Source organism: Rhinolophus ferrumequinum, chromosome 14 (genome assembly GCF_004115265.2).
Source record: "Rhinolophus ferrumequinum isolate MPI-CBG mRhiFer1 chromosome 14, mRhiFer1_v1.p, whole genome shotgun sequence".
NCBI classification, from domain to species: Eukaryota; Metazoa; Chordata; class Mammalia; order Chiroptera; family Rhinolophidae; genus Rhinolophus; species Rhinolophus ferrumequinum.
Window position 1 is genome coordinate 66,752,457 of NC_046297.1, and position 72,089 is coordinate 66,824,545.

Below are 72,089 nucleotides of genomic sequence, written 5' to 3' on the forward strand. Positions count from 1 at the left end.
CCAGCTTAGCAACCAGGATAATTAACAGGGGAAAAAAAGAGTTAGGGGTTGATTTAAAGAGACATTGCAATGAAAAAATCAAGAGTCACTGCAAATGTTTTGATACAAAGAAATAGTTTAGGATTCTTTATACGTCAGTGGAGGTAAGGGGGTGATCTTGTGGCTATAGGTATATGGAATTTTGTATATTTTTCTTATAAATCAGTATGGTGTAGTATAAAACTCACGTGCATAGCAGGAAGTGCATGGGTTTAAAATAAGATAGATGTGAGTTTCGATCCAGACTCTGTTCTTAAACAATGTGAAGCCATTCAATTTCAGCAAACCCCACATTCCTTATCTCCACAATGGGGCTATCACTCCCAACAACACAGGGCTGTTCTGATCGGGGAGTCCTATATACGACATTGTGTTGGCCCCGCAGTACATACTTTATGAAGGGTTTATAAGAGTTAGTCAAGTATGAGAACTTTCCAGATTAGAAAAGCATTGTTGAAGTGGATTCTGTGAATCCAGGGTTTTTTGGTCATAAATAAGTATCACCAGAGATGGGGGGGAGGGGGGAGTGGCAGAAGAGGGTAAAGGGGGTCAAATATATGGTGATGGAAGAACTGACCCAGGGTGGTGAACACACCATGTGTTATATAGATGATGTCTTACAGAATTGTACACTTAAAACCTGTAAAATTTTACTAACCAATGTCACCCCAATAAATGTAATTAAAAAAAGAAAAGAAATTGCATTACCTTCCTGTGCAAGGACTTGTCAAACAGGAGTCCAGGAGCCCGGGTCTTGGCAAACAGGAGTCCAGGAGCCCAGGTCTTGGCAAACAGGAGTCCAGGAACCCGGGTCTAGGTAAAGGGATGCTGTCCAGTGCAGGCTGGCATCTGGAGCCAGGTCACGGTCAGCAACACTGATCCATAAAGGGAACCAGGCTTTCAAGTCCGGAACATTCAGCTTCTGGAGGTTTTCGAGTAGGGCAGTGACATGAAAGACAGAAACTCAGTGGTCAATATGGGAGCGTCATTTGAATTGTGTATCACGGGCACGCTCCATGCAGGCTCTCGGGAGCCACTCATGATTCATATACATATCGCCCGGCTCCTGGGGAGATGGAGAGAAAATAAAGGGGAATGATCCAGAGGTTGTGGCAATCAGCAACAACCTAGATGGGTGAAAACCTAGATGGGTAAGTCATGAAAATGCATGGTGTTAAGACATGTGGGGGTACAATAAATAGCACCCCTGTTTTACTGTCCCAGTTCCGATTCACTGAAAGAAAATCAAGGAGTAGAATACTAAGGATATTCCTTCTCGTGGACGAGGAGGGTGGCACCACCACCCTACTCCCACCCAACCCTGAGAAGGCTCACTGGTCTCTGGGACCCAGCACAGAAGCCACTGACAGAGGATCACGTGTATTCTCAGGGATGGTGACAACTTTGGTGCAGTGGGCAGGGTGGGTACCCAGTGGCCTCACAACAGGTGGGGCCCAGATCTTGTCTCCCGGCGACCGTCAAGGGGGGCATTCATATCGAGGAGGGGTGGGGGTCACGTTGCTATAACAGAGGATGGAAGATGAGTGCAGACAGCGGATGTGGGTTTGGAGGAGACCAGAGAAGCAGTTTTGGAGGCAGAATTGACAGGATTTAGTTACCAGTTGAATGTTTGACACAGGAAGCAGTGATGGTGTCTTCTAATCTGGGTGAATAGAAACTGAATCCATAAGATGAAAGCCAGAAGGCAAGAAGCAGAAGAAGGTGACGTGGCAGGACAAGGTGAGGGAGGACGATGAAGTGAACGTGGGACCAGGAGAAGAGAGTCACTTCAGGAATGTGTCTAAAACCTCAAATGGAGATTTCAGGGGCATCAGCCCAGAGCTGGTGGCAGAAGCCATGGGAATGGACCCAGGTATTTAGGGAGAGGGAGACTGCGCACATGGAGACGAGGACGGGCCGCAGGGATGGCCCTGGGACGGCATAGTGCGATGGCTGCAGGGAGCGGTCACTCAGCAGAAAGAGGACGGGAACTGGAGAGTGGCCCTCAGAAGACAAACTCCCTGGTACCTGATGTGGCTCCTTGCACCTAGTAGGGTGCTCAGCGCATGTGTGCTGAGTGAGGGACCCATCGGCAGGGCAAACTGCAGCTTGTCTCTAACACCCGGGAAACACCAGACCACGCGAAAGGAGCAAACTTAGGGAGTAGATGTCTGGAAGAACAACGAGTCTTAGCTAAGGTCTGCTACAACCGTGACAGACACACTGGCCTGTCCTGTGTCCACTGGAGACGAGGTAGCACTTTCCATCCAAGGTGTCAGGCAAGCTGTGACAGACTGCCAGCGGTGACAGATACACACGGCATGTGGCAGCCCCACCTGTGGAGTGGAGGGCAATCCTCCCGTGGCAAGGACGAGGGTGGACTGCACTCAGGCCCTGGGGCTTGGGCGACACACACACCTCCCCTAGTGGTCACTGCCCATGGTGTCCTATTGACATTCACAGGCCACACCCATGGGGGCGGGTCCTGCTGCGGGGCTCATCCCAGTAGCTGGGAGCAGGATGCAGAGACATGAATGATTGTGCTGGGGACAGAGGGACATGATGGGCCATCGTGCTGCTCAAGAAAAACTTGAAAAGCAGGAGGAAAAATGCCCAGACTGGAGAGTGTTTGGGCATTGGGAACAGAAGATGACATCACAGCCCGTGAGATTTCCTCTCTTCTAGGGACTAGGAAGGTGAGGTGTCTCCTGCCCCTGATGGTGCTGACGTGGGGGCGTGAGCAAGGAGCCTTCTCCACGTCAGAAGTGAGCAAAGGCAGAGTGCAAAGGGTCAGTGAGGCAGGGGGCATCTGGAAAACGCAGACAGCACCAGATTCCAAGGGCACAGAGTATTATTGGCGTAAATTTAATGTTGAATGTTCATCTTGCAGCCAGAATCAAAACTCAACATATCTTCGTCTGCCACTCTGCTTTTGCTCTTTCTTCGTCATGGGTGACCCTGCTCAGCATCTGGGGGAGGGTTTAGGCAGATCCCACAACGTTTAGGTGTGACTGCTCCAGAAGAGGAATAGCCATCAGCCAAAGATAGATAAGGTGACACGTAGGACTCTGCGTGTCCTGTCTGAGGAGCGGACAGTGTCTTAGCCAGCTCAGGCTGCTCTAACAAAATACCATAGACTTGGGAGCTGAAACGACAGACATTCCTTTCTCACAGTCCTGGAGGCTGGAAGTCCAAGGTCAAGTTCTGGCTGATTCGGTTCCTAGTGAGGGCCTCTTCCTGGCTTGCAGACGGCCGCCTTCTTGTTGAGTCCTCACAGGGGTTGAGGCGGGGAATACGAGAGGGGAGGGAGGGGGAAGGAAGGACGGGCGCTGTGGTCTCTCTTCCTCTTCTAAGGACGCTAATCCCTCCCTGGGGGCCCCATCCTCATGAGCCCATCTAAAACCTAATCACCTCCCGAAGTCCTCACCTCCTAATACCATCACATGCAGGGTTAGGGCTTCAGCCCATGACTTGGGGCTGAGGGGGACACAAACAATCAGTCCACAACAGCACTGTTTTTGCCTGTTTAAGGGAGAACTGCATTAGGTTAGTCCTACGATTTATTGACCATTTCACGAGCCAACCCTTTATTCTAGACACATGAGTTACAGCGTACTTAAGGCACACTTTTTAATTTTAAAGTAGCTTAAGCATATTACTGGAGCGAGTAAGAGCTAAAACACTGAGTGGTGCTACTGACAAATAACTTGGTGTTTCCCCCTAAATGATATGTATGCATATCACTCTCCACACTGAGCAAAACTGGATCTGGCGGGTCAGTCACTGCAGCCGACGTTTCAGATCAAGGGGGGCACTTCGGGGTTATCTTCAAAGTCTGGGTCGTCCTCACTTGGTGTAATTGTGGGTTCAGATCGGACTCTTCTGGGCATGTGTTTTGCCCCCTGCACTATGTTAGCCACATCAGGGAAGGAATGCTTGCTAGGGTCCACTTCTAGTCTCTCAACTTGCTGGCTTCTGCGACAGTGAAAAAGGGAAAAGGCAATTGATATGTCATTTAAAATTAAATTTCAAACAGGTTCAACTCATTCACTCATTTATTCAGCAACCATTGGCAAGTGCTATTCCTGGAACATAGAAACAGAAAAGAAGAGACGGCCCCGGGTTTTAAGCAGCTGAGAGCCTTGGAGAAGCAAGAATCTGACTCTGGGCGTAATAGTCGTAAGGTGCTAAAAAGTGCTACCGGGCTGTGCGAATGCATGGCAGCTGGAGGAGAGGTCACCTGGGCGACTCTGCTCACCTCAAAGCCCACAGGCAGGGTCATCAGAGAATCACTCCCACAGGCCTTCCTCCCGAGTGGAGTTAATCAGGCTCATGGACCCTGCGTGTCAGACAGTCCCACCTGCCGTGGTTTGGCAGGGGCATTTCTGTGCAAATTCAGGTGCATAGCAGAGCTCCGCCCACCAATTTCCCCTCCCACAAAAACCTGCTGCTACTGCTCCCACCTAGTCCTCTCAGCAATGGCTACCGTGAACCGCACACGGAAGGGCCAACGGTTCCCATTATCGTAGTTGTAGACACTCTGGATAATGCAGGCCACTGGGCTGCTTTTCTGGCAATTTCGATTCCAAAAACCTGGAGCTTGGCCCACTCATTGGTATTTATATAGAGTTCCCCCAATGATTCTGATGATCAAATCATTTTGCTATTGCTACACGACTCATTCAGTCAGTTATTCAGCAGATATATATATAGTAAGTGCCTGCTATACTCCAGACACCAGCCATCCCAGGGTCTGTGCAAACAGATGAGTTTCCAGGTGACATCTAATAGGGCAGTACAGTGCTCCGATATAAAATTTTTCCCATTGCCATGTAATTGTCCATTATTGGTTCATTTCTCTACTAGAACGACATCATTGAAGCGGAGGTTTTGTCTTTTTCATCTTGTATCTGTGGCACACAGCCTTACTGAATAAATCCTTGTTGAATACATGAAAAAAATCAGTATACTATTGTTGGAAAATGAAATTCAATAAGACATTATCTGTGACCTAAAGAAAATCACAGTCAGTCTAACCCGGGAGTTCCAAACTGATGTCCTCAGACCAAATTCATGCAGGGGACACGATTGGTCGGTGGGAGGGAGGCTGGCTTCTCTTTGGAAAGTATACACTCTCTGTTGTTCTCACAGCTCGTCACACCCCCGCCCCCTCTGTTCTGTAATCTGCTCAGCCCTTGAAGGCATTTGAGTCTTTGATTTCTCTTAGCATTTTGACTAATCCACTCAGACCTGCTGAAGAAAATGACAAAGTAGACAAAGAGTATAAAGTAGTATATTCTCACTCAGATGGTCCACTATAAACTATGCAGGAAATTACAGTTTTCAAAAGCTGAACGGTACAGTCAGTATTTAATACAGCTGTGCTTTTTAATTACTATGTTCTTATCTAAAAGGCTATGATATCAGTGGCTTAATTAAGGAAATGTCTAAATTCAGCTGTTATAATTATGCTGTCCTTGACTCTGCGGAGAAGCGGCCTATCTCGCTCCCAGGCATCTTTCCGGGGCCAAACCTTCTGGACCTCAATAGTAGCCAGTGAGCAAAGCCTCGATCCAATTTCTTCGGGCCTCGCTGTGAGGGGTCATTTGCATGCAGGACTTTCATTACTCGGGAAGCTCTGGGTAATAAACAGTGGGCAGCGTGGCCTGGGGCAGTGGAGGGTCAGCTAATGCCCCAAATAAAGAGGAGAGGGGCTTTTCTCCCCTGCTGCCTCCTGCCTCAGTGCCAGAAGCCTGAAGTGACAGATATGCCCATTGCTGTCTGTACCCACCCCCTGGCTGTCAGAACCAGAGCTCTAGGATCTAGTAAGAAAGGCTGGAAGACGCAGTGAATGTGTTTATTACCACGGAAGGAAACAAAACAACAACAACAAAGTCTTACTAGGCGTAAAACACATCAAAGATTGCTTCCTTCTACTGAAGGACATAAGAACTTTCTTCCAGTAATATGGTGGGCTGGCATATTCGAGCCCAAGACTCCCACCTCTAGCTGAAAACTTTCTTGAGATCATTAAGGATGTCATAAGATAATAAGGAACTACCAGGTCAAAATTCAGTGAATGGAGAAACGCAGAGAAGGAAGTGGATCCTGAAGCCCCCCATGCCCTGAGGGAATTTGCTGAGCCCCTAAAATTGTGCTTTGCTGACCGTATGGAGTGTGGGGACAGAGGACAAGGCCCTGAGCATGCCAGGGGGACAGGCTAACAGGACACCCTCTCCCCATTAAGGGCGCGGTCTCACATGAGAATGAATCAGATGTAAGCCAACTCTGCCCACCTCCCCAGGAGGCTGTGAGGACAGTTGCCCCCGTGGGACAGAGAGCTGAATCGTCACAAGCTGGTGCTTCAGTAAGTTTCATGGCTGGTAGTTAAAAATCCTCAGTCTTGAATTTGGAGTGAAGTGGTCCCAACTTGGCAGTGTCCTTGGAGTCTGCCCCAACGCACGTGCCAAGGCTCTCTGGCCGAGCATCTCCCAGATCTCTGAAAAGGCCCCAAACTACTTTCTAAGACAACAGAGCAGCTCACAGTTAAAAAATAAACAAGCAATCAAGGAAAGAGCGTACTCTACGTGAGAACCATCAGAAGCAACAGAAGTAGAAACATAACAACTTCAGATACTGGCTATGAAAGCATGAATGACAAAACCACTACACTTACTATGGTTAAATAAAATGTTTCAGACTTAATAGTAAAATGCTGAGAGCTTTCCCTCTGGGATTGGCAGTAACACCAAGGTGCCTGCGACCACCCTCTATTCAACACTGTCCTGCAGTCTCCCTATGTAGTAAGGCATGAAGAAGAAATAAAAGACACATTAGGAACAAAGCAAGCCATCATTCTTGGCAGATACATGAAAATCCAAAAGGAGTAACAGGCTAATAAATTAATAAAATTATAAGAGAGATAAGCAAGGTTGCCAGGTACAAAATTAAACACAAAGTAAATTACATACTGGTGATGGTTGCATAATATTGTGAATATACTAAATGCCAGAGTTGTATACTTTTCAGTGGCTAAAATGGTGAATTTTATATTATGGGTATTTTACCGCAATTAAAAAATCGCAAATCTAGATACCATCAAGAAACAAAAAATAATACATATTTATGATAGCATGAAAAATATCACATACTTAAAAACCAATAAAACATGGATACAGCTATGGAAAATGTATCAACTTTTACTGAGAGATACCAAATAAGACTAAAAAAGAGATGCCAATATTATAATCTTGTTCTCCCTAAATTGTTCTATGCATCCAATAGAATCCAAACAAAATCCCAATACGCTGTGCACGTGGAGGGAGCAGTGTGTGTGTGTGTGTGTGTGTGTGTGTGTGTGTGTGTGTGTGTGTTGTGTGTGTGTGTTAGAGAGAGAGACAGAGAGAGAGAGAGAGAGAGAGAGACAGAGACAGAGAGAAAGACAGAGAGACAGAGACATGACAAGTTGTTTCTAAAACTTATAGAGAAACACAAAGGGCCAAGAACAGCCAACTCTTCAGGAAGTTGAGCAGACTTTCCCTACTGGTTATAAAATTACTATAAAACTATGGCAATTAAGGAAATGGAACAGAACAGAGTCCAGAAACAGACCTATACATATGTTGACACCTGACCTATGACAGAGGTGGCCTGATTGATCATTGCAGAAAGTATAATCTTGATAACAAGAGACATCGGGACAATAAGGTGTCCACATGGGAAAAAATTAAGCTGTCATATCTTAACAAACCTGCCCACCTTAAACAAAAATCAATTCCTCGTGGATTATACCTAAATGTGAAAGGCAAAACTACAAAGACTTAACATATGGTGGTACCTTTCTGACCTCAAAGTCGAATAGGTTTTCTAAAACAAGAATAAGAAAGCAATACCCATTTAAAAGTTTAATAATTTTGATTGCTTTAAGAATATGATCTTCTGTTTATTAAAAGATACCATTAAGTGACTTCTGGTTTCTGAAGAAAACTACAAAACTCTGATGAAGGACATCAAAGAAGAACTAAATAAATGGGGAGACATCCCATGTTTATGGGTAGAAAGATTCAATATTGTCAAGATGTCAGATCTTCTCAAATTTATCTATACAGTCAATGCAATCCCAATCAAAATCCCAGTAAGTTATTTGGTGGATAATGACAAACTGATTGTAAAGTTTATATGGAGAGGCAAAAAAGACTCAGAATGGCCAGCACAATATTGGAGAAGAAGAACAAAGCTGGAGGACTGTTACTCAAAGACTTACTATAAACTGACAGTAATCAAGACAGTGTGTGGTACTGGCAAAAGAATAAAAAAAAATAGATAAATGGAACAGAAGAGAGCCCAGAAATAGACCTCCATAAATATAGTCAACTGATCATTGACATAGGAGCAAAGACAGCACAATGGAGCAAAGATAGTCTCTAACAAATGGTACTGGAAGTACTGGACTTCCACATCCAAAAACAAAAAAAAAAATCTAGACACAGACCTTACAATCTTCACAAAATTAACTCAAAATGGATCATTGACCTAAACCCAAAATGCAAAACTATAAAACTCCTAGAAGGTAACATGGGGGAAAAAAACCCTAGAAAACCTTGGGTATGGTGATGATACACCAAAGGCATGATCCTTGAAAGAAATAATTGACAAGTTGGACGTTGTCAAAATGAAAAACTTCTGCTCTATGAAAGATAATTTTGGGAAAATGACAAGACAAGCCACAGATTGGGAGAAAATATTTACAAAAGACATCTGATAAAAAACTATTACCCCAAATATACAAAGGACTCTTAAAACTCAACAATAGGAAAACAAACGTGATTGAACCATAGGCCAAAGACCTTTCACAGACACCTCACCAGTTAGATGTGCAGTTGGCAAGAAGTGTATGAAAATATGCTTCAGACTATGTCATCAGGGAAATGCAAATTGAAACACCGAGATCCCACTACAGAAAAGAACGGCCAAAATCCCAACACCGACAACAGCAAGTGCTGACAAGGATGTGGAGCAACAGGAACTCTCAGACCTTATTGGCGGGGATTAAAAACGGTACAGCCACTTTGCAATACTGTCCGGCACTGTCCTATGTAACAAAACATACTCTCACCATATGACCCAGCAATCACACTCCTTGCTATTGACCCAAAGGGGTTGAAAACATACCCACATAAAAACCTGCACACAATGTTTATAGCAGCTTTACTCATGATTGCCACAAACAAGAAGCAAGCAGGATGTCCTCCGCAGGTAAGTGGATAAATAGACTGGTGCATTCAGGCAATGGAATACTGTTCAGTGCCTAAAAAAGGCACTCTCAAGCCATGAGAAGACATGGAGGAGCCTTAAATGCATGTCACTAAGTGAAAGAAGCCAATCTGAAAAGGTTACATACTGTGTGATTCCAATTGTTATCACATTTTGGAAAAGGCGAAACGATGGTGACAGTAAATAGATCAATAGTTACCAGGGGTTGAGGGAGCGAAGGATGAACAGGCAGAGCACAGAGGAGTTTTAGGGCAGTGAGGCTATTCTGTGTGATACCATGATGGTGGGTACATGTCATTATACGTTTGTCCAAACCCAGAGAATGAATGACCCCAAGTTTGAACCCGAATGTAAACTCTGGACTTTGGGTGACAATGATGTGTCCGTGTAGGGTCATCATTGTAACAAATGTACCACTCAGATGGGGGACGTTGGCCATGGGGGAGGCTGTGCGTGAATGGGGGCCGTGGGTGTATGGGAAATCTCTGTGCCTTCTGCTCAATGTTGCTGTGAACCTAAGACTGCTCTAGAGAAGAAAATCTGTTAAAAAAAAAACCACAAAAGTTACCATGAAGAGAGTAAGAAGGCAAGCCCAAGGGTGGACCACGTTTTATAATCCTGGTTCCACCACTCACTTAGCAACTTTGTGATCTTGGGCAGAGTAATGCCTCTGATCTTCAGTACATTAAGAATATCAGGATTTCTTTTGTAGTTATTGTGAATACTAAAGATAAGACGATGCACAGCATCCTACAACATTGAGTGCAGGGAAGGCACTCAATACTCAACAGATCCATTTTTGAGGAAGTCGGGTGTCATCGTGTACAGTGCCACTGGATCACAAGAGGTTGCTGAATCTGTTACCTCCCCGCAAAACGTGACCCATCCAGTGTTGATGAACAAAACCCTCCTCCACGTGTTCTTCTGCTTCCATCCACTCGGCCTCCACAGCGCGAGGAAAGGACCACTCTGGCTGTGACAGGCTCGAGGGGCCCGTCCCGCCCTCCCAGCGTACTGGTGCATCTGTAGTCCTTCTTCCCCTTAAACTACGACCTGCCTGACCTCATTTCTGCGTGCAGCCTTAGCGGGCAGCTGTTTGGCTAACGGGTTTGCCCAGCCAGAGGCTGAGGTCATGTGGATAACGAAGTTTGTCAACGATGCGGGAGCACCACAAATAACCTTCACATAGATATACTATGGATGGTTGTGAGGTGATCATTTCTCAGGAGTAATGATGAAAAAGAAAGGCTTCTCGAAAATAACATGAGAGGTATTACTAGGAAGCATGGTGCGAAGACATCCCTAGTCATCACATGTAATCACAGTGATGGTAGTTTTCCTGGGGTCCGCAAGCTCCCAACTGTTTGGCTTCCCATCCCCACAGTTCCTCCCAAATTAGATTCAGACTCTTTACATGTGCTGATGCTGGTGGGGGTTAATTATGACCATGAATATTCATGATGACTGTATATTACACATGTATCTGGAATGGAAATCACTAAGCTAGGAAATACATGAGTGGACTTCCAAGGTTAAAAACAGCTCCTTACTTTGCAGTAGGAATTCAATTCCGTACCTGTTCAAACCAATCCTACGTTTGAAAATCCCTACCAAACTTCAACAGTTGTCTTTGAATATACAGATGCCCGATGGCTTGTATTATGCAAGACATAAATATAGCTCTTGTTCAGGTATTTTTATAATGATAATTCTAGCACATACATTTGTATCACAAAGATAGTTTGCCTTGGTTCAAAATAGATTTTGCCATCTGGATGGTTGAGAGTCTGGAAATCATGACAAGTGGAAGGAAAGCTTGAACGAACATTCTAAGGAAGAATTGAGAAATAACGAGAGCTTTGTCTAAAATACCGTAAGGAATGTCAGTGCTTACGGGAGGTGGGCTGTGTTCTGAGGGTCTCAGGGGGCAGAGCTAGAATCTTCAGTTAGGAATCAAGAGAGACTTCCTGACATTGGGAAATACTCAGAATGGGGTGACTATTCTCTCAAGAGGGTGATGACCCTCGTAGAAAAGAAGCTTAAGCAAAGGCTCAGTGATGACCTATGATTAGGAGGTTGACAGGAGGGCATGTGATGGGGCCCCTTGGCCCTTGACGCCTTGAGAGTTTTAGAATCTATGAAGTGACAGGTGGGTCATAAAAGGGACGCAGTGTGAGCAGCATTACAAGCAGGGCTCAGCAGTTTTGTCCCAACGTGTCATGGCTACACGACCTTCGAACATTCTACACTTCTCTCTCCCTCGGTTTCCCCATCTGTGAACAGAGGGTAAAACAGTGTGTGGGTTAAATGTGTTACTATGGAGAACGTACACAGAAGAACGACTGACACAACACAAGTGACCAGGAAATGTCATTCGTGCTGATAACTCTTGTTATCATGATCAAGAAGGTGGGACCCGTGTGTACACAGATTTGTCTTGTAGGGATCAAGAGCCCTGCAAATCGAGAGTCTTAGTTTTGGGAACAAACATTAACATTCATGGTCGCCATCATTTCAAAACTTGAAATAATTATATCTTTTTGGGAAGTGCATTCCAGCCACCAAATGACAATGAAGAGAACAATATAAAGCGAAAGACAGATGGGGGAGGTGGTACCTTTTGTTTGTTTGCTCCATGCTGCTGTCCGACGTACTTTTCATAGGCTTGGATGCTCGTTGGCCACCTGTGATTACTTCTCCTACCTAAAACAAAAACGCAGCACGCGTTAAGTGGTATATTACTCTCTGGTATGTCTTCAAAAATTCTATATATATACATATATACACATACATATGTATGTATGTGTGTATATATATATATGTATAATATAGTGCTAAAATGTTTTAATTCTAATTTTCACCACATAGTCCATGGCAGAGACAAACTTGAAGCCACTCTACGTGGTGCGAGAAGGTTAGATCACAAATTGCGCTTGTTCACAATAGCCTTGGTAAAGCCACGATTTATCATTTGACTGCCAAGGGCCGGGCCGGGGGAGGTGGTGAATGAATTCATTTGCCAATGAATTTCCTAAGAGCCAGCAACACGCCAGGCACTTTTTAGGGTGTTGGGGATACAGATGTGATGGGGACGCTCACTGCTTTTGAGGAGCCCCCAGGGAATGTGCTGTGGAGGAAAGCCCTCTGAGCTGGGAGCTACGGGAGCCTGCTCTCCAATTCTGTAAAATGAAGGCATTAGATAAGATCTCGAAGGTCCCTCCTTGGTCTGAAAAGCATCTTTCATTCTTACACGTCTTTTAAACGAAATAAGCTCAGGGCTAGGCCTGTGAGGTCTCAATAAATGAAACCGATTGATTCAATTCAACCAACATCCAGGCTGGATTATTTCAGACCTGGTACTTTCCCTTAGGAAGCTGCAACATGGAAGCGTGTGGGGGAGGAAGAGAACAAGGAGGGTACATGCCTATGATGCTAGCTGGTATGTTACATACTTTACTTATTTAACCCCCCACCTCCCAATATTCCTATGAGATGGGCATTACTTGCAAGTGAAAAGAAGGAATTTTAAAACTCCTCATGTTGCCTTGGCTCACTGACCAAGGTGGGGGCTTCTGCTCTTTCATTGCAAGGGAGAGAGATCGGGAGTGGCTGTACTTTCCTCTCTCCGCCCCATCAGCTCCTCCTCTTTGGTGAGAGGGTGCCTCATTACTGCTTGCCTGCCCCCAAGAGGACTGACCCTTCCTCTGCCCTGCCTGAGACTGGACGTGTTTCACAGCAGTGATCAGACCCATACGCCTGATTACGGACAAAGACCAGGCTTGGGCTTTGCCGGCCCAGTCACCGCCCCTGTTCCCATCTGCTGGCTCAGGCAAGCACGCCGAACTGGCCATCTGTATTGGGGAGGGAGTTAGGAGGCCCCACTTGGCCTCAATCTCAAAGCAGATTGTCTGATCCAGTCTTTATGAGACCTTTGCCTCGCAGTCTGGGCACTTCATCAAATGGATAGATAATCCCCCGTTTCACTAGCCATTCTTGGTTGTGTGCTCCCCAGGTCAGAACCCCCAAAGCCCAGCCCATTATTTATCCCACGTGCGCTTCAGTAAATGACCGATGAAGGAACAAACGAAGGAATGCGTCCTAGTCTGGAAGACTGTAGTATTCAACTGGTGTGTGTGGGGGGGTGAGTGCTCTTACGGCTCAGCACCCCACCATGGCAATCCTTCTACTATGCAGTGGTACAAGGACCAGTGTTTTCGGATAGCGAACGTGTGTATTTTTCTATCATATTTAAAAAAAATTCAATCTGAGTACGTCTGTGTGCTTTAGTTCAGCTCCCGACCCCGAAGAACAGGAATACAGGTTTGCCTTCCCTTTGCCATAGACCGCAAAGAAAGGCCTGTGTGCAATGCAGAAAGGAAGGTCTTATCTACCACCTCTTCTACATGTGTATCGAGCAGCAACTGGGAAAAATACCTGTAAGCATCACAAATGGTTTGTGCCATGGCCAGACGTTTACTTAGACTCCAGAAGAAGAAGAAAAAAACAAAAAACAATGAATACTGCAGGTACTAAAGACGACATATTTCAAGTCTGGAAGAGTTTGTTCAAAATGTTTTCAAAGGGGTACAGCCTGCATAACAAAAACCTTGGGGAGACTACTACGGAAGAATCAGCAAGTAAAGACACCAATGCTACGTTTACCGGAGAATTAAAGACAGTAATGCATGGGAAGGCTCAGCCAACATAGCAGGTTTTTATTACCTTCATCAAATACAGTTTATTTTGGAGGAGGCTAAGTCTAAAACGTTTTATTTGTTATGTTTTAAAATATACTTCATGCCATAAGTTTATTGTTTCGCCATTAATTTCTCGCTGGCCAATGATGTTACGTTTTTGGACATTACTGTGGCAGCGTATAGATGATTACACTATTTAAACATGAAAACTTGAACTGGTTTTCTTGCTTGTCTCTCACTGAACTAGTCCAATGAATACAAATACTGCCCCCACCTCTCTGGCCTAGCCTGAAGGAAATGGAAATACTTTTCAGTTGTTATTGATTTCCGTGCTGGTTTATTAAGCCATATGAATGTCAAATGTGAAAGAAGGATGGAATTTTGGGGAGACCAAACCGAGATGCGTCCACATGGAGGGGAGTGGACAGAGGTCACTGCGGTAATGAGAAGTGGCACCACCCTCTCGCAGGGTCTCAGGGGGCAGCGGGACCTCTGAGACATGGGCCTGCATGGTATGTGTGGAGCAGCCCTGTCCACGAGAATGTCCTGCGACGAGGGAAATGTTCTGCGCTGTCCAACATGGCTACTGAGCATTAGAAATGTAGTTGGTGCAGCTGAGACACTGAAATTGCATTTAATTTTAAGTCATTTTAATTTGTGTTGACCAAGCCAGAGAGCCGGAAATGTGACCAGAGTGAGCCCCAAACCCCTGCGTGGGCTGCCCGACTCTTCTTCGGGAGTGAAGGACATCCCATCCATACCAGTTACTCCTAATGCATTTGTCCTCCTTGACCGCGTGGCCTTTTCCGTTCTGGAACTCGCTGCTCCTTCCCTGACGTGCCTGGGACCTGGAGCCTACGTGTCCTAATCTCTCTGTTCAGTGGGGGATCTAAGGCTGCTCCCAGCCCTTCAGGACAAGTCTGAAGAACCCCGTCTGCCCAGAGCTGGATGAGGAGACAGCTGAGGCGTCTGCCGGGCCTGCATCACAGCTCAGCTTCTAGTGCCTTCCTTCCCTCCCTCAACCTTCATCCCTAGGCCACTCCCTAACGAATATTTTGCATGTTCATCTGCATCTCAGAATCTGCTTCCCAGGGAGAAGAAGAACCTTAGCACCTTTAAAAAATTTTTTTTTAATATTTTAATTACCTTAATGAGGCCAATGTTAGTTAAAATTTGTTAAAATATCGACTTGAAGAAAAAAGCCCTTGAGCCCAAAGTACCAGTTTTGTATTGCTTCATGTTGTCAATGCACTAAAGAGAACGGGAACATAGGCATAATTAGAGTCTAAAAACACCCCCTTTCTAACACTTATTTGTCACATAATAAGCTCAGACAAAGATTCTCTGTGTTGATGGAAATGCAAATAGAATCACAAATTTGGAACTTTCTTCACAGAGAATTTGCTGTGCACCAGAATCTAAATGTGTTTCTTATTTTCAAAAGATATTTTCAGCTCAGTGAGTTTCAAAGTTTCTCTTAAGTTGAAAAGTTAGGAGGAATTAAGAAATTAGCAGTAAGAAAAATATTAGTAGATTGGTACAAAAGTAATTGCGGTTTCATAGGTTAAAAATAATTGTAAAAACCGCAATTAGTTTTGCAGCAGCCTAATAACACCCAACATTCGCATTAACAGCAGGTAAAACCCTTGTGACAAGAGATCTCATTTTCCCAAGCAGAGGGCCATAGTTTCAGCCTTCCGAGGCATGGAGATACCGACCTACTACACTTGCCACTCTTCCTCAAAGAAGTGAAGTTCATTAACGTCAAGCATCTTGTTCATTTGTGCTAAGCGTGTTGAGGGATGCCTAATGGAAACGTTGTAAGGACCAAAATATGGTTAATAAATGAGATACTGTGGGACTAATGGTTTCCTGAATCCATAGAGAGAAATGTAAGCAACTACGTGAAAATTCAATTGTGGGGCAGGCATTAAGGGACAAATTAACGCTGTAATGACAGGCAGCATTATTTTAACTTTTATGGAGTGCTGCAGTTGAAAGCTGGAAATGAACATGGAGGCCATAATCAAATCCACTTCGCTACAGAATGCAACAGTCCCCTCTGAGGCTTTCCTGATAGACAGCTGTCCAGCCTTTGCTTAAAGAGCACCCCGCGCTGGCCGGGGTCTCAGGCAGTACCCTGAGCGGAGACAATCTACACTTACTTTAACAACATATATGTGGTTGCTTCGACAACTATAAAAGTTCCAAATACAAGAAACCTGGATTATGTGAGCCTAGTAAAACTACAGTAAACAGATGCAAGGGAGGGAGACCTAGTTCTCAGGCTTTTGTTTAGGTTGAACCATAGAAACGACCAATATCTGACTATTTTTGACCGATGAAATCCTGATTTTCCCATAGTTCTACTTAACAGTTATTTACATGAAGTTAAATAAGAATGAACAATCAGTCACGCCATTTCAGATGAAGATTTATTGGTGGCCAATTAAAAGAGTAAAGGGACAAAGAAAATGAAATATAATCAGAGACACTTGTTGAGAAAGAAAATATAAAACAATCAACCTTTTAACTTTTTCCTGCAAATTTATCTTAAATAAAAGTATTCACGCAAATCGGAAGGAAATTTCTCCTCTTAGGTTTTTACCTCGTATCATAGTTTCAACTGTTAGTTAAAGCCATTAAATCTGTTCAAAGAAGTATTTACTGAGCATGGACGCTATGCCAAGCACAGGGCTAAGTGGCAGATAGATTAAAAAACTGTCCCCGATTATCTCATGAGGGATAAAGACGCATAAGCAATTAAAATACTTTGAAGTGCAATTGATAGATATATGCATGGACTATTACGGACGCCCAAGGAAGGGACACATCCTGGGTGGAACAAGGACCAAAGAAGGCTAACTGCAGGACCAAAGAAGGGCGTGAGGTTCCATGTGAATTTTAAAAAATAGGTAGGGATTTCCCAGAAGATAGAGGTCATGCAGGGGATGAAGAACATTCCAGGGCAAGAAAAAAGCATGAACAAAAATGGGAAAGTAAATGACCACATAAGCTAGCGGAGGATATTAGGCAGATAATCGCTGGAGATAAGGCTGAAGAGTTCCCTAGGCAAAAGTCAGCTCTTGGGAGACTTCATTTTAAGGCACTTGGACTTCGCACAAGAGGTGATGGGATCCTTTGCAGTACTTCCCCTCCCCCCCGCCTCCCCTCCAATGATAATTATTCATTCATCTCAGTTGAAAGAGCAATATTGTAAATGTTCTTTCTTATTTTCACTAGCCAACATGTGTGATGTTAACAAAAATACTACGTCCAGTGGAGGGATGGCTTTTGAAAGAAGTATTTCTTTCCTCGCTAGATAAAAATACACTTTTCTTTCATTTTAGACTATGATAGTCAGGTTTCTGCAGCCGCCCCCACCTCCCCAGCCAGCTCTACTCTGCAAATACTAATGACATACAATCCTGTTGGGAAAATGTATAAAAGTGTGCAATGGCCATCAACTTGATTGTAAGAATACTCTCGTGGAAATTGCTGGCTAATTAACTATTCTGGGCTTCGGTCTGCCTATAGACTACAGATATGTCCACCTTTTTCTAGTTTCCTACAATTCATTTTGGACTTTGCATTCAAGGTCATGTAGTACTTATCCATCCTCTTAAAAGGGGCCATTTGCATGCAGTACAATCCATTAAGCACAATTTCCCCAAAGAACACGAAAGTTAAATGGATATTGTCCTTAAAAAGAATTTAATATTAACAACTGACTTTTATACTCTTCAGTCCAGGTCTCTGTGGTATTTTAAAGAGGGTATGGCATCGCATCCTAACTCATAATATCAGTACTGAGCTTGTTTACCATCATATCCCAATTTTATTTGTTGCTTTACTCGACATTTTATGCTCAGTTATATTTCTATGGACTTATAATTAAATGTAATTTCTCTCTATTTTTTCTTTTCAAAATGAAAATGAGGTTTTCGTAGTGTTTTATCTATTATGAACTTTTAAAACTATCTCAATTACCTTATTCAAAAATAAATGGTTCTACTTTTTGTTGATGTCTCTCAAAGACGGAAATTGGTCATAAATCTAATATAACTGATTCAGTTGATTTTTTTCCATATGTTTGTAAGACCTTAAATAATGTACAATCTAGTGAATAAAAGGCAGTTGGATCTTTGTATTATTTTTTGTTACTACAGAATAATCCTGTTCCATTTAATGCTTTAAATTCTATCATGTCTGATACTAATTTTGCTGTAACTACTCTAATTTTGCTTGCATTTACTTAATATAGCCTTACCCATTTTTTTCTGTATATATTTCCTGTGTCCTTTAGATGCAGGTGTGTTCTTGTAAGCTGCATAACATAAGTGATTTTACAACTATTACTTTCCTTACAGATTTTCTGCTTTTTGTGTTTCCTTCCTCAGGTTTTTCTATTTTGTATAATTATACTGGCTTTTGTTTGCATTTATTTTCTGTAATGCTTTGTAATGTACATGTTTCTATTTAATTCTATTCATTTTCTCTGAAAATATTCATATTAAATATCAACATAAATAAAGTGCAAATCATATATTTGGAGATTTTAAAACAGAAAGTGTTTATATGGTTGTTCTCCTCACTCACAATTTCCATATTTCAATCTAAGTTTTATAAATCACATAACTTTCTTTTCATATCACCTTCACTAGTCTTCCAAAGGAAATAACTTTCTGAATCTTTTGAAAGCTTATTCAAAACAATTACAATTATTTCCATAAGATGGTTGAAATACTTTAGAAAGATGACAGCGTGTCAGCAGCAGAGAGCTCATGGGTGAGGAAGGTATTGTAACCTCGACCCTAACCCTGCAAGAAGACATCCCTGGGGTGTCTAATTCAGTGCAAATCTTCCTTTCTCTTTGCATTTCCAAGAATTTCACAAAGATGCCCAGCACAAAGGAGGCGTTCTTTAAAACGTCTAGAACATCTGAATGAGTAATGGCAACAGACTAGAACGAAGAGAAGATCCCATGAGATGCCTATTCCTGCCTATTCTGTCTACAAATGGGGAAGGAATGGTTTTATGGGCTGCAGCTTCAGGTGGGCTGGGCCCTGTTGGTGCTGAGCGTATCTGGGGGGAAAGGAGCTTGGGAGCCATAGAAGATCCCACAGTTAGGACTGTGACACTACTCTCTGAGCCAATAGCATCATTTCAAGTTTAAGGGAAGACTACTACAACTGGGACGTCTAAACTGGGTCAAAGACAGACCTGGGTCTATGGGGGTGATGGTCAGGGAGTCAGCAAGGAGAAAACAGGAAGAAGGACCTGAGACACCCGTATCGTTTTTTTCCTCTTCCACAGTAATTCACACCATGCTTGATGCATACTAAGTGCTTAATAAGTCTGATGAACAAATATTTGAATTGATTAATTAATAATTCATTAATTGTCTAAAGTTTTTCAGAACTTTGCAGAAAGTCTTCTATTTCGGACTTCTGGTACCTTACTTCCCTGCGGTGACAACCCAGACATGCCAACTAATTCCCTCACCTGATATTAATACCTTCCATATAAGTTATTTATGGGCGCACCATCAGTTTTGCTTAAGTGAACACACTGAACATCTTCACCCAGGCCTCAGAAGTGATTTCTAAAAATGTCTCCACATGTTTTTCTTCGTAGAACTTGCAAACTGTGTCAGTGCATTAGATACCAGCCTGCCTGATGTACGCCAACGGCGTGATTTGGAGAGGCAAGTGGCCTCGGTTACTGGAGGCACAGACTCAGCAAGGACGCCCAGCCTGACAACGGACACAGAAGGCCACTTTCTAACAATCCTGCTATCAGCTGCAGAGGAATCGGGTCACTGGTAAATCACCCATCTTCTTACATATCTCTGACGTTTATATTGATTAATTATCCATAATTGTGGTACTGAACATTTGAATATGCAAAATTCAGATTCCCGTAAAGGAGTATTATTAATACAAAACTTCAGAATCAATAAGACTTTTTTACTTTCCTCTGGAGAGAGTATATATCTATCTCCAACCTTATTGTTGATATTTTAGTAACTTCATTATTTCTTAACTGTGTTCTTATTGACTTTACTAAGAAAAGCACATAATTCACTGAGCCTATTAAAAAAGTTTTCTTTAAAGAGAACAAGATCTAATATATGGTGATGGAAAGAGAACTGACTCTGAGTGGTGAACACACAATGTGATATATAGATGATGTATTACAGAATTGTACACCTGAAATCTATGTAATTTGACTAACAATTGTCAACCCAATAAACTTTAATTAAAAAAAAAGAAAACCAGATCTTTTTTCTATTTAAAAGAAGGTCATTAATCAACAATATTAGAAAAGTATATAAATTACCATTGGCGCATTATTTAAAAATCTTTGAACAGATAAAAATATCTGTTCAAACAAGTCAAACATTTTTGAGGTATATTTTATCTCAAATAAATACCATGTTTCCCCAAAAATAAGACCTAGCTAGACAATCAGCTCTAATGTGTCTTTTGGAGCAAAAATTAATATAAGACCAGGTCTTATTTTATCATAATAAAATAAGACAGGTATAATATAAAATATAATATAATATAATATAATACAATATAATATAATATAATATAATATAATACCTGGTCTTATTTTAGTATAGTATAAGACTGGGTATAATATAATATAATACCAGGTCTAACATTAATTTTTGCTCCAAAAGACACCTTAGAGCTGATTGTCCGGCTAGGACTTATTTTCGGGGCAACAGGGTACATATTTGGCAGCAAAGGCAATTTAAATTTTGAAAAACTGATAAAAAAATAAGAAGGATAAGAACTGGCTTGAATTTCAAAATTACTCAAGTTGTCTGAGGAAAATTTTAAAAGGTATAATTACTGAAATTTATAAGTGAAATCAACGTTGAGTTACATAAGACAGTTATATGGCTTTGAAGTAAAAGTAGAACAAGCCTAACGAACAACAACGGGCCCTTCAACATTCTCTCCTACTTGTGAAGTGCAATCTCATCTGACAGTTCCTCACAGAGGGTCAGCCACACAACTGAGCCTGAAACGGAAAACACTTGATTACGTTAGGACAAACAGCAAGGATGACAATGACATTTAAAAAGACAACTATCCTTTTACCATCTTGCTCAAGATAGTCTCAGTCGGAAATGTCCTCCTTTCACACGAGAAAGGTCAGGGCTATCTTGCTTGGTCTGTGCCAGAAATAGTTCAGAAGAGCTGGGGCACTTATGCCACCCCATCCCCCACATCCTCCCCACACCAGGGAGCAGCCAAAACCAGAGTCTCAGGGACTGGTATACTACCTTCTGACCCAATTCCATCACCTCCGAGGCAGAGATACCCGGAGGTATGTGTTTTACACTGTCTCCTAGAGCTTTCCCCCTGGGGTTGCTGGCTCAATGGAGCTCTCTCTTGGTTGCCTTCCCTTCCCTACTTCCCGACCAGCACTGCCTTACTTCCCAAATAAACTCCTGTACTCATATCCCTGCATTAGGTTCCACGTCTGGGAGACCTCAAATTAAAACAGTGTTTGACAGTCTGTGTCTCGCAATTTAATATCTACAATAACCGTGGGACTCTCAGGAGAAAGAGAAGCAACCTGGCATAACTGGATTCCAAAACACTGACTAGGTTTCTACTGGGTCTCACTCAGGTCTCTGTGAGTGCCAAGTTTAAGTTGTACTGTGTGTCAGGTACTTAATTGAAACAAAAATCTATCCATCCATCCATCCACCCATCCATCCATCCATTCATCCATCCATCCATCTATCTATAATTAGAGTCCATGGATTGAGTCTAAATAGAAGAGAGAAGGGGTCCCAGAACTAAATGACTAGACATGCCAACTTTTGGAGGAAGAACCAGCAAGCAAATACAAATGTCTGTTTTAAGAGTTTTGCTGTAAAGCAGATCAGGGCAATACATAGAGGGGGATGTTTCTATTTTGTTCTTAAGAAGAGAGATGATTCAGCATGTTTTAAAATATAAGATGCAGACAGGGGAAATTGGATGAAGCAGTGGCAAGAACAGGGAACTGTCAGAGCGGGGAGGGAAAATGGCCTTTCGAAGGCAAGTGGAAATCGGATCCAACACACATCGGGGGAGTCTGGACAGATCGCAGACAGTTCATTCGTAGAATCAGGAAGGTAGGCCAAGCAAGGGGAGAGATGACAGTTGAACTATGTGGAAATCAACCTCTGATGCTTCTAATTTTTCAGTTGGAAATTTTAGGAATGAGCTGAGGATGAGAAACAAGGCACTAAAGGAGAAGAAGTACAAATGGAACAAGACAATCTAAATCCAGCAAGATAACCAGGCAGTCCTCACTGCAGACCCACTTGAAATGAACAACCAGAGACTAAAAGTGAATTTATGATGGACACATGACAAGTATATCTGAACAGAAAGTACTGAAAAATAGACGTCTGACTGATAAGAAAGGGAGCCTGAGACTGTGTTTTTTAGAATCATGGTCTGTAATATTGACCTTAATTGTGACCTTTACCTCCGTGCTCAAGATAGAAGAATCAAGCAAGATGTTCACCAAGTCAAGTTGTAAATATATTTTGTTCTTCAGTTCACATGGCAACTTCCTTAATCTCAGTTAATTATTCTGAAAGAACACCCAAAGGAAATCATGAAGCATATTCCTGGAGTGTTCCTGTAACTTGTCAATTGAGAATCTAGATGGGAGTTTAATTTAATGACTTGATGCAAGCTTCACAATGAATGCAAAATTTCAGTTAAGTCTTGTTAACTTGGATTGTGATGAGCTCATGTGCTAAAAATTCCCGGACTGGTGATGATAAGAATGTTTATGTAGATACAACTTCATCCAACCACACACTTAAGAGAATATGCTGAAGGCCAAGCCTAAACTCTTAGAAAATGCGACGGGGGGAATAATCCACTTGAAATGAGAACTAAATCATACATGTGGTGCCTGTAAGGAAACTTTAGAAAATATGTGGCACCTATAGAGAAAAAGTACCCTCCCCCCCAAAAAAAAGTCCGAGGGACATAAGATATGTGTAATAAATGGAAAAACATACATTATTAGATATACAATGTTTATACTTTTCATGTGTATTTCACATGAAAAATTTAGACAGACAGAAAAACAAAAAAGATAATGGAAAAAGAATGCTGTGTTTACTTAAAAGATTCTTAAGTAGTGATAGCAAAGGTTTTCTGATCAATTCGCCAGGCACCCAGCAAAGGGTACACAAATCGTGTCTTGATTTCCTTTTAGGAAATTCCAGCTACCATTTATACTTTGGCTTTTCCATTAGAATGGGAGTTTCTAAAAACAAACAAACAAACAAACAAAAAACCCACCTGCCATCACAGTGTCTGTCATACAAACTCTCTATCAAAGCACTAAAGTAATTAAGTTATCTCTTAGATTTCCCTATAGGCTGTTCTAATTAGCATGGAAGCAGTTCCTTAATTTGTTGTAGTCACCAAGGACAACCGTATCTTACAGTTGTGTTTGTTATTTCCTTTTTGCTTGACGACAAATCTTATTTGTTGTTTTACTGCCTCTGAATAAAAATACATAATCGATTACCCATAATCAATCTGTTGCACAACTGGCTCTGGGAAAATGAAGGATTATTAAATTATTATGGAAATCTTACTGGTTCATCAAGTTTATACTCTGTAGCAGACACGCCCGCCCCCATTCTCCTTTCCTTCCTCACAGGCAGAACCCCATTTTGACTGGCTTATCTAGTCTTCCCCTTTGATACCGGAGTGACTTGGGCAAAGGTGGCCACACCCCTAGCTCATGGCATGACATAAAGTAACCAAATACCAAATAATAAAAACTAAACAAAGTACTACCATCTCTTTGGCCAGAGATTGGGTCGACTGTTCGGGGATAAGCTAATCAAGACCTTTTGGGCTCTTCAGCTAAACTGGCTTAATCAATCCAAGGGAACTTTTATTCCCTGGTGATAGGAGATCTCTCTATGTCTCTTTCTCTGATTCAGATCAAAAGTAATCTATATGCCCTCCCAGCCCCCAAAAGATAGACAAAAAAGAGTTTTCCTTAAAATAATATCTTGTCCGTATCATAAAAATACTATGAGAAATAATACCAGCAATATGTATCGAGTGCTCACTATGCTATGAATTTTTATGAGTACTATCTTCCTATCTTAGGACACAGAGGCCTAGAAAGGTTCGTAATTTGCCCAAAGTCACAAAACTAGTAAGCTCCATATTTGGAATTCAAACATATGCGTATTCTTAGATACCCAAGGCTGACTACATCCATCTCCTCTCACAGTTATTTGTAAGGAAAGTACCTTTCCCCGTGTGATAGCTATGTACAAAGGTACATACCTGCTCCACTTGGCAGAACCGTGTGATGTACGAAACCCAACTCCCACCACACTCCGGTCTGCGGAGGTAGGAGAAGGCTGCAGAGACGAGAACCCGTGGTAGGACGTGGCCCCGACCATATCCGAGCCTCAGCTCTGTTCTCACAGGTCTCTGTTCTATTACCTAAGCTCGTGTGAGTAGATTTTCTGGCTTTCTCAACCAAAGGAACCGTGATCAGAAGTCATAATTAGCCCTGTCAGGTCAAGTACCTTCAGGAACCAACGTGTCCAGACTTGAAATTGATCCACATGACATTACCTACCTTGGGCATGCAGATTAGCAAATGCCCAGTTGTCTGAGATCTTTTCACAGAGCTGCTGTCAGGTTTCACTTCCGCGGGAAGGACAAGCTGAAATGGCTGGAAATGAACAGCAAGTGTCATGGAGAGTTGAGTGCATGTTTCATGAGAGAGTAGTTACTTCAAGAAGTATCTTCGTTATAAATTCAAGATTCACCATCCAATTAAAAAACATGCTTGGACTTAGAAAAAAATAATATATGGGCTATGCTTGATATGCACGAACTAGTTTACATATTTTAATGAATAGACTAAAAAAGCTGTTATCCATCACAAACAATGAAACACGCATTGGTCCATTTATGTTAACATGGCCGATAAAGAATTGGTAGATAAAAATTCTTGTCGTAAAACATCAACCTATCACCATGTTAAAGTCGTCAAGCTACATTATGCTCAGAATTAGCAAAAACTATTTCAAAAGTGATCAAATCACAGTTGCTATGAATAAAATCATTGACAATTTTAAATGGGAGTAGCATTTAAATATAATTTCAAGCATTGGCTACCACATATATAGTCATCAGCTTCGGAAAAAGTACCAACGCAATAGACACACATGAAAAAATACTAGTTTTATCAAACTACACAATGGTCAGCAACCATGACTGCTGAATACTGCTCCCATGGTATAAAATCATGTGCCTAAAAAATAGCTCTCTGCTTGGGTTTCTCTTTTTCTATTTTAATAGTGCTTAAATTTTTTTTCAGGCAACCTAGCTTACTTAGTCCACGGCTTGGCCTTTGAAATTGCAACAGTGTAAAGCGTTATGCTCACCTTTCCTTTGACCATCACTCGCACATAAGTCGGCTGCACATCAACATCAATTAAAGAGGTATCCATATACCTTGCAAATTAAACAGAATAAACTTACTAAATCTTGTGATTTTCAAAAACATGAAGTTTGCACATGAATTTCCAAATACAAATTCCTACTTCTGGGACCACTTTCAATGAAGACAAGTTTCAAATTCCCGTGCTAACCAGGTCTTTAAAAATTAGCCTTGAAATAATCCCCAACCAAAGGAAATGCACTATGTCAGCAATTTCATTTTTAGACCCACAAATACACTTGATTGCCCCTCACCCAGAAATATCTGAGGCCTGAAACATCAGAGGTTTGCAAAAAAAAAAAAGCTTGGCATGTTTTTTCGTGAATATTTTATTTGAAGCCCCGAAAACTGACTTGAATAGCCAGGAATGCTGAATCCACTATGCTTGGGGCCTGCCACCGCCAGCTTCTGCTTTGTTAGCTGCTCTCCATCCCCTGCAGCAGCTGCCCTGATACCATCTCCCCTGGACTGGCTTTGCTTCTCTGTGAAGGCACATCCTGCTGAGTAAGCAAAGCCTTCAGTCTAGGGCAGTGACCCCAGGATCAGCTGGCAATTGTTCTCCTTGACTCTCTGAACAAATGAAAGATGTACATTTCACCTTGCTCGGTTAGCCAAATAACTATTTTTATATGTTTTAAGATATTGATTGTGAACATCAGAAAACGCAGTGATGATTCAAAAATCACAGATACCTCCTGGGTAATTCCAGGATAATAATCCCTGTCACTTCACTGGGTTACAAGAAATTCAATAAAATAGAGTATATAAAACAGCCCTTAAAAAGAGAAAGGCCTTTATTATAATCCATGCATGTAAATGTTTCATGATTCCCATCGTCAATATTCATTCATTCATTCCTATACTTATTAAGCACCTAATAGGTGCCAGGCACTGTTTTAGGTGCTGGAGATATAAGGAGAAAGGAACAAATAAATAAAACAAAGTTCCTGCCTTGATCACACATCTTTAAAAATACAAGTTAATTTATAGTTTGTCAGGTAGAAACAAAGGGAGAGGTAGAAAGAAGTGCTGGGAGAGGAGTTGGTGCTGTTTGTCATGAAACCAAGTTTCCTTTCAAAGTGTTTCACAACTCTAGAGATTGCAGAACGAAAACAGATAGAAATGCCATTAATTAAATGCATCATGAAGTGTCTTTACCTATACACAGCAAGGTCCAGGATGATCTGGTTACGTTTTTCATCATCTTTCAAGGAGAAGTCAAGTCTAAGGAATAATCCATTTTGGGGGAAAAAACAATGTCGTTAGCAATACTTCACAGACAGCCTCGTCCCTTTATCAAAAGTAAGTTTCATAATAATTATCTAATGATTTCCAACGACAAACTTATTTTGGTAATTGGACAATAAAATGTCCACATTAATTCAAAATTTTCAACAGGAAACAATATATTCATAAATTATTTCTGTTTACGTTGTTTAAATGTGGCAATTTTAAGGTAAATTGCATACAAAAAAAAATTATCATTGGTGCGGAGCTAGAGACATCTGGTGGTTAAAGTTTTCCTTTCCATTTGTTTCGAGTTTGCTAGAAGCAAACTAAAACATTGGAATTATTTATGGAGAACTAAATGCTGTCTTTGTCTCTCTTTATCCAACATCTTATTCCTGAAGTTTTAAACTGTCTTGTTTCCTTTTTCCTTGCCATCTTTTTTTCTTCTCCTTTCATTGTTGGCCTTTCCATTGCCTTCATAAATGCTGACACACTGCCCATTATATCATCTCCATTTTATAGATGAAGAAACAGAGGCCCAGAGAGGTAGTCGTAGCTGGGAAAGAAGCCATATGAGCCTGGAGAGGCAGGATTTCAAAGCTCTAAGTCTTTTAATTATACCTGGAGGCTGAGTCCTACGTATAACTTCCATAGTCAACATACTATTCAGCATTACTTAGTCATTTCTATTTTGAACAGTTCATTTATATTATTCTATAAAACACATAACCCAATAATATTAAAGAATATTAGCTAAATTGTTTGGAGAAATATAAAATTAGCCATTGATCTGGCTTTCAGCTGCAGCATGTCCAGCTGTGAGGGGCTTCAGTTGCTTAAATGACCCATGCATTCTTTATCTCATCCCAGGAGCTTTATCATATACTGTCCCCTCCACCTTGATGGCTATTCCTCAGTTTTCCAGCTAGCCAACTGAAACTCTCCCTTCATACATTGCTTGAAAGCTAATTTCAGACAGGTTTTCTATGGCGGAGATTGCTATCATTCCCCACTATTTGCTCCCCCTTTCTTCCTGAAGTAATAGGACCCCTGATTTTAACTAGGAACAGGGCTCTGCAGAACAAAGACTGTATTTTCTAGCCTCCCTTGCAGCTAGATGAGGTCATGTGATTTAGTTCTGTGGAGGCAAGTGTTTTATGTCACTTTCCAGGAATTTTTCTAAGAGAGAGAGTGTATGCCCTTCCCTCCTGTCCTCCTTCTTTATTCAGCAGAGTAGAAGAGATTACAGGAGGCCAAGAGATGAACCATAGAGACTAGTTAACAAGCTATTGCAATTGTACAGGTTTTGTTGACAAAGCATAAGCTCCAGAGGGCACAGTGGAAGGGATGGGGCGTCAGGAAGAGAATGAGTTAGATTAGATGGTGTACAGAGCCATATGGGAATAGGATTCTGGATGATGACAGATGACCCAGGAAGGTAAGGAAGGGTGACCACAGTGTGATAGAGGGAGATGGGGGTAGGGGTGGTGACGGGAAATCAGTTCTTCATAGAACCCCCCTAAACAGAATTAGTCTCAGAGGCAGGCAAAGTGGTTAGTGTGATGAGAGGAGTGGGGCACAGAGAGCGCTGGGGGCAGGGGGTCTCCCCTAAGCTCTGTTGTAGGCTAAAGAAAGAGATGTTTTCCCACTATATTTTTAATATCCAAGAAGGCAGAAACCTGTCATCGTCACTGCGGTATCCCCAGTACCCAGCATCGTGTGTTATGCTGCATTCATGCTTGCTGGATAAAGAAGGTATGTGTGTGTATGAAGTGGTGGGGAGGGTGAGATTGTAAACTTGATCACGGAAATCACTAGAATTGGGTTGCCATGAACAAGTCAGACACACCAGCTATTAGCTACACGACTTTGGGCAAGTCACTCCACCTGGCTCAGGTTCTGGACCGACGAAAAAGAAATACTGCCTCTCACATAAGATTGCCGTGCAGATGAAATGAAGGATGCGTGGCTGTGATTCAGGATGGTACCTTTATCACGGTAATGGCATAGCAAACGAAATGATGAAAATAAAGAGATTTTGAGGTAATGAAAGGAAACAAACAAGATTTAGACCATAGGCTTTTTGGTCTGTATTTTGGCTACAACAGGCCTTTTTAGGCTGCTTTCTAGTTTTCAATTTTAAGACAGCCAGCTAGAGTACATCAGATATTATTATAGTTGAGGATTTCTAGTTTGAATATTTTTCCTCTCATTAACTTCATGGAGGTATTTATATCAATTTCCTTCCTTAACTCTCGAATGCTTTGTAGATGTGTTCCAGGGTATGAAGTAGATGGATGGGAGAAGTAGCAGTATTCTCAGCCAGTTTGTTCATGGCAGAGTTTTAAAAATTCATAAACACAACAATAATACACTGGCAATTTTCAGGCATAAAATTGTAGATGGTCCAAAGTTTCAGGGGATATATAAATAACTGAGATTTCCATATGTCAAGACCATTTTCTGGATGCCAAGAAAGTGAAATATAACATTATGCACTGGAAAACATAATTTGCTTTCAAATATGCACAAATGTCATTCTTATTAGAGTCATCGAGCTTGTTAAGAGCGGTCAGATATACTCTCTGCCGAGCAAACCTGTAATTGTAACAATCACCACCACACATTGTGCTTCCAAGTCTCCACGTGGCCTCACGTACTTGGGTTCATTTACGTTCAGAGCTTTCCCATCTTCAGTAATCAGTGTCCTGGGCAGTTTCACTTTCTTCTTTTTTCCCCTTAAAATGGGGGATGGATGGGAACAAGGGGCAGCAGGAAGAGGGAAAAAATAAACAAAGAGAAGAGGAAAGTAATTAATATTTCTGAGAAACAGTGTAAGAAAAATTAATCAGATATTTGTGAATATCTGTTCACTGCTATGAAGTCCATTCCATTGCTGGGAACTGACAATCAAGCCGGACTTTTGCCGGGTTGTATCGATGTCTGTAAAGCAAAAATGTGACCAAGACAATTTGCCAGATAATTCGAATGGGGGAAAAAAGACTCCTTTTCATGAAATAGCCATTAATATTTAAATAAGTCTATTTTATGCATGATTTAGCCAGACCATTGTCAATTCTCCATTTGTGTATACAGCTTCTGCTCTAGTTACAATTACAGTTTTCTAAAATGCCAAGTAGAACGTATTTTGCAGAAATAAAAATACCAGTACATAAGGCCGTACATAAAAGGATGACTATCACGGCATTATCTGTAGTGGCAAAACCCTGGCACTGTCACGTATGCCCACCAATGGAGGAATGATTGGATTAATTGTGGTATAGTCATGCTATGAAATAGGCTACAGCTCTTAAAAAAATGTGTTCACTTACTGATCTAAAAAGTGACAGAAAAGTGCTGATGATGTATTTAGTGAGAACAAGTATATAAAATGTAAGTCCTTTTTTCTTTTTTTTTTTAAAGAGCTCATATCCTACACTTGCAGAAATGACTCATCCAATTGTAGAGAGTAGAGGGAGTTCTGGTGAGATCAACTCAAGCCTTTTAACACTCATTACATTGAAGGGGTAGGAATAGGAGGAAAAGAGACGGAGCAAAAAGGGAAAGATTTGTGGAATTACATGAAGGAAAAATGTAGAGTGTAAGTTCTATTTATTTAAAACATTACTGAGAATACATAAAAACTTAAATAGGCATATAGATGGATAAGCTCTAGAAGATCAGTTGGACAAATTTGTTTAGATGGTGGAATTGTAGGCAATGCTTTGAATGCTTTGCCTTGGATTTCTATTGTTCTTTTCATATAGATTTTATGTCAGTTAACTGTATTTTCAAATAGATAAATTCATTCACCCTTTTCTGTATCTTTAACTGGACCCCCAGCTTCAATAAGTTAATGTTTCTGTAGACTACATTATTTTCCATGAGCCAGGACAACTAAGGGGTACCAGGAGAGGGAAACAGCTCGGGGACCCACTGGTTTGGGCAAATTCCAGCACACTGAACAGAATGGGGGGACTTTCATCCAAGTCAGCAGTACTTTAGTAGGCTGTCAGGGAAAGAAAAACTTAGCCTGATTTCCGGCTCAATATAATGTAATTTGCATATACTATAAATATGTATTATATACGAGTATACGTTTACCTATATAAATGTAATATGTGTGTATGTATATGTGTGTGTGCATATGTATCAGATATAGAGCACATATGATACAAACGTGTAGAATTTCCATTTCAAAGGGTTCTGGAGCCTGCAAAGCCCTTTGACATTTCTGGCCCATCTGATTCTCTTAACAACACCGTGGGGAGGTGAGACAGGTACACTAGTCCCTGTTTAACAGATGAGGAAACAGGCGAGAAGAAGTTAGACACTAGCCCACTTTACACAGAATAAAATCAGAGTCACAACATGAATCCCCATTTTCCAATGTTAGTCCAATGCTCTTCCCAAACTGGCCTCACAGTGTACAAATCACCAAATTTTATAAACAAGCATTTTAGAAAAAATTCCATTTTAATTTTTGTACCTTCCTATCTAGCTAATTAAAAAAGAAAAGTTTATGAAAGCAGCAGAGGTTGCTGCTTGTTTTTCTCCTCGTAGGGAGAGATACTGGTTTCCACTTGTGTCACAGCCATGCAGTTAACCGTATTTCAGAGCTAACTGATCACGTGCCAAGCTCATGAATTCTAAGTATTCCCATCAGTGATACATTTTACATGCTACACCTAAGCAAAGACATGAAATGGAATGACACAGAGCCTGTCTTTGAGAAAGCTACTCTGAAAACAATAGTTTAAGCATTGTAGCTTCCAACAAATCATCAAATTATATCTAAATAAATCGAAAGTGAAAAGCATACTGTTAAATGTCCAAGAGAATTGTATTAGGAAAATACAGTGCCTCATAAAACCGATTTCTAATTATTAATTTTGCAAATTAAAAAGATACAGAGTGGCCATTCACCCCACAAAGTGGATTTTTTCTTGGTACCGTGACAACTAGTATCTCTAAGCCAGGGCACTATTACTCGATATGTTTAAAGTGATGACGAAACTACCATGTTTCCCCGCAAATAGGACTTAACAGGAAAATAAGCCGTAGTGTGATTTTTCAGGATGCTCAGGATATAAAATAAGCCCTAATGCGTCTTTTAGAGCAAAAATTAGTATAAGACCCCGTCTCATTTTCGGGGAAATACTGTAGGGCTTATTTTATATTACGAGCATCCTAAAAAATCATGCTAGGGCTTATCTTCCGGTTAGGTCTTATTTTGGGGGAAACATGGTAAAGATATACAAACAAAACCCTACCTAAAATGCCATAACTTATGATATTCCAAAGAAAGTAGTTTGATGTTAATAAATGTTAGCAGATACAACCCAACAAAAGGCTGAACTTCAACAAGAGCAAAGTTTATGTGTGATGGCTAGCAAAGGTTGAACACAGATCATGAGTAAAATAATGTGCAACCACGAACACGGAGTCCGTAAGAGAGTGTTACTGCACTCTCAATGATGGGGAAAAACTGGAATACCTTAATTTTTCTTGGTCTTTCCGTTGTTTTTCAATATGTCTAAGAGTTTCCATTCTCGATTCAGGAGTAAACAAAGAGGGTTTGTTCCAGAATTCCAGGTCATCTTCGCACTCATCTAATTCCTTTTTGGTATATTCCCCTTCTTGTATTGCTGGTGCCTGGAGGTGGTCTTTGCTTTCTACAGAAGATGGGCTAGTAGGTAAAAACAAAAGGATGTCTGAGTTTCATCCTTAAATTGCTGCTCCTTAAATATCTTCTACATTTTTCTTATGTTATCTATCCTCTTACCTTGACAAAATGTGTCTGAAACAGCTTATCCGAGCCAAGCTGGAGGAAAGTAGAGCTATAGCATCAAGACAGGCCCTCATCATACAGTATCACCAAGACTACTACAGATTCCAGGGTTCACATACCTGGCTGACGTGAGTCACCTGGGAGCTTTATAACAAGTACAGATTCCTGGACTCCCACCAGAGTCTATTCAGCAGATTTGGGGAGAGGCCCCGGAATCTGTATTTTACAATATTTTGCAGGGGGTTCTGATGATCAGACAAACTCAGGGACCACTGACACTTAGCAATCATCCCATCTCCTCAAGCCCACACTCCACACTGCTGCCAGGGATCTAACAGGAAAATCAGATCATATTTCCAGGTTCTCTAGCTCCAAAATTCTCCGGTGGGACATATGAGAATTTCCCTGGTATGGCTTCTGCCGACTCTATGTTTCATGGATAACTTCTGATTTGGTAGCTTTATTTGGTAACAGTGCTGTGTTCTTTTTATTCATGTTCTGTGGACTGTCAGCAAACTAAATGTCTCTCTACGGCATCGAATCGGTACTTTATGATATATTCAACATTCGTTCAATGTGGATTCAAGAAATATTTATTGAGCATCTTCTGTGTGCCAGACACCAGACACAGCCCTGCTCAAGGCAGACAATGACACCACGCGTAGGAGATTCTATTCTAGCAGAGAGAAAATGACATCCTTCAAACAGTAACCATAGAGAATAGCCTCTCTGCTCTCACCACGCCCTAGAATATACACTGTGCCGCAAAATGATATGAAATGAAAAAATCCACATGAAGCCTTTAGTACCAAGTATCGCAAATAGTAAGTACTCATTAAATGTTAGGTTTTGTTGTTATTATTACTGAAATGAGATGATACACAAGTCTCATTTAGTTGACCTTCAAATTAGGTGCTTTTTGAAGGGATGGAGCAAAAATACTAGAACATGAAATTGAGATAGTATAAACAGGACACAGAGTAAAATTCTGCTTAGAGTCTTTATTTATTATAAAATGCAACTAAATAGTTTAATAAACTAAGTAATGCAAATTACTGAAAATGCTTTGCCATATAGCTATAGTTCTTTATGGTATTAAAAAACAATCTATTAAGGGACTCTATAATATTCTATAACATTCTAGCTAATTGTCACTGAAATAATTAGTTCCATTCTCACTTAAAAGAATTTGTTTTTTCCTGGAAATTGACTAATTGGTACACTTTTACCTTTTGCAATATAAAAATACAATAAAAAACAAAAATTGTACTTAAGAAAAACTATAGAAATATCAGCTAAACAACATAAGTCTCCAAAGGTAAAATGTGTATAGCTGGTTGATGAAATAGATTGAGCTTAAGCTATGAATCAAAAAAAAAAATTAAAAATTGCTCTTCAACCACTTCCTTCAAATCTGCTCCCTCGGAAGGAACTCTTTTCCCACGTGTGAGCAGATTTTAAAGAACAGTCTCATCTCAGCTAAAGCTCACATTCAGGGATTGAAAGGCCTACAGTTTAAATAAAACTTGGCATCCAAATGGAAGCCCTTCCCCTCCCTCTCCAAGCCCTCCTCCCCTCTCCCAGTCCGAGAGGGGCATGGGGAGAGGGATTCCTTCCCGTTGTACCCCATCCCACTAGGCAGCTACAGGGGCCTCCCGACTTCAGAAATGTGGGCCCAGGAGGATGGATGGGGGGCAGTCAGCAAACATCTCTTGTGAGAATGAGGCTCTTCTCCCTCGGCTGTGGGTACCCTCTCTGGGGCTGACACCCAGTTTCCGGTTTTCTCCTGTGAGCACAATTGTTGGTTCTTGGAGACACAACAAGAGCCTTCCAAGTACACTGTTCCCTGACAGAGGGATCAACCTACTACCTGGCTTGTCATTTATGGTAACTCCTCGGCTTCTGTCATTGATGATCCACCCCACAGTCTCTTATGGCTGCCACTCTCTTCGGCAGCATCCATTCAAGACAGCTCCAGTGCAGCTCCTTCCACCACATGTCCTTGGCCTATGGGATACTCATGAGTCCTTGCCATGCCAAATGCTTGAAGTGTGAGCGGCGCCCATTACTGCCCTCTTTCCTGACCTTCTGCTCCAGGCTATGCCAGACCACAGTTCTCCGGGCCGGGAGCAGGCTCTGTCTAGTCAAGAGATGAAATGCTCATCTCCCCTTCTTGCAACTCGTGACTCTCCATGGTGTTTCTTCTTGCAGCCTTGAAAGGAAAGTGGCCACCTACTCCTCCCACCTATGCCAGCGAGTCTCCTCCAGAATGCCTAGGTTTCTGTCCCTGTAGGCTAACTGGAGTGATGGCATGATAGCTGAGGGACAGCCAGTCCTGTGGGAGACGCAAGGAGGCACCTGCAAGGAACTCAACTGTGGGCCTCTTCTAAATGCAAGGGACGGGCCGTTTGAAACGTTTGTCAGCTCTCAGAAACCAAGACTAGGACACGATCCCCAACACACGTTATGGGCCTATTATAACTTGGATGCAAAACGCCAGGAAAAAATACAACGGAAAAAGGATATCACGGCATAAAGTCATTTAGGAACTCAGGTTAATATTATGCAAAAGAAGTAGCAAAATGAATGGAGCGGTGCATTGAAATACATCACATGGACAATGGGAGCTTATTCTAGAAATTCGAGGGTGGTTGAATATTGGAAAGCCTATTAATGGGACTCAGCACATTAAGAGAAAAACATGATTATCTCGATAGATGCAGAAAAAGCATTTAATAAAAATCCAGGATGTGTGATGATAAAAGCTCTTCATCAACTTGGAGTAAAAGGAAATTTGCTTAACGGTACTGAAACTTCACAGCAAATATTATATTAATGATGCAAAATTAGAAACATTCTTCTTAAAGTCAGGAACAAGATGCATAAACCCCCTCTTATTGCTGCTGCCCCACACACACACACACACATTGAAGGTCTTAGCAAGCACCATAAAGAAAATAGAAAGCAGAGGCAGGAGGATTGGGAAAAAAATTTAAGTTGCTGTTTATAAAAATTGTTTTTCTACCTACCTAGAAAAGACTGGATAACCTGCAGACTAACTATTGCATCTTTTAAAAAATTTCAGCAAGATTGATTAATATAGTATCAGTACACAAAAACCATTTGTCTCCTTATACATCAGCAAGAATAAATTGCAAATCTATATTTGCAACTTATCCCATTCTACAAGATACTTGGAAATGAATCTAATAAAAGATGATGGGAGACCTTTATAGAGAGAGAATTACAAAAACTTGTGGAAGGACTCAGAAGGTCTAAATAGAGAGAGCTGTTCTAAAGTTCAGCAAGGAAAGAATCAATGTCATGAAGATGTCAACTTCCCAATTAACATATAAATTAAATGCAATTTCAATCAAAATGACACTGGGGATTTGGGGGGAATTTGAATAGCGGATTCCAAAATCCTTACAGAAGAGTAAAAAAGTAAGAGGAACCAAGGTAATTTTGAAAAAATGAGAATACCTCCTACTAAATATCAAGATTGAGCATAAATCTGCAGGAATTAAAACCATGGAGCAGTCTAGTGAACCCCGAAATGGACCCACAGATGCAGGAGGAGAGGGTACACGGTAAGGGTGGTGTTACAGGCCAGTGTGAGAAGGACAGACAGCACCTTAATCAACGGTGCAGAGGCAATCAGCTACCCACGTGGGAAATAATTAGAACCCCACCTTGCACTGCAGTCAAAAGTTAGTTCCAGATAAATGTGACACTGCGGTAACGCAACTTTTCATAAACAAGCCCAGAGAGAACAAAAATAAGTATAACTACATGAATATCTCTGAGTTCTATAAAACAGAAGCACTTATTAAAATTAAAGACAAGTCACAGACTGGGAGTAGATATGTGCAAAGTACATAACTACAAAAGAATTTTCTTCCAGAATGTAAAAGAACTCTAAGTCAATAAAGAAAAATTCATAACTTATTTAAAATAGGCAGAAGACCTGAAGAGAACCAAGATGGAAGAAATCTGAATAGCCAATAAACAGATGAGAAGATATTCAAACTCACTGGTAATTCTAGAAGTGCAAATTAAATATCAGGTGCTATTCAACAACCAAGTTGATTGGCCGATGTTTGAAAATATATTCTCCAGGACCACCGTGTTTCCCCGAGAATAAGAGCTAACCAGAAAATAAGCCCTAGCATGATTTTTCAGGATGACATCCCCTGAACATAAGCCCTAATGCATCTTTTGGAGCAAAACTTAATATAAGACCCGGTCTTATTTTCAGGGAAATGTGGTAGCAATGATTAGGAACTCTCCTATATTGTTGATACATGAAACAATTGGGTAATTAAAGCATACAGAGTTGAAAAGTGTTCATTAATTGATGATGCGGCAATGTCACTGCTGAATACCCTAGAGAAATGTCATACCTGCACAAGAAGACACGTGCAGACATCTCTGGAAAAAAAAAAAAAAAAAGGAAAAGGAAAACAACCTAAATGGCCACCCAAGGAGAATGGCTGCCCCGGGGCTAATATGCAGCTGGCAGCCACTAGGAGAGCCCTGCAGGTTGTTAGAGCCGGGGCACACCTGACTGATCAGGTGAGTCACTACTGTTAGACATTTTGAACATCACCTCTAGGACACATCGTGATTTATTCATCCAATAGATTTCCACAGCTAGAATGAATGAACTAGTTCTACCTTTTTCATATGCATGAATCTCAAAAACATAATGAATGGAAAGCAAAGCGGTAGAAAGATAATCATTCATGCTAAAAAATTGCACCTAAGTACTCTTGTTTAGGAGGCATAATTACATAGTGAATGTATTAACAATGTGGATGGGATGAACAGATACGAAAGGCACACAAACTGTAGGATGGTAGACACCACTGCGGAGGAAAAGAGGAATGGGATGGGGGAAGGACACTTAGGGAACTTCTGCTCTAGCGGTCATATTTTATTTCTTGGTTTAAAAGTGATCCAAAGCCAACAAGCAAATGATTGATATTTATTAAGTCTGGATGGTGGAACTATAACTGCTGAGTTACTTTTTTAACATGTATGTATGTCTGAAAATTTTATAATTATGATTTTCGCAAGTCTAAGAGATTCTGTTATCAAAATATTTACAGCTTTTACCGCATGGAATCAAGCCAACTGACTATAGATGCAATTCACTTAGGCCTGAAAAATTCATGTTTGTAAAAAAAAAAAAAGACCAATTAGAGGCTTATTAATCACATTAAAAAATGTATTCATTATATAATTGAACATGATATGATGCAACAAAAAGTATTCAATTTATAATAATGTGATTTGCATTCAACTTTTCTAAAATATTCCTACTTGACAAATCAAAGTATACACCTGTTAACTCATCTTTACTGTGCACCTATTAGAGAGATTGCTGTCTGAGAAGTTCAGATGCAAATGAAAGTTACAAATTTGGAAAGGCATTTTTTTTTTCCCAAGGGAAGAAACCCTCACTACTGTCACAGACAATGGGGTGCTCATAACCTTCCCCCCCAAAATTCACATACAAACATATTCTTCAAATTAATCGTCTGGAATATAAGTGACACTGTAAACACCTTAGGAGAAGAACACAGTGTGCTGCTTCTAACAAACGTTAACTCAGAAGGAAACTCTAATAATTTACGTACAGAGTAGCAGCGATGTCAGTGTACCAACGTCCATCAAAGCCTGGACGACTTTTCTTTTCTTTGTTTTCCTGCTCTTCCTGCAGTTTCCTCTGAGCCTCTTCCTTGTCCTTGGCTCGTCTGAGGCAGTAAGCTTTCTCCTGCTCTCTGATCTGTCGTTCAATTACTGGAAAGTTCTGTAACGCCTGAATCCTTTCTGAACGTTCTATTTCTTTACCGTCCAACCACTTGAATGAAAAACAACCAATACAGAGTCATTGTTCAAAAGTTGCCATTTGAATCAGCCCCAAGTTGACTTTGATTGGAATGTTTCAAACTTAGAAATAATAAATAATACACCATATGATATGGAATTAAAAGCAAAGTACTTAATGGGGAACATCAGAAACTCGGACCTTAGTCAGTATTTATTTCATACAATTAACACAGTTTACAAACTGTCTTTACTAGTAATAATAAATAGGTCTTCTGTTGAAACCAATTACTAATGACAAGCTCTCAACTATATTAATTTTATAACTACTCACTATATCAAGGATTTCAATGCCCAAGTCAAACCATAGCTCTAAAGTATAACAATGACCCTTCCCAAATGTCCTCTACAAGAAAGGGCCTTGTAGATCACACAAAATTGAACCCAATACCTGCGAGCCCATGTTCTACCTGTCGCCATACAGACAAGAAAACAGGAAAGCTCATACATACTGAGAGCTCCTAACAAATTTGGGACTTTGCCATATATCTGTCAGTACCTACTCTAGGGGGGGTCTTCTTACTGGATCTCATTTATTTGATGACTTCTGTTTGGTAGTCTCTGAAATTGGCCCAAGTTTCCTTCGAGCCAAAAGCACCCCTGAGTGCAGAAGGCCTAATGAACTGAGAGATGAAGTTTTCAGCTGTGCGTTATAGTATTCCTCGGTCTTTACTTAGGATTCTTGCATACAGAGGTAGGATGTCCACGCTTAGTGATAATCACTGCACAAGTGGTGGAGCAAAGGGAAAGAGAAACTAAAATTCATCGAGGGCCTCACAGAACTCCTTTAAAGTAGAAACGACCATTCCATTACAGATTAGAAAAATGAGGGAAGCAACTCATAGGCAGTGGAGACATGAGTCCAACCTGCTGTGCCCGCGACCAAACTTTTCCCACTGCACCACCGTGTCTTCTTACTGCCCGCACTGGCTCAGGCACGGGCAGAGGCTACTTGGAAAGGACTGACTCTCCTCACACCTCTTCTGTGTGTCTGTCTAAAGAACTACCCTGTTGTTGTGAGTTAAATTGTATCTCCTTCCAAAAAAAGGTATGTTGAAGCTCTAACCCCGGAGCCTCAGAATGGGACCTTATTTGGAAACAGGGTCTTTACAGATGTCTGTAGTTAAGATAAGGTCATCCTGGAGCAGGATAGGCCCCTAATCCACTATGGCTGGTGTTCTTATCAAAAGAATGCCATGGGAAGACACAGAGACACAGGAGAAGGCCATGTGAAGATAAAGGCGGAGATGGGAGTGGTGCATCCACAAGCCAGGGAATATCAAAGATGGCCAGCGACCACCCGAAGCTGGGAGAGGCACCGGACAGAGTCTCCTCACAATCCTCAGGAGGAACCAGCCCTGCTGACATCTTGATCTTGAACTTCCAGCCTCCAGAACTGTGAGATAATAAATTTCTGGTGGTTAAGCCTCCCAATTGGTGGGACTTTGTTACGGCAGCCCTAGGAAAATAATACATCTGTTGGCACAATTCCTTTCAAGTAGATCCCTATGTCTCAATGGAATGGTGATTAAGATTCTAAAGCTGATCGACCTGTTTTTAAACACTAGCAAACACATTTATGAATGCTATTTTTTATAGAGGGGCTGTGGCCCAGTGTAACAGCTGAATCAGGTCAGTCTTTCAGAAAGGAAAGACTTGCTCTGAAGCCTGTACACTGACCTGGAGAGAAGCAGTGAGTTTAGTTCTAGTGTGATTTTCAAGTTCGAATCCCACTTCCGCCACTTGCCATGTGTGTCAGCTTTAACAGGGAGTCCTGGCTTCCTCATCTCTGAGTGCACTAATCTTCTCCCTGCAAGAGTCCAGGAGGGCCAGAGATGTCCCCAAAGCACCTGGAAACACCTTGGCCCAGGTTTTAGGCACCTGTCTGATAGCTGTCACAAACTGTCAGCCCAAACACTGCAGCACTGACACGGGCTCAGCTGTGACGGCCCCTGCATCTTTTCAGGCAAATGGCTCACAGTGGTACATTACAGGGCCCATTTCTATTATATTCTGGTTCTCATCAGTTCATTGATAATCAAGCTAGATCACGTTTGAGCCAATTTATCATTTATTCTAAATATACACTGTAGATTCGATTACCTGAGTCACCCATTGTCTTAAAGAAACTTTACGTGACCAGAAATGTGTTCCATTACCCCGAAATCTCAACTACACAGCACTCAGCAGTCTACAAACAAACGTCATCTGAGAAGTGAAGAAAATGCCAACGCATCCATACATTCTCTTTGCAGAAGCATGGGCCACAAGCAGGTCGAGAACTCTTGGAATTACATGAAAATTCACATTACGACTTTAATATGTTCAGGTGCATGATTTCTCTAGAAACCATATGCTTTTTCCTAGTTCCAAAAATATCAGATCAGGGGACATCTCGTATAAGAGTTTAACACAGAGGGTAGTGGTTCTCAAATGAGCTGCCTGGACCAGCAGCGCGGGCGTCACCTAAGAGCCTGTTAGAAATGCAATGTCTTGGGTGTCATTATCAGACCCACTAAATCAGAAACTCTGGGACTAGGACCCAGAAAACACCATCCAAGTACTCCAATACATACCAAGTCTGAGAACCGCTAAGGCAGAGAACAAGTTAATAGAAAACAATAACATAATAATAACTACAAAAGCACAGTAGTTTAAGACTATGGAATACAAAGGTATTTATAACTGTTAACTACCTCAAAATCCCTAAGCTTTTTCATTGCTGTTAGTAATGATGAATGCTCTTCGTAACAATGATTTGAACGCATCAAGAAACCGTTCAATTAAGCTCTATGTATTCCAAGTGAGAAAGGAGAAAAGTACGCAATTTATTTTTCAGGGATTTATTAAAGCACTTGAAACAATTTTAAAGGCTCAGTAAGTCAAAAAATTGGTTTTGATTTTCTGGACTATTTCATTCTCTGAAACAACTCACGTCCCTGACAATGCTGTGAATAACTCAGGACTTACTGCAGTTGCTTGTTTTTGTTTTTCTGAGATTTCTGCATCATTGAAATAAGCATACCTTTAATTGTTGAAGAGTGGCCACCACAAATGGCCGGTAGCCCTCAAAGTCCGCACATGGGTTTCCCATGAGAAAAATCTCCTTCAGGTGGATATTGTGCTGAAGGGTTTTAATGCTGCTCAGCTCGCCAATGAAATTTACGGTCAAGTCAAGTTTTGTCAGCCCTTCGCATCCTGTCGAGAGAAGTGAAAAGAAAACAAACAAACAAAAATATCACACTGGTAAATGTGTGCAATAAACAGCATGTACTAGAAGCAACAGTTGCCATATATTAAGTCCGCTGCTGGATTGCACTGCTAATTCTGTCACATCCTTGCTGTGTGACCTTGGAAAAGTTACAAGCCTCAGCCTTCTCGTCTGTAGAATTTTCACAGTATTGGTACCCAGCTCAGGGGTTGTGAAGACAACAAGAGGATTCATGGAAAACTCCTAGCACACTGCCTCACACCGAGACAGCATCCATAAGTATTAGCCAGGATTAGAAGTAGCCCAATGAGCACTCTTGTGACTATCACGTGGCTTCTGGGACAATGTGCCTACAGGGCAAGAAGGATGCTTGCTGTCTCATGAGCAGAGAGTTTGCACTGTCTTAAGGAAGAGGTGACCTGGTTTACACAGCAGCCTCCGTGGGCTAGGTTCAGGTTGAGGCTCTCTCCCTATGATTGGCTCACGCTTGTTGGATTGACACGGCCGATTTTGCAACCTTCAGTATCTTGAGAGTCATGTCCAGCTGACAACCCAGCTCTATCTTGTTCTGTACTCATTTCTTCAAACTTCTGCAACATTCTACCCTTCCCATGCACTACCTGACTGTATACTGCTTTTCTGTCATTGTTTTGTGGCTATATATGAGTAACTTGGGGTGAACTTTGGTTCCTGATATCTCATAGTAAGCTCACCAAAATGGACTTGATTCAGATTAATTCATAGCTCTGTAGCCATGCCACCTTTGGCAAAGTTTTTCTCATTGCTGAACCAATTTCACTAAATGCAGTGTCCTCTCCCCCTTACCCAGTCTTGATTCTAGCACCTGACTTCACCTTGTCCAGAGGTGTCAGAATCTGAGTACAGTCAGGGTGGCGTCATCATGGAGTCAGAGCTCAGGGAGGGTAGGAAGGCACCCTCACGTGACACCCTGGAAGAGGTATGAGAGACCAAGCAGAGCGAAGAGGGAATCCCTGGGGTGGGGGATCAAAAGCAAGGTGTCAGAGCTTGAGCAGGGCAAGGAGGACATGCACGCAGGGGCTGCCCAGCACGGGGAGCAGGGGCGCAAACCAGGTGAAGAAGGCACCCACGTAGGGGTCAGCCTACTGCAGGGCGTCAGAGACGGAGCAGGGCGAGCAGCACATCCCATGGCGGGGCTACTGGCTGGGGCGGCGGTGGGGGTGTCACAGCTCCAATGAGAGAAGGTAGTGAGGAAGGCATCTTGGAAGTGGGCCTTCTAACACCTTCCCCAGTTGATGCCATGGATCAGAGAGGAACCAGCCAAACAAACTCTCCCTAAATCCTGACCCACAAAGCTGGGGGAGGGAAGGGCAGGGAGGAAGGTGCTTTCCTGCACTGAGCTTTGGGATAGTTTTTCTCACTGCAATAGATCACTGGAACTGTAAGGGAAATGAGCTGAGAAATGAACAATCTCGCACAGCTACTAAATGGGGAATTGGGAGCTGAACCCCGGTCTGCCCTGCTGAAAAGCCTCTGCGTTGGTGCACCAGGGAATATCTTCGCCAATGTCAGCTATTTATTACCAACATATCATCATCACCCTCATCATCATCACCACCTTAAAATTCTTGAGCTAAAGCTTTGTGGCATCCAATTTTGGGGTCTGTAAGTACAAGCAGTTGTAGTCCCACCCATCTGACCGGTGGGCCCAGGGCTGGACTTGCCTGCTATTCACAGCACGGCCAGAGAGAGCCAGACCAGCCTGTTGGAAGGTGGGAGGAGGAAGGGGGAGGAAGAAAGGTCAGAGGTCAAATGTGAGTCCTACCAATAAGGTGTCAGTTCGTAACCCCAGTCACCATGAATGGGTCCATATCCCATATTTTATTATGGTGCCCCATTACCGTGTTTCCCCAAAAATAAGACCTAGCCAGACCATCAGCTCTAATGCGTCTTTTGGAGCAAAAATTAATATAATACCCAGTCTTATATTATATTATATTAGACTCAGTATTATATCATATTATATTATATTATACCCCGTTTTATGTTATAGTAAAATAAGACCAGATCGTATATTAATTTTCACTCCAAAAGATGCATTAGAGCTGATGGTCCAGCTAGGTCTTATTTTCAAGGAAACATGGTATGTGATATAAAACTGTAAGCAGGGTGGGTAGAAGGGAATAGAGAACTCTGGGGACAGGAGAGGACACGATCTGCCTCTTCCATATCAGGGAGCCAACGACAGAGCCTAAAACGAGAATAACAAAAAACAGCTGAGACAACAGAGTGAGCACGCCTGGTGAAAACGTGGAGAAGAACGAAGGAGACTTGAGAGTGGCCGGTCACCTCTAGGGGGCAGGATTTAGGGGTCCGAGGGCGTTGACAACATAAACACAGCTAGCACTCCAACTTTTTAAGTTGTGTATTATATTACTATAGAAAATGTATTAATCATTAAAAAGATGACTCCAAAATGCACAAGAACAAATAAACATTTTTATATATTCTAGATTCTACTACATTGGCAAAGGACATTCATTACTTCACATTTTCAAAAACAATCACATAAATGAAAAAAAGGACAACAAAATCACTACTTCTATTAAATTAGTAAAAACAGAGACAAAGTTTTTTAAACTATTGTCAAGTCTATAAGATCACAATTATTCATTTTAGCATCAATCTGACAATACATGAAAAAAGCTTTTAAATGATTGTCCCCCCCGAATCCAGAATTTCATTTGGATACATCAACTCAAAACAGGTAATTTGTACAAAGCTGTTTAGAACAGTTCTGTTCACGATAGCAATCATAATTAAAAACAATTCAAGCACCAAACAATAAGGAGTTATTTACAACATATCAATGTACTTGGTAATTCAGTCATTAAATTATAAATATGTGGGCTCAGCCACTATATGAAGAATGAATATGAAACAACGTATGCATATAAATATAATTAAGTTTCTATCTCTACGTCAGTATGTTCTACATTTACAAAAAATGTTAGATGGATTTTATGAAGTGTGAAAGATATATTTGGCGTAATCTAACTTAAGATACAGGTTACCGGGTATTTCTTAGTTTACTTTGAGGTATTCTGGGAGACATTTTTACTATGTTTTTCTTTCCTCTGAGTACAGGTTGACATTTGAAAGACGCCAAGTTCAAAAATTCATATATTTTTGGAATTTACTGTAATTTTATAGATGAAGGACCCTCCAAATGTTCATCATAGTTTTCAACATGATGACTCTTAATTTTTCTTCTAGTCCGCCTACATAAAAGGAAACCACATTTGCCATCCTGAAGAACAATTCTGGCTGAACTAGCCAGGCTTGAGAAGGCCCCCCCACTGCAGTTAGGCACTGCTTTCTTCACCTGAAGTCCCACCCTCTACCTCCCGGTCTGCGAAGACCCAGCCCAATGACGCACGGGGGTCTGAAGGTCACTGAAATCAACAACACTGGCTTCCCAAGGGGGGCAGCTCACACTATTAGAAACCCTACCTCTCCTTCCACGGTAGGGAGGGTAAAGAGTAGGGAATGAAAAAGAAGCTACTTTATTCTTTCCAGGTAAATCCACAACGGGGAAAAAGAAAAAAAAGGATACTAGCTATTTTTGGCCATCCAGCAAAACAAACAAAAATGCAACTTATGTTTAAAATTATATTGAGATAATTTACAAAAGTAAGTGAGCTGCATCTGTCTAGCCATCTTCCTCCTCTTTCCCTTCAAACCTTTAAAATGAAACAAAAAGTGCGTATCTGCCAGCAGACGCCACCCACCCAAACATATCCTCAAACTGCCCTGAGCCCCGCGCGCCCACGTGAGAGCTGGAAAGTGGAGCGGCCCAAGGAAGCAGCGCCCAGGAAACGCCTGGGGTGCACTGCGGGCGGTGGTGCCCAAAGCTCAAAAAGACAATAGTGACGTCGCTGCCCTCTAGTGGTGGATGACCAAAACAGACCGCAAAAATAGAACTTCCCATCCTTTCACATATTTTCTTCAAAATAACAAGTCCCGGACAAGCCAACCAAGAGTGAGCGTTATAATGATTCCTCTGACATTTTATATTGGCATTTTACTACCGCAAAACATGGATACTGAGTAAATTTTGTTATTCCGTTTGTTTACACGAGAACATAGTAACAGGGCTGTAGAGTGGTAGCTCAGAGAGCAATGACTCCATTTCTAACGTGGAAAAATGCCAACCATGGGAAGAATCATCTCAATTCCAGCACTGATGATGGGTCTGGGGCTTTGATAGTGATGATATTTTAGGCTTTGAGGATTAAAATTTTAAATGTATGATGAATATTTATGTCTTGGTTGATAATTGACTTTGATAGTCGCTAAAATATCAATTTCTAAGGAGGTAAACAGGATAAAATCTCCCATAACCTAAGTAACATCCTCCAAACTTCAGCTACTGGCAGATGGGAGTGGGGTGGGGAGAGCAGCTTGCCTGCCTCTGCTCCATGCCCCTGCCGGTCCTCATGTTCTGCCCACTCCCACAGATCCCGCAGCAGCCCTGCCAGCCAGGCAGGAGGCTGGAGGTGCAAACACAACACAACCTCACAACTGCACACAAGCCCACACCAGCCACCTGACCAACCAAATCCTTTGTGATTATGAAAAGACACCAGTGTTACCAGACATTTAGAAAAGCAATAACGGTACAAAATAGAAGCCTGCCAAGGAAAACAGGAAAGCTTCCAGAATGTAGCACAAGACAAAGAGGTTTAAATAGGATGCAGGTTGAGGTGCATGGAAGATCAACTTAATGCAATCAAAATATACATTTAAAAGAAGTCTGAGGGGAGAGCAGAGAAAATAGAGGGGATGGATATGTCTATTACTTTGATTGTGGTGATGGTTTCACAGGTGTGTGCATATATCCAAACTCAGCCAATTGTATACATTAAATACATACAGGTCTTTGGACATCAATTATACCCAATAAAGCTACTATTAAAAAGGAGAATAACTGTGCTCCAAAGGATACCATCAAGGAAACTGACAAGAAAACCAACAAAATGGGAGAATATATTGTTTAAGCAATACAGTTTAAATCTAATTTTAAACCTCAATTTTAATTCACAGTAAAATTAGAAGAAAATTCTTACCTTCCAAATTTTCAATTTTTTCAATGTTGTTTAAAGCTAAATTCAAATATTCAAGTTTCTTGAGTTTGCTCACATTTTCTGAAATATACAAATAATGTAATTAACCTTCAAGACAAAAGACATTTTTACAGAATCTATTGTGAAGATGATAAAGAGAGTCTGAGCATTATTATGGTTCTCAAACCCATGCTGCTTTTTCAAATCCATACCTGCACATCACACTGTTGATTGCCCGTGCGACATCCATTTCTCCCTCCATCCTTCCTGATAGGAGCCACTTCTGCTCATGTCTCCACCCAGCCCCAACTCCAGGGGTAAGGCTTAACCACGCTGGGCCAGTGCATGGCAATCCCATGTCCCTTGCTAGTGACAGCTCAGCACCACAGTCGTAGGTCACCCAGCCCATGTGAAGCAGGAGGGGGCGTGCACATCAAATGCTCCCAACCAGATGAAAGGGCAAGATCTCCATCCCATATTTGGGGATTTCCTTTCTCTTTTTTCCCTGCTGGATGTTAAAAAGGAAGGAAGTGTTGTCCCTATTGATACCGAGTCCTCTTGCAACCGGAAGGGGACCAGCTCTAAGATGAAGCCCACTGTGGCTGGTGGAACAGACCAAATGAATCAACCAACCAAGAGATGAAGCTTGCCCTATCTCTAGACTAATAGGTGGGTAAGATATTGGTTTCCTTCCTGGGAAGCCACGGGGAGTTGGCTTCTCCTTTACTCGAGGCCCACATCATCCTGACACAGGCTTATCATTTTTAATAAATATGAAAGCCCATAAAGGCAAAGCAACAAGTATGAGTAAGTCAAGGAATCACTGTAGGATGGGGCCCTTTAAAAACAGCTCATACTACCATCGCTAACGTCACTGAATGCGTATTGTATGCCACGTGACTTTCTAAGCCTTTTGTACATATAATGTCATTAATCCTCATAACAACCCTATGAGGTAAAAACTCTATTATTGTCTTCCTCTTACAAATGAGAATACCAAGGTGCGAAGAATGAATCCACTTGTTCAAGGTTAAGTGGTAGAGGCAGAAAATTTGACTCCAGAGCTTGGCAGTAAATCATTACACTAGACCTTGAAAGAACAGTCCTTCCTAAGACGACATGAATGTAAAAAACCCTGCTAAGGAACGTGCGTTTGGGCAGCCCCGCTTAAATAATTCTTCTTCTACTCATTTTTCAGGGATAGTATGAAGATCAAATATGATGATTTACAATCTTCACCCTTCTCATCACTGCATTTCATTTAAAATTTACAAAAATCATGTTCTTGTTCTCACAGACTTGAGAGTAAGTTTTCCTTTCCAAGCCTCAGTTTACTCGTTTTTCAAAATGAGGATTTTAGAAAAAATGACTCAAGTGTCTCTCAGCAGTTAGATTATCCTAAGTGATACTGATTTTAGTAAAGGTTCTCTAGGCAGCATCTGAGCGTTTGAGAGTCAACAGATTTGTAGAGGTCTTTGTGCCAAGGATTATGTTAGACAAGAGTGTCTAGTCTGTGTTCTGAACAAAAATACCTAAAGTTAGCATGGTTAACATTGCCAGCCCACAGTCAAATACCTTTTCCTTCCCCACGTTTGTTATATGTATAATAACCCTCTAAATGCTAAAAGAGTCATCTAGTGGAAAAACAAAGGTAAGGTTTGTTCAGGAAGTATGTCCCTAAATTAACTCCTCAAGGACGAATGGGCCAAATGGGTCAGAAAGCAAAAAGGACTCTGTAAGAAGACGCCATAGAGCCTCTGAGCCGCAGGAAGGGAGTCAACATTGGAGCCCAGACCATCCTGGAAGCAGCTGCTCTTCCATAACCAGCGTCCTGGGCCAAACCTCCCCAATTCCAGCAGCTCTGGGGCTGTCAGCTTTGCCCAGGCCGGAGGCTCAGGGGAAAGTCATTACAAAGGCAGATTCTGCGAGCCCACCCCCACAGATTCTGGGTCAGGAGTGGGGGGGGCTCTGAGCCCCACTTTCACAGGACCCCACAGAGTCCTCAGCTCACACCTGGACCAACACTAAATAGAGCCTTCCCCCCACCCGCCACCCCCTTCCGTGCAGCCCATCTGCATCTCCCAGAGAGGAACAGAACTTCAGGAAGGGCAACTGTTTTTGCAAAGTGTTATTTCAATGGCGCATGAGTTAAGTCTCAATCCAAGAGGAATAGTTTTACTAGCGAAATAAATGCCTGAATGCCTATGGGTGGGGTAGCACTGAAAAATCCCATTATTAAAATTTAAAAGGGTGTTTAATTTAAGAATACTTTGGAAGCAAAACTGTAAGCCTCCTCACAGCTCTGAAAAGGACTGAAATGTGATGGTACTAATGAGTCATTGTGCTGGGCCCAGCTGTGGAGATGGAAATTGCGAGAACTCTTTTAGATCGGTACAATGAGGCCGGCTCTTCAATGACCCCAGGCGTGAAAGCTGGGGGTTGTCTGTAACCGCCTTTTAATTGAACAATGTGCCAGAGTTTCAAATTCCTGGTAGAGTAAAAGATGCCGAAAATAATTAATCTGAAGAAAGAACTCTAATACATCTTCAGAAAAGAGGATGCAAATTTTAGGCTTTTTGCAACCGTAGGGCCAATTCTGAATGATCCACCAAACTAGAGGCAACCACACCGCCAGGGTTTCTCAAGCCCAGGAACCCTACGTGTGAGGCTGGGTAACTCTTCCTTCTGTGGGGGTGCCGTCCTGGGCATTGCAGGGCGGTTAGCAGCATCCCTGGCCTCTGCACACTACAGGCCATTAGCAGCCCTCACACACACACACACACACACACACACACACACACACCGCAATCAAAAGTGTCTCCAGACATTACCACATGCCCCTGTTGAGAACCCCTGCACACCAGCATGGAAAGTTAAAACATAACCGTAAAAGCTGACCTCTGGGTTCCAGCGCCAGAACCCACAGGGGCTGGCGCTCACTGTGCTTCGTCAACCCTGACGCCATGCCTCTTCCTCTAACTCTGTTCAGTTCTCCCTTCACTCGGCTAGTTTGGGGCACCCTGGGGTACCTAACAAGATTAATATTAATAATAGCAGCGGCCATCGTGTCATGAGTGAGGTGCTATGCCCATCGTTTCCTGTCATCCTTATACCACTTCTGTGTGTTCGCTGTTATTATCCCCATTTTACAGATAGCAACACTAAGACTCGGACAACCTCACTTGACACAGATTCTAAGTGGTGGAGGTGGGGCCCAGACCCGGGTCTGCCTGACGTCAGGGCCTGCGCCTGCTCTTGCCACCAAACCACACTGTGCTCTTCTGAGTGTTGGGGGACACTCCTCCTGTGTCCATGTGGCAGCTGCTGAGGGAAGCTGTGTCCACTTCCCCATGTAATTCTGTCTCCCTCTAAGAATAACACTGCCTTCTCCAAAGTTCTCCCATCCACAATGTTTAAAACACACACACACACACACACACACACACACACACACAAACAAAACAAAAAAACCCATGAGAACAAAGTCCTGAACACTTACCAATTTTCCCAATTAGATTGTTTTGAAGGTAGAGGATTTTTAACTCCCGGCACCATTTGTCAATATGTTCTAGTCTTTCTATTTCTTGCTGATGCAAGGAGAGCTCCTCCAGGGAAAAAATTACACACTCGTTGTGCTCAGCATTCCGTCTAATAAGGTCTTCTGTGACTGAAAGAAAATTTGTCACATATCACACTTCCGTCCTGTGGCACCAGCAGGTTAATACGTTACTGACGCATTGGGTTTTTCTTGGCAGTTAAGGGCCCATTCTCCAGGCCAAAGTGAGTTTCAAAAGGAAAGCGACCCGAGGCGTGCTGCCCCCTGCTGGACGATTTGTGACGCCGCGATGAGTCAGAGGGAAGAAAGATACCATCCGTTTTGTCTCTTTCCTGCAGGGTGTACGCACATTTTGGTGCATGGATGGAGACAGAGTTGATGGGTAATGACGATAAGAATGTTGATATGGAGGTATTGTGGTGGTATCATGTCCAAGTGGATGAGACCCACAGAGTAAACGCAGAGCAAGCAACTTGCTACTGAGGCAGAGTTGGGCTGACAGGGCACAAATATGAAAGCACCTCCCACAGAGCGATATGGAAAGGCTCATCCACTCGTGCATTCAACTGGTAAGTATTAATTTATCTAAAGTTGAAGAGAAAGGGGAGGAAGGCCCCAGATTCTACACTGTAATCCTATAAAGCAACCACCACTTGGTCTGTTTCCAGAAGAACTGAAAGAAGCTTCTCGCAGGAGGAGCGGTAATGAGTCTCCTCCCCAGTGATATGCAGGACTGCGTTGGCCTGATGGTGGCACCAAGGGACTGGAGACAACACCCTGGTCCGCAGTTGGAGCCAAGAACAAGACAAAAAGCACCTTCATAAGATGCAGTAAAATCAAGGAGGTGACAACCATGGAGAAACCCTGCACCTCCAGTGCTAGTGGAAAAACTATTACTCCACTTGAACCCCCATGTGTTAGGAATGTGGAGCTCTTGCATGTCCACCCCACGAGATGATATCCATTCATTGCCCATTTACAAGGTGCCAGGCGCCCTCCTAAACGCTTTGCATGTAGGAACATATGCGTAGGTACAATACCTATTTACATTTGTCAGATGAGAAGTGGAGACCAGAGCTTTTAAATTTGCCTAAGGTCTTGGTAGGACGTGCTAGAGCCCCCTTTTAAATGCAGGAGCCTGGCGCCTGACTGTGTGCCTTTAACCGCTGGGCTACACTGTCCCCAGCACGAGCAAATAAGAGCTTCTGGAGATGTCTCGGGCTTCCTACATGTGCACGCTCCTCGAGCTGAAGCCAAGTTCTTCACAGCACCTTCAGCAGCCCCGAGCCACACCCTCAAAGTGGAGTTTGCCTTTATTAAAAAATGCGAAAACATGTATGAACCTTATCATTTGTGTGCAGTTGGCTGAACCCTCTGCTACTTCTGGTGTTAGGAGATGGGATAACTTGCAATGACAGTTCTTTGGAAGAAAGACGAGGGAAAGGTAGAGGGTGAGAGATTCAAATACCACACGGGGAATGTCCCCACTGCTACAAGCTTTGACTCAGCCAACAGGCAGAGATGGCTGCAAAGCAGGTCTTGGGGAGGGGCAGGCCAAAGTAGCCCCGGAAGGGAGGGCGCTGACTCACTGGAGTCCTGACTGCCTGCTGCGTTCTACTGTCTCTGGCTGCCACTGCTAGAAGGCAAACCAGCTCAAATACAGCGCTCTATTCAGGGGGAAAAAAAAAAAAAAAAAACTTTCTGAGGACCAGACCTATACAAGAAAGGGCATCAAGATTACTCTCCAAGAGTCCCACCACCAAAGTTGATTCTAACGGCAAATCAACCAATAATGAATAAATGGTACAGCCCAGCTGAGAATACAGTGAAGCTGTCCAGTGGGTTATCTGCATCTGTAATGTAGCTACAAGGATTCTCTCAGCAAGGATGTGACATGGCTTAGGGGGCTGAGATGGCACACCCTATGTTATTACAGCTCGCTTACTGAAATGTGGGCATTACTCACCAGGTGGGGAATTTCCGCAATGACTAATGGTGCATATAGGATGTAAACTACACAAAGCCACGGGGGAGGGGGCTTTGGGGAGGCCTTGCTATCATTAGACCTGGAGTCAATGGGGCCAGAAGGAACTGCCCATCCAGAGCCCATGGCTGTCCCTCTAGGCCATGCCCCAGGTAGGGGAGCAATGGAATCCCCTGCCCACATTGCCCCAAGCCCAGCTCCAAGCCCTGCTCTGGCTGCCTCTCCAAGGCTCATTCCTGAAGAAACCCTCTACCATCAGGTAAGCCTCCCGACACCCAGGAGTGTCCAAGGAGCAGCTGTTTCCAGGAATGTGGATAGCTTGGTGCACAGGCAGTATGCCTTCACACATGGGCATGAGGGAGGGCCCAGGATAGAGTCAGGGATGGGAAAAGGAGGGAGGGGCGGCCAGGGAGCCAGCTCTCCCTAGCCACCAGCTCTGGCACAAAACCCAAGGAGTTTGAGAAACTTATATTAAATGTAGCCTCCTGGGTTATTATGAAGGTACCCTTTTAGGGAGGAAAATGTATTTTATTTGGCAGTTTGATCACGACCTGATACATGGCCCTCCACTTATATTCTTTCTCGGATCCCCGGGTGCCCCAGAAGGCTTAGTGGGACGTCCCTATGGAAGATACAAACCTAACTTGAACTCCATCAGAGCCTTAACCTAGAGGCATGGTTAAGTTGAATGTGTTCAGGGGAATTCTGAAAGCATCTTTTCTTTTTTTAATTTTTTTTTATTAGTTTCAGGTGCACAAAACAATGTAATATTAGACATTTATCATTTCTATCCCTCACACAGTGTCAACCCCCCTCCCTCCATCCACTATCCCTCTGACATCGCACACAGCCATTACATTTCCACTGTCTCTATTCCTAATGCTGTACTCCGCTTCTTGTAACTATATATATATATATATATATATATATATAAATTGTGGTTGACATTGATTATTCTTCAGCTTCAGGTGTACAGTGCAGTGATCAGGCATCTACATCTTCCCTGAGGTGGTCTCCCTAATGAGAGAAGTGTCCATCGGATACCCTACAAAATCTTTACAACATTATTGATGTTTATTGCGGCACCGTACACAAGAGCCAAGACATGGAAACAACTGAAATACCCATCAGGAGACAACAGGATTAAGAAACTGTGGTACATTTATACAATGGAGTATTACACAGCCATAAAGAAAAAAAGAAATCTTACCATTTGCAACCACATGGATGGACCTAGAGAACATTCTGTTAAGTGAAATAAGTCCGACAGAGAAAGACAAATGCCATAAGATCTGAAAGCACCTTCAGCATCATCACTTCATCTCTGGCCTGGGACAGCTGTCTCAGCATCTGCACCGCCCACAGAGGGAGGGCTTCCCGGATCTCGGATCCTATCACAGGCTCCTCCAGCTCTACAGACTTAAAAGCTTTCCTGATTTGTTCAAACGTGAAGACCTGCAGGTTCCTCCAACTGTTGACAAAGTTCCTACTGGTACCAAATACTCTTCGTATGCTCCCTTGCTACCCCAAAAATAAGACTTAACCAGAAAATAAGTCCTAGCATGCTTTTTACTAAGACATCTCCTGAAAATAAGCCCTAATGCGTCTTTTGGAGCAAAACTTAATATAAGACCCAGTCTTATTTTTGGGAACACATGGTTTAGGGCTTATTTTCAGGGGATATCTTATTAAAAATCATGCTAAGGCTTATTTTCCGGTTAGATCTTATTTTTGGGGAAACACGGTACAACTTCCTTAAAATTAAAACAACAACAACAACCTCTTTCTATTATGATACTATGTGTGTAAATTGATCATTTCCATGCAATTGTCAAAGCTTTGCTTTCAGGGGCATGTAGATAACAGGAAGGAATTATGTTGATCCATAGCTCCTAATCATGAGAATTCAGGTGATAAAAAACCACTATTAGTTGAAAACAGTGAGAAGCAGGGGAACCCCCCTCAGCCTAAATAACCAGTTTACACACATACACACACAAGGGAGTTCATGCAGCACAATAGCAATAATTACACACAATTAGGACTGATTAAAAGAAAATGGAGAGTCACAGAAGAAAGTAGAACTGTGAAAGTCTCGAATATTTCCCTTTTCTGAACTCTTCTACATTAAGTAAACTGCTGGGTACCATACCGTTTTACAGCACTCAAGAGTTGTTACACAATACTGCCTCGCCTGTTATGGCCAAAATCAGTGCACAAGCCAGAGTCCCCAAGAAGAAATGCGGGGTAACAGTGACATGGTGTTTGGAGACCATAGTGTTTCATGCATTTAGGTGGGAAAGCATTTTGCAGTTTTATGCACTACATAATTTAGACCAAACATTCTTGAACTCCAAGGAGCCAAAGAACTGCTCATCTTTAGAAAGTCCTGTTCCAAATGATGCAGCACTGCGTTTACAGGAAATCACTCTCAGAATTTAAAAAGGCTCTGGAAGCATTCACATGTCACCATGCGACTATTACAGGAGAGGTGGTATTACAACGCCCATCATACGCCACGGTGCCATATGCAACATGTTGCTTTTATTCCCTTATTTTGGAAAAATTCAAATAGCAAAGTAGAGGACTCAGATGGATGGAGAAACATGTCACCCGTACACGGTCCTCACCAATATCTGCATGGCTGGTGGAATGAATGGTTGATGGAGTTTATTGACAGTTTTCACCACAGATTTATACTTATCTCATTAAAATAATTCTGCTGAGGAATCCAAAAGTTTAACCAAAACTGATCGCTGGCTTAGGCTTCTTTTCAATTCCTTAACATGACTGGGTTCTCGGTAACTTGAGGGAGAATTAATAAAATCACTTGCAGAGTAGGGGGGCAAAGGGCAGGAGGAGAGGGTTACTGGAATATTGGAAGTTGTCATGCTCTGTTTACTTCTACAAAGCTTTTCAGTATATTGAGCAAAGTTCTAGAAATTCCCAATGAATAGTGTTCATTCCTTAAGGCTTTATATCGTGTTTTGTAAACAGCCCTCTCTTTCTCGGTAGGTCAGAAATAAAATCAACAATGTATGTTTATGGCAGATTTTGCATAATTTTGAAACATCTTGAAAGACCTAGCAGGTACATATAGGAAACAGAGATGTAATAGAAATGAAGAAGTTACAAACAGGTGAAGGTTACCGCCTGAAGCATCTAAACTCTTTTTTCCTTTCCTGCTTTCAATGGAAACTTTGAAAAGCAGGATTAACTCATTTGAACTGCCTTTTCCGACGAGTCAGTTACCGTAATGATCACCAGTTGCCATACTGTACCCTAATCCGATGACATCGTCAGAGGCTCCTCCTGGAGAGTGCTATTAGAAAACATGGATAAAGGGTTATGGGGCAGTGATGAAAGTATCCCAGAAGCACACGAGTACAAAGGAGGTGAGTGATCAGTGCTACCAAGTGACAAGAGGGGTGTCAAACAGCCATCAGGGAGAAGCAGCATGAGCTCAACCTTGAAATGTGAGCAGATATTTGCCAGGTAAACAAATGAGGAAAGGGCGCCCCAGGCTTCAGTGACTGCCAGGAAGCACTGCCCAGTTCCCCCTTCAGATGTGAAAGATGAATTCCTTCTGCTGGGAGTTCCAGCAGCAGACAGCCTCCACTGCCCACCTTCTTCAGAAGCCACCTCAGAGGAAGAGACACCTCAACTAAGGTCATGCCCCCTCCCAGGAAATCCCATATCCAATGATTAGTTGATGTGCGGCTATAAAGGCTCAGCCCTCTCACCCCAACTTGGGAAAATCACAACGTCCATGCCAAGCTTAGAGCTCTTCCCAAGTTTCCAGGTTGGCTAACTAAGGCCTTTGTTAAGATGCATCACAGCCCAACTTCTCTCTCCATCCCATCTTGCTTTCTTCTCTACCCACTCCCACAGCACTTCCTAATAAACCTCCTGCATACTAATTTCCATCTAAAAGTCTGCTTCCTGCAACCTGGAAGAGTTAATATTAATACCGGAAGTGGTACTAAAAGCACATGCTCAGACGGACTTTGAAATCATATCCCTGGCTGCCCGAGTGGCAATGAGGACACCATTACTAGCGGATTGATGTTATAATGAGGGGACAGGTTGGAGTGACAGCCAGTGGAGGTCTTATCCACAGAGAGCTACGTGGATGGTTAACAGAACATGAAGGACAATACAGGTGGGCAGCGAACAACAGTGCTCCTCAATCTGGACAATCAACATACAACAAGGATTGCTGACCAGAAGGCTGAAGAAAAGCACCTTAATACAAAAAATTCACAATTTCTTGCCCAGTGTCTAGAACGTAGCCTATTTTGGGACTTGCAACTGGGGTTGCCAGCGTTAGCAAATGAAACTACTGTTTGTCCTGTATTTTATCTGACACCCCACTGACTATAAGAAAGGCTGGATCCCCAGGGGAAGGCCTCTGCAACAGCATAACAAGAGGACATGGCAGTGATTCCTCCAATCCTGTCCCAAAGAACTGATTGGTCATTACTTGAATAACGATACACCGGGAAAAGGGGCATTCCAGAACATTTTGAGGCCTGTTTGGACACAGTACGTTAGCTGACACGAACACCTAGAAACACAAAGCATTATCAAGGTACTTTTCTTTTTTTTTTTTTTAGAGTGGGGACATGTGGGGGCCAGGTAATAAAGGGAACTACACCCGTGTCTAGAGATCAGTGAGTCCACAATTTGTTAATCCATTAACAGATGTTGGAGGACACTTGGGGTGTTTCCATGTTTTATAGCTCCTATGAAAGTAGGTGCTAGAAATATTCATACAGAACTCTTTGTGAGGATAAAGGTTTTCGTTTTTCCATTGGTAAATTTGGGAGTAAAATGGGTGGGTTACAGTACCGAAACAAAAGTTTCATTTAATTTTTTAAGACTGCCTAATTTTTTGTCTATTGCTTTATGACACAGGGTGAGGGGGTACCTGGTTAAGGTATGGGGGGTGGGGGGGCGGTCACATTTACAAATCACCCGAATTCTCCACTGCCAGGCTGTCAGCTCTTCCAAGGCAGAAACACCATCATCTAGCAGAGTCTCTTAATTAAAAAAATATTAATTATGACACTTTTACACGTGATCAATTAGGTTGAACTGTACCAAATGCCATCTGAGCAGGTCCAAAACGGTGCTGGGATCGAAAGGGTTCCACCTAACATAAGTGGCTCAATCTAATATAAATAACTGTTCATCCTATCCCTTTCCACATTCTCTTGGTATTTTTAAAGGAATGCTTTTACAACACTTACTATGCCTGTAAAGCAATACTATTATTGCCTTCGTTTTGGAGATGAGGAAGCTGAGGTCCAAAGGGGCGAAGTCATCCGCTCCAAGTCTCATAGGTAGCAGCAGGTGGAGGAGGCTTCACAGCTCACCCCCCAGTGGGTTTCTCTAACCACTTGGCGACACCGCCTTCCCGAAGGAGTCTGAAGGCTGAGGCTCCCGGGCAGTTAGTTGACTAGGCCAGGACCACACAGCAGGCAAGGAGCCGCGCGGGCCGGATCCCCATGTGCCAAACCCCTGCACTTCCACTGCCCCCTTTCCTCAAGCCCAACGCCTTTCTCACCCACCCCCACGCCCACCCCACTTTTACAGAAGGGGAACTTGAGCCTCTCAAAGGCCAGGCTGCCAGGCGGGTCGAAGGAGGGCCAAGGGACAGGCTTCGCTGAGTTGGGCCGGGTCCGCCGGCGGGAAGGGGAGGGGCGGGGGTCTGGGGCTGGAACCGAGGGTCCCAAGGGACTTGGGACGATGCCTGGAAGGGGGACGATCGAGGGCAGGAGGTGGGAGGGGTGCTTACTGCGGCCCATGGCGCCTGTCCTGTCCGTGGGCCTCGGAAGCCGAACTCACACCCTCCAGGACTCCCCTCACGTTTCCCAGTTCTGTCTCTGCGCGTCCACATCGGCTCTTGGGAGCCATGGCAACGGGGTCCCTACGGAGGCCGCGCGGGACCCGGCGGCGCCGCGTTTCCTGCGCTCGGGGGAGCAGGGAGGTAAGACTCCGCGGTGGGGGGGCTGCGGGGAGGAGACAGGGGCTCCCCCAACCCCAGACCTCGCCCTCTTCTACGTCTCCACCTCCACCTTCGTCATTCTGCTTCCCTCTCGCCAAACCAACTGGCCAGACTAAAGCGAGAAGCCGCAGGGCGTTCTTATCTCCTATGGGACTGCCTGCTAGGCACGGCTCCTAGCGTCCCTGTACCTTTGTTTTGTTTTTTTTTCTCTTTGTATTTTATTTAACACCTTCTAGAGCCAGGAGATCTGGATTTGGCCCCGGCTCCATTTACTAGCGATGTGACCTCAAACTTTCTTAGTCTCAGTGTCCCCCGCCCCCGTAAGATGATTAATAATAACCTCAAAGATCATTGTAACGCTTTCATGAGATCATCTGAGTGAATGAGAGACATTTAAAAAAAAAAAACAAACAGCGGGCCCAGTATAAAGGTGAGTGGTCATCTCTTTAAAGTCGCCGCCCAAAATCAGTCAATTTTCTGCTAAAAAGTTTTAGAAACACCACCGACTATCCCCTCCCTCAACCTCCCCTACCCACCACTTTCTTAATGGTAAAGTATAGGAAGTGTATCTCCTATAGCTCCCACTACTCCCCTGACACTAATGCAAAAGTGTGCCACATGCCTTAGCCCAGTTCTGAACTCTAAAGCACATCGGTAATCTCATTGGTTCTCAGACGTTCAGATCTTAGCGCTTTAATGTATTACACCTCCCAAGAGTTGTTTATTTTTAATGTCTTATTATAAAATCATTACTGTCTACCCTATTTGCAAAAAAAAAAAAAGCAATATATGAAAGATTTAAAATAAAAAACAAAAAATACCCCTCCCATCCCAGTCATAGTAAACTGTGTGGAGTGCATGCTTCTTATCTTGATACGTGTATTATGTTTATATTTTAAGGAACATTCATAGAGCAATGTTGAGTACAAAGAAATGTAATCTTTGAGCAGACACCTGATAATTGGTTATCACAGGTAGTTATTAGGATTTGCCAGGTGAAGAGCATAGACTGAGATGGAGAGGCAGAAAAGTCAAATAAGGTAGAAGTAAGGACCAATCAGAGTGACAATGTAGACACTGCATAGAGGGGATTTTTGAACAGTAAGCCCGAAAAATTAGATCAGGGTAATGGAGACCTTCGAGGCCAGGCCAAAGGAACTAACTGGAATGGTGGGATTTCAGGCACTATGTCCCCACAGTGGGAGAAATAGTTGGAGTTCTAAGGACACTCCCAAAAGCACTCAAACTATACATTTGGGTGACATCCCTTGCTCCTGCCAAAAAGCCTAGTTCCCATGACTTCACTGTTTTTCGTAAGTAGGGCAGTGTGGGGTAAAGAGTATGGCCTTGGGTGTTGGAGAGCCGGTTCATATCCACAGATTTATTGTTGTGTGACATCGGACCCATGATTCCACCTTCCAGAGTTAAAACTTGCCCATTTCCACATGAAGGTGACAATACAGGCAGTCACCTATAGCTGTGCCACTGAGAGGTCTGCGTGCTGGTGTCTGACTCCTCATGGAAGAGATGACAGCCATGAGCAACAGGCCTATGCTTGAACTTGAGCATTTTGACATCAAGGGGTTCCATCAAGGCTAGAAAGGATCTAGCTTCTGGCAGGAAGCTGGTACTAGGACGTATTCCAGGTAGATTCTAATCTGACAGAGGCAGGAAGTCAGGTCCAGTATAAACGATCTCAGCCTGTGGGTCAGAAGAGGAAAATAGTCTGGGACTCTAGAAAATTCTCAAGAGCAATTGCGACCCAGGTGGCTGCCATATTGGCTCTGAGCTTCTATCCTCACCTTCAAACTTGTTCTTGAATTCTCTACCTCACTCTTAAGCTCTCTAGTGGCTAAATGGGCCTTGAATGTTTCCTAGGAAACTTAATGCCTATGAAACTGGGGTATTTGATTCATTAATACACAAGTTAACAAACAATGGAACTGTGTCATTCTACTGCGTCTGTACTCTACTCAAGTGCTTTGGAGTGTGTATTAACTCTAACCCTTGGAGGTAGGCAATGCTACCATTCCAGATATGGAAACTGAAGCCCACTATTACTAGGATAGTGGATCCAGTGTTTTGTGCCCAAACCTGCACTCTATACTGCATCATTTTCAAGCCTGAGAGCTAGTTAAGGGCAGGGAGTTGGTTTTTCATCTTCGAATCTTAGCTTTCATCACAATTCCCAACACTCCATAGATGCCCAATATATATTAATTGACTGAATGAGTGAGTCAGTGAGCCAGTCTCCCCAAGAGCCTGGCTGTTCTGGATGCAAGGACCACCTCTCATGACTTAAGCAGGATCATCACAGAGGTGTCCATGTTTGAAAGGGATCTAGCAGGCTACCCAGGAAGGGTGCCCCATTCTTCTGTTCACTAGACACTTTCTTGTCTTGGGACCTTTCCACCACAATCTAGGACAAGAGCTACTTCTGGAAGCAGAGTCTTAACAGATTGTTTCATCGCGTTGGTGGAACAGAGAAGTGCCTTGGCTAAGAAATCAGGGGAATCAGGAATTCTACTTAATGATTTGCCGTGGGCCAGGCTGGGCTGGTTATGCTGTGTCCTTCCTCAAATCAACATCACAGTCACTGTGTTTCTCAGAAACAGCACCCATGGGGCATGAAGGACAGGTGTACAAATGAGCTGCGATTGCTACAGTCCACTAACAGGAGGGGGAATTGGGCAATAAATCACAGTGTGACAGCTCCAAGTAAAGTCAAGTTCGTTTCACTCAAACCAAATGAGATCGTTTAAAGAGTCATGGTGTGTGTCTGTTTATGCAAGCCATTATTCAAAGTAGACTCATTTCTTTGACTCCTGGAAATATAACGAGATACGTGGTGCTTCCTGAGGAAACGGCGACAACATTTTTGTGTCCATAAGCAGTAGAAATAAATCTTGAACAGGGTGTTTTGAAATTCCAGTAACAACAAAATAGCCTTCTTACTGCTTTTGTGTCTGCTATTGACCTAGAAAGCTATTTGGTTCTTATTATTTTCATTATTATATATAATTTAATATTTTTATGATGAGTAACTAATGCTGTGGCTATAATTCCATTGTACTTTCCTTTAATTTTCCTTCAGGAGAGTTTCTTCATTGCAACTTTATGGCAAGTAAACAAGCTCTCATGTTTACCAGCACCTCTAGAATTTCAACTCCTTCCTTCCTCCTTCCTTTCTTTCTTCCTTCCATCCTTCCTTCCATCAGCAAATATTTATCAAGGGCCATCCATACACCAGGCATAATTGAGACAAATTAAAACTGCCTTAAGCATTAATCCTGCCTTAATATAATCTGCAAGGATAAACTTGAAATGAGGCCCCTGGGGAAATTGCAAGTAACTGCCAATTTTGTTAATGATAATAAGTTTATTTTAATTGCTAATATATTCCTAATTACTCTAGTTCTAAAATGTTTACTTCACTGTCAGTCATCTTGTTTGATTTATGTTCTTTGTGAAAAGACTTTGTCATATCAATCAACCCTTTTCAAGTTCAGTGGCAGCTGCTGAAAACGATTTCACCTTCCTTGTCACACAGCTCAGCTGGGCACCATTTGTCCAAAGGCGGAGACAGGCCTTCCCCACACAATCTTCCAGAATTCATGGCTTCCCATTTCAGTAGTATTTTCAAGGCTTTGGTTACATGAACAAAGAGGCCTGACACTGTCTATTCTAAACTCTGTTTTTAATCTAATCTGCTACCTGTTCTGGCTCCTCTCATCTCCCTGAACGTGTGTGTGTGTGTGTGTGTGTGTGTGCCCAAATTATTGTTTCAAGTGCAGGACACAGTTGATGTAAAATTCCTAATCTGGGTGGGCATTAGAGGATTCCATTAATCCATTTATTCATTTTTTTCCTTTCAGGAAACATGTATTGAAACCCTAAGGCTAGGGACAGAGTAGTGACCAAGAATGAAAAGGTTTTGACTATCCCGGAACTTGTATACTCATAGAAGGAGACAGTGAACAAGTAAACAATGCAGATGCTGATGGGTGTTACGAAAGAGAAATGGGGTGATTAGATTAAGTTTGGAGGAGGGCTACTTTGGGTAGTCAGAGTAGGTCACATTTGAGGGGAAACCTGAGCATGAGAAGGAGCCAGTTATGTGAGAAGCTAAGGGAAAATTTTTCCCAGGGAGAGAGAAAAGCAAAAGCTCAGACTGGGGAGTGCCTGGCCTACAAAAGGGACAGAGAAAGACGGCTGGTATGATGGGGCAGATGAGCAAAGAGGAAACGCTAAGAGGTAGGTAGGAGGCACATAATCACGTAGGACCTTGTAAGGAGACAGGGTGTGGTTCCAAAAGGGACACTCACAGACCCGTACAGAGGGAAGACCATGTGAAGACACAGGGAAAAGACCGCCCTCCATGAGCCAGGGACAGCTCCTCTCACGGCACTCACAAGCAGCAAGTCTCCCCATACATTGATCTCAGACTTCGAGCCTCCAGAACCATGAGAAAATAAATGTCTGACATTTAAGCCACCCCATTTGTGGTACTGTGTTGCGGCAGCTCTAGCAAACTAATAGAAGAGTCAAGGATGACTCCTGAATTTTTAATCGGAAAACTGAAAAAAAGGTCATTTCTGTTAACGAAGATGGTGAAGACAGTGGATTTAGAGAAGGTAGGAATTAGGAGCTCGTCTTGGCCGTGTTCAATTTGAGATACATTCTAGACATGCAGTAGAAATTTTGAGAGAGCACCTGGGTTTATGAACACAGAGCAGAGGTCCAGGCTGGAGTGTCGCTGGGGTGGTCATGGTTTCCAGGGGTGTTTACACGCATGTGTGTGGCTGGGACCACTCCAGGAGTGAGTTTAGACAGGGAAAAGGCCCAAGGACTAAGCCTGAGGACACTGTACAATGTAAAAGTCGGCAAAATGGGGAAAAATTAGCAAAGGAGACATAAAACTAGCGAGGTAGGAGGAAATGTAAGAAAAGTGCTTTACGGAAGAGAGAGGGACTAATTCTGTGACCTCAGAGGCTGCTGTAGGTCACGTTGGAAGAGGCCTGACAATTGTCACCCACTAACAATCTTGAAGGTCGTTGTAGCTTTTACAGGAGCTGCTATGGTGGATGGTAGGGGTGAGATCCTAATTGGGGTGGGTTCAAGACAGACTTGGCGGAGGAGAATTGGGGACGAAAAGAGTACAGAAGGCACATCTACCAAGGAATGTTGCTGCTACTGGGAGCAGAGGAATGGAGGAGGGGAGCGGCTATGAGGGACGTGGACCCCAAAGAGGGCTTGATTGAGACAGGTAGTGACAGCCTGTTTGGCGTGCTGCTGCTGTAGAAGAGAGGACAATTCCTGGCGTAATTTCCATGAATAGATTAGAGGGGGTGGGTTGCAGTGCATGAGTAGTAAGATGGCCTTAGATGGCGGTGAGGACTTTCCATCCATAGAACAGGAAGGAATGAGAGTAGGAACAGATGCCTGTGGGTGTATAGATATGGTGCCAATGGCTAGTTGTGTCTTCATAATTGTTTCTATTTTCTCAGCGAAATAGGAAGCACAGACATCAGCTAAGACGGCGTCTCGGAGAGCATATCCCGAAGTTTGAGGAGAAAGGACAAGGTATGAAATTATCACCCAGGGAATGGGAGGCTGAGTCCGTTGGATTGGATAAATCGATTGCCAGCCACCACCAACACACCTTGAGGTTTGTGGTCATGAATTTAAAGAAAGGCCTGTGTGTGTGTGTGTGTGTGTGTGTGTGTGTTCCCTCAAGCCATGTCCAATGTGTGGGTAAAGTTGCATAATAGATGTAGCGTTGGATACAACCAGCGGTGTGGTTTAACCAGGAAACCACAATGAACAGAGGGAGGTGCAGGGAATGACTTTAATGATAGCCCATAGAATCTAAGGTGAAGAAGAACCAAAGGAAAGGCATGATGGAGGCTGGGAGAACGTGGAAAGTTGTCAGGATCATAGAATTTGATCCCAAGAAGGTTGAAAAATTGTTAAAGATGGAGAAGTAGTGAGCTAGGAAGATGGTGACGGTTAAGGGCAGAATGTCCCAAACTGAAATTATGAGGGAGGGAATGACAAGGTCCAGGGTTTGACTGTGGAAGTGTGTGACTGACGTAAGGTGGAGCACAAGGTTCTAAGCACAGAGGCGATAAAGGGTCAGGCAAGAAGCCCCTGAAAGATGCTCAAAATCATTAGCCACTAGTGGAATGCAAATTCAGACAACCGTGGGTACCACTTCAATCCCATTAGGGCACAGCTAGGATAAAAATGACAGAAATTGCCAAGTGTTGGTGAGGATGTGGAGAAAATGGAACCCTCGGAAGCTGATGGTGGGAATAGAAAATGGTGAAGCTACTTTGGAAAAAAAAAATTGGCAGTTTCTTAAAATGTTAAATATAAATTTACCACATGACCTAGCAGTTCCATATCTACCCAGGAGAATTTAAGGCATATGTCCCCATAAAGACTTGTATATGAATTTCATAGTGTCATTATTTATCATAGCCAAAGAATGGAAACAACCCAAATGTCCATCAATGGGTGAATGGGTAAACAAAATGTAGTGTCCTGAGGGTGACACAAGAGTATTTATAAATCTGTCTCACATTTCATAACAAGAGACCACAGAGAGCTTTTATCCTCGTATATTCTCCATTTTTACTGATGAGAAAACTGAACTTCAGAGAGGTTAGGGTATTCGTCTAAAGCCACACAGCACTTACAGAGAACACAAATGGACACCTGGGAAGCTTCTATTTCTGGCTCTCTATAACCCAGGCAGAGGTGGGAGAGTCACACCCTCTTCAGGGCTCCATGGCTAGCCGGACTTCCTCTCAATCTTACTGCTCTTTGTCAACCTTGTTAATTAGATTATAAATGTTACTGCCTCTTTGTTGACCTCCTTCATTACATTGTGAGCCCTGAGCTGCATGGAGCTCAGAACTGACACATGGGCAAGAATTGAAAAAAGGGAGGGAGAGAGGGAAGGAAGGAGGGAGGGAGGAGAGAAGGTGGGCACACTGACCCACTGGCTACACTAGATGTAAGGTTATGTCCTGCCTCCCTTTTGATAAAAGTCTCTAAAACTAACTTGTGTGGTCATCTTGCCTTCCACGTTGCGGATGGGGAGTGAGGTGACTTTCCTGCAGGGTGACAGCTGATGGCACTACCCTGACAATAAATCATAGCGGGGGGCTGAGCCTGTCATCTGCTGGAGCCCTCTGCTCCAACTGGGCAACGTCCACACGATTGACCCCAGATGGTGGCTGCTTCCACGTCCAAAGTCTTTCTCTCTGGGTGGCCTGTTTTCATATCTCATCAACCTTGCAACCAAGATAGTTTTTCTGGATAAACACCAAGACGTTGGCAGTGCTGTCTTTGAGTTGAGGGATAACGGGTAACTTTTTCTCTTTTTGGCTTATTCACATGTTCTCATTTTTATTTAAATCAAATGGCGGTGAATCAGACTCAAAATCAAGAAAATCAGATTAGTCGGTATTAATGGTGAATCCGTTTTCATGCCACTCTATCAGCTCACTCTCTCTTGTTTGGTTTTCTCCGTGACAATAAAGTGATATTCCCAGAGAGCATCACAAGATACGAACTTAGGCTGAGTGATAGACACCATAGCACAAACCTGCAAATGACAGAGCAGCCGGGTCAATCCTAAGTCTGTCTGACTCCAAAACCCACGTTGACCTTATACCACTCTGCCTTGTGTGAAATCGTGGAAGATTTATTCAGCTAAGTTGGCACAGCCTCGGCCAAACCTCAACCCACTTGCTTGTCACTTCTTCCTACCATCTCACCTAGTAACTGAAAAAGTCACAGGATCCCAGAAGTCAGAAAAACGACTTCCACTACTGCTAATGTTACCAGTACTGCTAATACTAATAGTAATACTGGCACCTCCCACTTTGGAAGAGCTTGCTATGTATCGAGCAGTGGGTTAAGCTTTCAGTATTTGGCTCATGGACTCATTTGAATACGCATAAAAATGCCATCACTTGGGCGATATTTTTATCCCATTGTATGGATGAGGAAGTAAAGGTTTAGAGAGGTGAAATACCTTGTCCAACGTGACAGCAGTTACGGGGCGGGGTCAGAGCCCAGCCCTAGCTCTAGTCTGACTCCAGAACAGGCTCACGCTGTGCTGTTCTTCTAGTGTTCAAAGGATGTGATCAGCCGGGAAGAATCAAGGAAGATGCGGAAGGTAGAAAGTTCTGGAAAGGGGTCCTAGATTTTTTTCCTTTTACTAAAAATAAAAAATAAAAAAAAAAGGAGAGAAAAATAGAGCTGCTGGCCCTGAGCTTCATCTATCTCCCCCACAGCAGATCGCTTGCAGCTGAACTTGAGTTTCACCCACACAAAAAGCATGCTGTTTCGATTTGGGTTGGGGTGGAGGGTGGGTCACCCTCTCTTCCCACACTGCAAATGCAAAATGACATTTTGCATTGAAAATTTAAGTCCAGATGCACCAGTCTTTGTTTCCACCCACCCCCATGCCTGCAGTTCATTTCCTTTGCTTTTATTTCCGTGAGTGAAGTCTACAAAAGGATAAGAAAATTTTGCAAAGTGGTTGCCAGCTTTTTGCATCCACCTGCTAACTCGCCCCCTACCCCCAAGGTACCAGTCTGGCTCTCTAGCAGGTGTAGCTTGCAGCTGTAGCAGATTTCACCCAGCATGGGACAGATGGAGGGGATACAGCCATCACAGCAGGGTAGATTAAAAAAAAAAATACATGATCAGACTTCATCAGGGCCTGATAGGGATTTGTGGCATTGACGCAGAGTATGCCAAGTTAGCAGGTGTCTGCTCTGCTGTATTGTCTGAGCAATAGTGGGATTCCTTTTCGTGGTGGGGGGAGGGGATTGGCACCCCCTGTGGTACAGGCAGACCATTTTGTATCTGAGTTGCTTTGAAGTAACTACAGTACATTTTACTTGGGGAAGCATTGCAGGGTGGAGTGGGTGGAGGAAATGGCACAGAAGCCCTAATGATCTGGGGTGCTCAAGTCACGCATCCCAGCTGAGGTTTGCCTGCTTCATCTTTAAAATGACGGTGTGGCTAGAGCTCACCAAAGATCCCCATGCTTCCCTGTATTTCCCAGCTAGGATAAAAATGACAGACATTGCCAAGTGTTGGTGGGGATGTGGAGAAAATGGAACCCTCGGACAACTGTGGCCTTTACCTTCCCCTCCCCCTCGCCCCGTGTGTAGGTGGGGTCATGTGACTCATCCTCATAGGTGGCACGGACAGGAAGGGATATGTCACTCACTGACCTGGGGCAGTTAAGCAGGCAAACTTGGAGGCCCTAGATGGCCTATGGCATGGCTACAAGATGGAGTAGGGTGCCTGGCCCACACCAGGCATTGTTACATGGGTTTGCCTGTTGGGGCAGCTAAGACCAGAAGTATCCTTGGCAGGGCTGTGGTGCAGATTATAGATAAGACAGATAAAGCATCTGGCACATAGTAGGTGCTCCATCAAAATGGCAGCTCTTTCCATGAGCCAGTTACAGCTATAGAGGCCTCTACAAGCAGAGGTCCTAAAGTGGACCAGACCAGATTTCTCACTTATATTGCATCTCATTTGTGTCAGATCCCTGAAGGTCCAGATTTGAGATACAAGGAAAAAGGTAAAGGCCACGGTTGTCCCTGAAAGACGCTCCTCTTCATCTAATCTCTTGTCCCCTGGAAAACTCCTTCCTGTGTTAGTATTTCCGAGAGTGACTCAGGCAATGATTGATCTTCACAGCCACACCCCTCTCCTGGAGCCCTTCTCAGCTGCAGTCAATAGCAGAAGGGCTGTGAGGTCACACAGGCCAGGGTTTGACAGATTCTCCTCCTTACCCTCTGGGTCCTGGGGAACATTATCAAACCTCTGTAAAGTTATCTATAAGACGGTGTTATAGTACCTGCTGTATTAGTCAGGGTTTTCCAGAGAAACAGAACCAACAGGATATATGACATGTACATATACACACTTGACCCTTGAACAAGATGGGGCATCGGGGCCCAAACCACTGGCAAAGTTGAAAATCCACCTATAACTTTAGTCAGTATCTGCATAGATGGATTCCCCACCATGGATCAAAAACACAGCTGACCCTTGAACAATGCGGGTTTGAAGTGTGTGGGTCCACTTAAATGCAGATTTTTTAAATCCTCATTTTTATCCATCATTAAAATTTGCTTCTGCATGTAAACTGGAGAATCACTGTGTCCAAACGTATAGGATGAACAACACCAAGAATGAACCCTAAGATAAACTATGGACTTTGGGTGATAATGTTTCAATGTAGGTTCATTGTTAGTAAAAAGCAAAAAGAAAATACACCATTCTGGTACGTGAGATTGATCCTGGGGGAGGCTGAGCACGTGTGAGGACAGGAGCTGGATGGGAAATCTCTGTACCTTCCTCTCGACTTTTGTTGTAAACCTAACACTGCTGTAAAAACAGAGTCTTTAACAATGCAGCATATGTATATACAATCCTGGTCATTTTCGAGAGATGCTAAGGAGCTAACTCTTTGTTTTGAAAATGAATAAATGAAATTAACAGATTCAAGCCTTCATCCTTCCTGTAAAAACTGAACCACTGTGTAATCAGATGGCAGAAGTTGTCCATACAGACATATCCCAACAGATAAATGAAGAAGGCATGATCAGATGGGAATACCATCAATTTTCAACCCCTAATAAATGAAGGATCGATCTAAGCATTGAACAGAAATGGCTGCTAACAACACAAGAAGGTATTTGTGCCTCTTCATGAGAAATATGACACTACCTCTGAAATACTTGTAGCCCAAAAAACCTCAAAATTGCAACTGGTTAAGCCTCTACGATCAACTATCCATCGGCAGGAACCACAGAAGACAGGGGGAGACACTGATTTTTACCACAGGGATGCGATCAGCAAAATTCCACTTGAGGAAAGCTACAGGACAGGGGATCCAACTTCCACAAGAAACAAACTTCAAAGGTGGGAGGATAGTTGGAGGGAGAACCTATACATTAAAAAAGATCCAAAAGACACATTTTTTTTAGAAAACAGACAGAGCTATACTATAACATTTAGGAAGAAACACTGGTGATAAACTCCAAAGAGAAGTACAGAAGTGAGTGATTACCGTAAAAAGCAGGCTAGTGCTTACTGGGAGGGTGTTGGGAGGGGCTGTAGAGGGGTTCCCGGCACAGCTGGCAAGGTTCTGTCTCTTTTCATGTTTGGTTCTTACAAGGGCATTTGCCATATAATAATGTGTTTAATTATGCATTTGTTTTACATTGTCTTCTGTATTTGTGTTGTTTTCACAATTAAAAAATATTTTTTAATGGCTCTTTTGCCTATTTCACAGAGTGAAAGGAAGCTACCTAAACACACACACACACACAGCCTCCTGACAATAGAAACCTTGTCTGTCTTCTTCACTGTCATGTCCCCAGGAGCTAGACTAGCTTCTGGCACATGGCAGGGACTGAATATACATTGACTGAGTGAATGCATAAACGAACCTGGAGAATCAAAATCACACCGAAAGTAATATTCTGATTACTATTATGAACTTGAACAAGCTCATTCCTTCCCAAGGGGTGGAAAATTTGTTGTGTTCCTCAGACGTTGTTCTCCATAAGCCTGCTGCTGGGGCTGCAGTGACAAATGGGATCCTCAGAGGAGTCAGGCTGACCATTGGCAGAGGGATGACACCCCATGATGAATAAGCCTTCCTGGCTCCACACATGCCAGCAGTGGGGCTCAGAGCATCTCTGTGGGGTGGGGGTGGGGTGGGGGTGCTGCAGGAGTTTAAGGTGATAATAGCTGCTGTAAGTGCTGGGGCGGGGGCAGTGGTCTGGCTGCAGGAAGCTGCTCGCAGACTTGTTCCGAAGTCATTTTGCAGAGCCACATACTGCTTTTACTCGATTGCATCTTCACAGAGCAACTTGGGGGAGAATTCGTGGGTATTGTGTTACCTAGCACTGCCTGACAATACTAGCACAAACCAGCAGTGTAGAGCACACATTGATTGTCTCAGTTTCTGTGGGTCTCCCGGGAGTCCAGACACAACTGGGTCCTCTGCAAGGCTACAAGACATGTCCAGCCTGGGCTCACATCTGAAGGCTCAGGTGGGGAAGGCGCTGGCCGTTGGGTCACAAGGAACTGAATTCTACTAACAGCCATGTGATCTTGGATGTGGAACTTCGCCAGTCCTGGCTGGCACCTTGATTGCAGCTTTGCACAGGACCCAACTAAGCTGTGTCCAGACTGTTGATCCACAGATACTGTAAAATAATAAGTGGGTGCTGTTTTAAACTGCTAAGTTTGTGCTAACAGTGTTACTCAGAAACAGATAACTAATACAGACGTAATGGGGAAAGGATTAAAGCCACCCCCCCGAAAACCACATTATTAATAATTCTCAGAACAATCCTGAAAAGTAGGAAGTATGATCTCTATTTTATAGATAAAGCCACTAAGACACAAAGAGATTAAGCAACTTCACGAAATACGTAAGTGTGGGAGCAGAATTCGATTTCAGCTCTGGGTCCCTCCAAAGCCCATGCTCTTTTTACCTCTTCAAAGCTTTGAATGAAGCTGAAAAAACAGTTGCTTTGTCCACCTTCATGTCAACTTTAAACAGCAGAGTAGAAATAGTCAATCTGCATTTATATATGTATATATCGGAGGTGCCAAAAAAAATGTATGGACACTTTTGGTCAGTGTTGCAAGTGGACTTGGTCAGTGTTGCTCAAGCAGTAGTTCACCATAATCAGAAGTGTCTGGACGCTGATGGAAACCACTTTGAGCACTTCCTGTAATTGCAGAAGTCAAACGTTGACTTGTATTCATCTTTTGTTGTCAGTATATATTGAGTATTACAATTGTGATAGTGTATACATTTTTTGGCACCCTCTGTATACCTATATAATAGCTATATACTACATAGTAAGATACATATATCTATATAGATATACACTTTGCTGATGACTCCATTTATTATTATCATAATACCTTTTCTCAACCAAAAGGCACTAAATACAAATAATATAAAAAAGTGATATTTTGACATTACCATTTTAAGCAAAGACAAATTTCTCTACACAAATTTCTAGACAGAGAATATCATAAGTACCAATCTGAATTGGGAGGCATGTTTGGACCGTATCCCAAGCGAGAGAGATGAAGGTGGAGCATCTTCTACAACCCTTTGGTCGGTTAAGCAGTGCACCATTTTTACGTGTTTCAAAGCACTCCCGTGTTTTGCCTTTATTTTGCTCTTAAGGAATTTTTTTTCTGTTATATATTTATTTTAATTGCAGTTTTAGTGAATGGTAATTGTGAGCTCCAAGAAGGTTGAAAACTTGGTTTTAAAAAAAATAGTTCAAGAGAATATACGTTCCAAAAAATGGCTCTCTCCAGTCCTTGTTCCAATAACCATTATCTACTGTCACCACCAAATACTGAGCCACTCCTTTGGGGAAAATGATGACTTTTTCTACATTATTTTTAAAATATAAACAGCATTTATTTACTTTTGAGATGCTATTAGATATATATATATATAGAGAGATAGAGATATATATAATTTGCTTTCATCATTCAATTAAAGCAGTTTAGCAAAGGATAGTTCCATGTCGGTAGGCCTAGGAATCTGCCCCCATATAATTCTCTAATGAAGATTCATGTGTGAGAACCACTGCCTTAAGGAATGATCTGGCAACATTTACCCAGGTGGTTTGTTCTCTATCACATTTCACAGTCCTTTCCCTTTCAACTGCTAATGTTTGCAAAGGAAAGATGAA

General features: G+C 42.6%; 2 protein-coding genes across 6 annotated transcripts in view; both read right to left on the reverse strand.

Moving 5' to 3' along the window:
• Positions 1 to 2,592: 2,592 nt before the first annotated feature.
• On the reverse strand, positions 2,593 to 58,281 carry DNAAF11 (dynein axonemal assembly factor 11). The gene is made up of 12 exons (XM_033125762.1): positions 58,099 to 58,281; positions 50,258 to 50,425; positions 46,762 to 46,839; positions 41,468 to 41,640; positions 38,193 to 38,416; positions 32,257 to 32,448; positions 29,420 to 29,497; positions 26,688 to 26,753; positions 25,474 to 25,543; positions 24,660 to 24,755; positions 11,930 to 12,015; positions 2,593 to 4,014 (listed from the first exon to the last, which is right to left on the reverse strand). Exons 1-12 carry the CDS (start codon positions 58,106 to 58,108, stop codon positions 3,837 to 3,839), a joined length of 1,419 nt encoding a protein of 472 aa, XP_032981653.1. The 5' UTR covers positions 58,109 to 58,281; the 3' UTR covers positions 2,593 to 3,836.
• A 13,571-nt stretch (positions 58,282 to 71,852) lies between these two features.
• Positions 71,853 to 72,089, reverse strand: part of TMEM71 (transmembrane protein 71) — a 27,047-nt gene continuing 26,810 nt past the window's right edge. For all 5 annotated transcript variants that reach the window (XM_033125769.1, XM_033125765.1, XM_033125770.1 and 2 more), the window contains exon 10: positions 71,853 to 72,089. This exon is cut by the window's right edge and continues 232 nt beyond it. The gene's annotated coding sequence lies outside the window, so the exon portion shown is untranslated.

Bases quoted from the DNA above. Each gene is read 5' to 3' on its own strand.
- DNAAF11 (XM_033125762.1), bottom strand. The intron at 25,544-26,687 runs GTAAAGACACTT...TTAATTTGCAAG, and splicing joins CTGGACCTTGCTGTGTATAG to GTATATGGATACCTCTTTAA. The intron at 4,015-11,929 runs GTACCACCTCCC...TCACTGTCGCAG, and splicing joins ATGGAGCAAACAAACAAAAG to AAGCCAGCAAGTTGAGAGAC.